The sequence below is a fragment of the Cupressus sempervirens genome, chromosome 11, assembly GCF_028749045.1.
Source record: "Cupressus sempervirens isolate cs-2001-9-10 chromosome 11, ASM2874904v1, whole genome shotgun sequence".
Lineage (NCBI taxonomy): Eukaryota > Viridiplantae > Streptophyta > Pinopsida > Cupressales > Cupressaceae > Cupressus > Cupressus sempervirens.
In genome coordinates, this window is record NC_143128.1 from 455,883,500 (window position 1) to 455,955,588 (window position 72,089).

Here is a 72,089-nt window from a genome sequence, read left to right on the forward strand (position 1 = left end):
GAAAAGTCAAATTTTTTTTTGAAAATGTAAATTTTTTTGAAAAGTACATTGATTTGCGATTATAAATGATTTTTTATGAAAAATAAAGAAAAAATCATAACTCTTGCAAATCATGTCAAAATGCTTCAAAAATTGGACTGAAACATGTCGGACACATACCAACCTACAAAAAAAATTATAGAACCAAACTCCAAGAGGTTTAAAAGATATGATCAAATCTATTAGCCAACTAGATTTATGGCCTTCAAACCAATCTACTTATGGGTTGGCCTTAAAACCAAAGTGATAATTCTACAAAAGCACTTGATTAGATCCAATATGTTGCTGTAAAAAGCTAGAGATGACAAATAAAAGAAAATAGAGCTAGAAACTTGATTCAAGCCCCACGATGGACGAAAAAAATGTAGACTCAAAAGTGTCCCACTCTAAACCCTTCTATCCAAACAATTCCATGAGTTTGGAATGCTTGGATTGCAGCTTAGAGCTACCTATCCATGGAGTGCAAGAGAGTGTATTTCAAGTTCAAGGGCTCTCAGTTGAGCCTTGAAAATACTCTTCTTGCTAGTAAACCATGCAATGGGAGGTTCCAAAGAAAATTTGCAAGAATGCAAATGTCCCAAGGAGTTCCTCAAGGATGCAATGAAAATGAAGATTAAGCTAGAATGAGATGCAAAGTGTAGCTATGCTAAGCATGTATGAGAGTGTTACAATCCAACTATTAGACTATATGATTTAAACTACATGTAAAAATGAAAGCTAAGCTAAGCTAGAATGCCATGGATGAGAGAATATAGACAAGAAAGAGAAGTTCTTGAAAAAGCTCTAAAGAAACCTGCTAGAAAGCCTGCAGCATAACAATACTCAAAAGATAGATGCTTTGAGGGGGAAAGCTTTCTCCCTTTTAAAGTCGTATGGACAATAGAGATCAAGATGAAGATGGTGGATGATCAATGGTGGAATTTGAAAAGAGGAGTGATCCATGTGCATACACAAGTCAACCAATAGAATATAAGTTGACTTGTCATATAAGACAAAAGTCAAAAAATCTTTTTTTTTAATTGCAAAATAGAAAAAGGACTTTATGTGTGCACTTTACGTGGGTTAGAAGAATGGGGTCTTTTATTTAATTAGAAGGGGACATGTTATTTTAATCAAATAATGAACTTAGGATAGCATAGTCAAACTATAGGTTATAATCAAATAAATTGGTTATTAGCAATTTGGTCTAGGTAAATGATTAAATTAATTTAGCCAATTAATTGAAAGTGGGGCTAATAGTCTAGATGACCATTTTTAGGTGATTACATTTGCCCCTCTTTGAATAATGTGTGATCGATCTAGGAATGCATTATGTCAAAGAAAATAGAAAGCCAAGTAGGTGGTGATAGATATAGATATCTGATTTTGAAGAACAAAATATAGAAAAAGATAGCAAGTAGAAAGAATGTGAGGGTGGCCATCCCTAGAGTCCTACCAAAATAGAGTATCTGAGCCTCTGTTACAAATCCAAAAGAGACCTTCCTTAACAAGTTGGGCCCCCTTCTTAAGTGTATCCCAAATATAGGAGCCTTTACCCACCAAAGGAAGACATGGCATCTCAGAGCAATCTACACCAGGAAAGTACTTATGGGAAAGAATCTTGGCCCAATCTTGATCTTGATTGTTACACCATCGCCAGTATAATGTGACAGCTAAGGCCATAACAACAAGAGCCATTGAGTGAAGCCCCAAGCCACCCACATGTTTCAGCCTACTCACATTCTCCCACTTGACTAGGCTCCACTTCAAGGAAAGAAGACTACCAGACCAAAGGAATTGCCGAGATAAAGCATCAAAGTCCCTCACAAATTTAGAAGGGGGAACCTAAATACAACATCTATAAATGGGTAGGGATTACACCATGGTCTTTAACATAACCAATCTCCCAGTAGAAGATAACCATCTATAAGTTCAGTGACTAACCTTACTTCTAAATCTATCCAAAATCCCCTACTATTAATCCCTCCGCTGAGCACCCAAGAATAAAGGGACCCCAAGGTACATCAAAGGGAGGGAGCCAATTTGGAGTCTAAGAATTCTAGCAATGTTAAAGAAATAAATAGAAGACTTATCATCATTAATTCTCTAACCTGAGGCTTTCAAATAGGTATCCAAAGCTTTCCTGATGTTCAGTACCTCGTTGATTCTAGCCATGCCCATCGATCCAGTATCATCCAACTAAAGATGAGAATACAAATAAAGGTCATTATTCTAGCTCCAACCTTGGATAAGACCCTATTGCACCTGAGCTTTTAGAAAATTTCCAAGACCCTCCACCATGATATTGAACAAGTACGGAGATAGAGGGTCTTCTTACCAAAGTCCTCAAGAGGGACCAAAAAAATCTAAAGGTTCTCCATTAATAAGAATTGAGAAGGAGGACGAGGTCACATAGCTAAGAATCCAACTAACTCACTCCTTAGCAAACCCAAAAGTGAAAAGGATTTTCTATAAGAACTCCCAGCTCACACGATCATAGGCTTTGGCCATGTCCAACTTGATGAACATAGCTTTTTCTTTAGAAGTAGCCATAGAGTGTACTGCCTCCATTGCTATCACAACCCCATCCAATATTTATCTTTTGTCAAAAAAGCCACCTTGTTTAGCAAAGATCAAAGAACCAAGAAGTGGCTTGAGCTTCTCAGCAATCAATTTGGTGATGATCTCATAGAAAATGTTACATAAAGCTATAGGCTTGAATTGATCCAGCCGATTAGCCCCTTCCTTCTTAGGAATGAGAGCCAAGAAGGTAGAGTTCAATGATTTCAGTATCTGTTTATTCCTATATGATTCTTGGACCACATCTAGGAGATCATACTTTATTATCTCCTAGAATTCTTGGAAAAACTCAACTGGAAACCTGTCTAGACCAGGGGCCTTTCCTTTCTTCATATTAAACACAACTTTCTCGAATTTTGGAAGCAAGATAGGGTAGAAGAGGGCATCATTCATCTTTACAGAGACTAAGTGAGGGATACAATCTAGGATGTGTCACTCCTCAGGCCCAATAGAAGGATCCTCCCAAGAAAAGAGATCTAAGAAGTACTTGACTACTTCCCTAGAGATATCTTCACAAGAGAAGACCTGAGTTCCTTTAGTTAAGATAAGGGAGGAGAGAGAGTTCCCATGCCTTCATGCTTTAATAGAGTTGTGGAAAAAAGCAATGTTCCTATCCCCCTCCTAAAGCCAATCAATACAAGATTTCTGCTTCCAAAAAATCTCCTCCTGAAGCTCCCATTCTTCTAGATCCTTAAGGGCTAAGGACTTAGCTTCACTCAACTTAGAATTCAACCCATGGTCATGAATTTGGCAGGTAATATTATCTAACTTGGTTTGAGTAGTAGTATTTTGAATCTGTAGATACCTAAAACATTATTTATTCCATCTCTTAAGCTTGTACTTCACATGTTGAAGCCTTTTACTGAAAGTATACATGGCCGTACCATGATTAGGCATCGCCTCATACCACCAATCTGCAATAAGATCATGTAAAGATAAGTCTCTGAGACACATCAACTAGAATTTGAAAGAGGGGTTCTTTGTGACTTTGTAAGAAATGATGGAAAGCTTAACAGGCCAGTGATTTGACCCCCTCTAGTCAAGAATTTTAGAGCTAGTGATCCACTTGTTGTCCATCCAATAGCAAGAAATCAAAAATCTATCAAGCCTTTCCAAGATAGCCTCATCACCACATCTCTAGTTATTCCATGTAATGATACCATTGGTTAGCTTCACATCAATGAGAAATAGTGAGCTAATCATGTCTCTAAGCAAATTTGAAGATGGATCCAGCCTAGCTAGCCCGCCTCTTTTTTCCTCCAGACTAATGACTGTATTAAAATCTCCCATGAAAATCCATGAGAGAAATGGGTCCAAGGGCCAGATGAATCTAATATGAGCCCACAACTGGGATTTACCTAAAAATTCTATAGGAGCTTAAATATTGGATAAGATGCACCTTTCTCCATTCTCAAAGCTAGTGGCAATCAAAGAAATGAAGAACCAACTAGAAATCCACCATAGTGGGGAGACTTTCCTTGGGTCCCAGAAGCAAGCCACCCCCGCTAAACTATTCAAGGCACCCACCCCCTGCCAAGAGCCTTGGGGCTAGATACGCACAACACAATTAGCCAATCCATCTAATGAAAGTTTAGTTTCCTAAATAAAGACCAAATCAAGAGACTGAGACTTAATTAATCTATGAACAACCTTTTGTCTGGGGATGCTGTTCAACCCCCTTACATTCCATGATAGCACAATCATTTATGGGGTTGGGAGAAATGAGAATCAATGGGTTTCACAGACCTAGACTCAACCATATTGTCACCCAATATCTTCACTTTTTCTTGATCAGTCTTCCTACCACTTTTTGGTGGTTTATCTAAAGGCCTTTTTTTGAAGGACTTCTACACTATGCCTAAAAGAAGAGGAGCGTTATTACTCTTTGTAGAATTAGAGGTCCCCTTAGGCAGAAGGGGGTTAGGAGCCACCAAGACTGGGCCCTTCAAACCCTATGATCCACTAAGAACCCTAATATCCTGAACAGGAGGGGGCACATCAATATCCAACTGCCTGACCTATAGGTCCCCTATAGATAGAGTTTGATCCTCTCTTTGCATATCCCCTACTTGAATCTCAAGATGACTTTTGGCCTCAGAAGAGAGCTCAACAGGGATACCTTCCTCTTCGGCCATGTCTCCAAGAGCATCAAACTTGTTAAAGGTGTCGTCAATCCATTGATCCATCCAGGTTCTCTTCTTACCTTTGCCCTTGTTACAAGATTTAACTTGAGTAAATCTCTCACTGTCAACAGGTCCATTAGATATCGTAGCCTTTCCCTTGTCCTCCCTAAGGGGACCTGGAGCATCCAAGGAGGGGTTCCTATACCTAGGACATCTACGAAGTAGATGTCCATACTCATGATAGATTCTACATCTAAATGGTAAGGTCTCGTAATCCAACTGTTGAATCTAGGAAACTGAGCCCATACAAATCTCCATAGAATCTAGCAATAGATTATTTAAATCAACTTCTACACAAATACAAGCAAAAGAGATTATCTTATGATCTTGAGTCTATGTAGCCGATCCAACAAGTTTTCCCAAAAGCATTGAGATTGCGTGAAGAATATCTTCCATCCAGAATTCCAAAGGAAGCCTTGGCAAGTGAACCCACACCAAAACTTGAGAGGGGATTTCCTCAACAGAATTAAAACTCGTATGCCAAGACCTGATGAATAGCCCCACTTGATTAAAGAAATATGATCCACCTTCAAAACCCTTATTCCTATCTGACATGCTTGAGAAGATAACCATAAAATAATTATTAGCTGCTAGCAAAATCTCCATATCTCCTTCTGGGTTCCACACCTAGTAGGCCCAAGAATCCACCATAGGAAATGAAAGGCGAAGTCCAAAAAATTTGCAAATCAGGACATGATTACTCCAGTACTTGACATTCTCTAAAACCTGTTAAGGTTGAATAACCAATTTTTTTTGAACCTCAGCCTTCTGCAAGCATCCATTAACTTTATGTAAATGAAGCTTCCCATTTGAAGAAGATTCTCCTTCCCTCGATTGAAGTTTTCCATTAAGAACCTTACTACTGGTATCACCACTGAAGCAGGGTCACCCATCTCCAAATCTCCACCAGAAGGCAAGGGGATAGTGACACCACAATCTCCCATTTACCCTGGACCCAGATTAAGAAAAATAGGAAAGGGAGAGGTAGGGAAGAAGCCCCTCAACCCCACACCACCGCTGACCCCCACCAAGGAAAATGCCACAGCAAAAGATGGTTAGTATTCGATCACCCCATGGCTAGAAAAGGTTCCAAGCATTCACACACCAATGAATGCCCCACCAATAGCTAGCAACAACCTTTGAATGGCAGTTAGGGACATCACAACAAGCAAGAATAAGCATAGTTCAGGCTAGGGCACACAGGCCCTAGCAGAAGACCCAGAATCAATCGCCATCGACATCCATTCTCCAACGCGTGACCTATCATCAATCCTATCACAATGAGGAGCTCTACACATACAATTTCCTTCCAAAGTGCTATCATCTAAAACCATTCCCCTCTAAACATATTTTGATATTTTTTTTAATACTAAAACCAATCTATGATAAAATTGAAGATATTTGTCTATTTTGGGGTATATTGCTACCAATAATAGATGTCAACATAACTCTTCTTGTGGTGCTCTTTTCTTTATTTCGAGTTGTCTTCCCTATAGATCTCAAATTTTTCTTAACATTTTCAATAATATCACTTTGCTTGTTAGAAAATTTTCTCTTTTTTGATGTTGTCTCTACACACAACAATTTTAATGGCTCCAACAAGTTGTTTTCTATGAGAACTAAAGAAAGTACTTGGGATTCTTCAAGTTTTTCCAAATCATCAAATTTATTTGTCATTTCTTTTACTATCTTATTCAAAGCTCTTTTTTTGGAAAGACTTAATGATTTAATATTGGCAAATGATTTCAATTTATCCACATACATTGCAAGTACATGATCTAAATTTATATGGGTGATATTTTTCTTTACACTTGTAGATAGTCTTATGCATTCACCATACCAATTTGAGCAACTAATCCTAACCCTTCTCCAACTTCTACTGCTTGATGTTATGAATTTTCATGTCCCAAACATTCTCCAACATGTATTTGTTCATATTGTGATTGTTTGTTGTGACCTATATGTGCATATAAATGAATGAAATTAGAAAATTATTTAGAAAATTGAAAATATACATGCATATGAGTTTACATGTACATACCTTCTTTCTTTTGATGATAACTTTATATTATTTTTTCATGATTTATTTTCTATCTAAATTATTGTTAGTGTCACTTTTCCACTAAATAAAATTTATAATTTTTTATGAAATTGAATGAAACCAACTAAACTTTCTATATATCGATGTTACTATTCTATCCTTGAAAGAATTTCATCATTATCATATGTAGAAAAAAGTTATGTTGATCAAACGACTCATCACTCTTTGAAAATGTCAATTTTCATATAAACCACTCCTCAAAGGAGATTAAAAAAATGTACTTCTAAAATAAAATTTATTTATTTATTAGAAACTAGAAATAAAATGCTAAAAATCACTAGTTTATATCATCTTTAAATTCTTTACAATTTTTTAGTAATACACATGAAAATAAACTTTTTTTAAAAATATCTATTTTAGTGTCAAAGTTGGCCAAATAGTGCGAACCATTACTATGGTCCATAGGAATTAGCACTTGATGATGCATAGGGAGCTTATTTTGGTAGAAAATTTTTATCAAGTATTTTCTATATACGTAGGAGTTTTTTGTGACATGCCACATAGTTATGAAACTAATTTCTTCACAAGCTTACAACCATTTTCCTTAATTACAATTTAGGCCTACAAGGATGCAATAATAGAGGTATTCAATAGGCATTAGTAGCTCACTTAAATATGGCATGAAACCATACCAATTTTTTGGCACTACACAATACAATGAAAGAAATTTTAAAGTTACATGTGTGACATCCTCACTCCGTCATGGTACAAAATTGGGTCCCACATAATAAGTCACATTATGTTGGCAAGGGAAATTTAAACATTTTCCCCATAAACTACCATGAATAGGAGATACTACTTATATTACCATGCATCACAGACCTCCTTGTAACCTATCAACCATTACCTCACATTTGGCTTACCTCCATGAGTGTGTGATAAATACTTTAAGAATAATTTGTTAAAAGTTTAGAACTATCATATTCACAAAAAAACATATAACAAAAGCTGCCAAGCCTTGAGGTTTTATAGGTTGATATTGTAAGATATATTGGATAATATGGTATAATGGTTTCACTATATAAAAAATCTATGTGATTAGCCTAATTTTATTTATGTTGTATTGAAATATTGGTAAAAAATTGATAATAATATTGGTTATGTGGGATTATTAGATAGATGTTATGCATATTCAGTAATCTTAATCTTATGTCTCTATGATAAGTTAACATAAATTTGGACATGTCTTATAGTTTTTTCATGAATGTGTTTCCCTATGGGTTAATTAACCACTACTCAAAGTAATGTTATAACACTATTGGAAAGATCATAAATAATCCATAAATCCTAAATCATTTTATTTTGTATTGTTGATTCCATGGTAAACTATTTGCATTCTCAGTATGAAAGTGGAAGCTAGCATGAGAAATCCATTCTCTAAGTTTTCTTGGAACTATTGGAACTTTGTTATTTCACTATTCCTACAACTCTTAGAACTCTACTCTTTGACTATTTGTGAAACCATTGGAACTCTATTCTTTGACTATTCTTGTACATCCATTAAAACTCTATTAAAACTCTTTTACAATTTCCATGACCAAGGAGAAATAGAGTAATTTTTTATTTGTTTGCTAGTAACTATGTATTTGTTATTTACTTTGCACCTATTTAGTTTTTGATTCATCTTTAGTACTGAAGATACTTTTTTTAAATCATTTTCTTAAAGTACCAATTCTTTGAAGAAAACTAGTTTTCACATTACACATTCATAAAATTACCATAAAGAAAAATTTGGCTATTTTGAAGAAATGAAGTTATATAACATAGAGGAAATGGAGCAGTAGAAAATATTCAAATAATATTTTCAATTAATTTCTTTGGAAGTATTCATACATTTCATTTCTTTAGAAGTATTCATACATTTCATTTCTTCAAAAGTATGAGACCTTTGTAAGCATCATGGCCTAGATGCAATGAGTGCTAAGTATTCTATTCATTCTCATGATAAATGGGTTTGTGTGAACCACCACTCATGAAAGTACATGGGTCAATGAGCTAGGTTGAATAAAAATCTATACAATTGAATCTTAATAGCAATATAAAAAATTGACTTACTATGGAAAATTTATCTTGCTCATCATTCCTATTTTGCAAAAAGACCTATTACATAAACTATTCTACTTCTCCCAATACAACGAACTTTATGAACTTGTAAGACAGGCCTTGATATTCCTTTTATAGACATAGGGAATGTAATAAGCTATAGGATAGACTATCACTTTTATATTATGTTATCAATAACCACTAGATGATGATAGAAGATATTATCCAAATGAAGGTTGTTACCCCTATTTGTGTCCTTGACTAAATCAAGAGGAAGCCATTGAGTGCTTAACATCACAAGGCCTGTGATCTAACCAAGCTTCTAAGACATTCCATTATCACCCAATATGGGTGGATTTTGAGGCATAAAATGCTAGGAGTCAAAATTATCATCATCTACTCTCATGTAAATGGATATGAAATGATGGGGACACAACCCAAGCACAGAATGGACACAACAGAAAAGGGGAAATTATATTAACTGAGAAAATAAGCTAGTACAATAGTATAGGGAAAATAAACTTCAAAACATGCCCTAAGGCTTACAATAGCATAAATCTAGAGATAATTTCTCCTTTCAGTACCTCCTCTCAAACTCCACTCTGAACTGCCTTTTACAATACCAGAAATCTCCTTAAATAGACCCTAGAGGGTTAAGGACTAGGAGTACATTCTAGAAAGTGCTAGTAGGCATCTACCGACCAAATAGAAGGTTCCAAAAGCTGCGTAGAAGTTAGTGCAAATCTAGAAGAATCTAGAAACGATAACCAAACTTCCAGGAGGCATAACTTTTGAACCATAGCTCCGATTGACAAACCGTTTACATTTTCGAAAAGCTCTCGAAGTGCTCTATATCCCTATGGACATCTTTGCTCGTCCCCCATTTTTTTGGCCCTTTTTGAGGTCATTTAATGCCCCTAACCTAACTTTGAAGCATTCTTAGGAGGTCTCCAAAACTCAAAAAATTGCAATAACTTTCAAACTGTGGGGCCTTTTGACCTAATTCTTTTTCTGGAATGCTCTAAATTAAAATTACATTCATTTGGTCAATTCACACCTTCTAGTTCACCAAAATGATGGCCCAATTACATGCTCCTATTTTTTCAAGATTTTCTAGGACACTGATAGTGGAATTGTGAGAGTTGGAACCTTTATTGGACCCAAATGGGTGTCCAAAAATGAAAACACATGAAACAAAAACTAAGTCTAAGAACATTTTTTTGGGTGACACAGGATTGCCCTTATACCTCTGGATGCTCCTGCATCATGAAAATACATCATAGGAAGAAACAAATGAATCCAAATCCCCTTATTTAGTGTTTACACATAAAAGTTTCTTTACTTCCATCCTGGTGTAGGGAAAAACAAATGACTCCAAATTCTCATCTTTTGTGTCTACATCTAATTTTTTTATTTTCCATCCCATAAAATCAAACCGAAGTAGTAATATGAGAGATTAGTGGCATTTGTAAGTTGTTGATAGAGTAGTCAATAAATTCCAAATCTTTTAGTATATTTCTAGATTACCAAAGGTAATTTTAATATCTCTATAATTAAAAAATATATAATCAATTAGTTTACGACCACAATCCTTGTATATCTCCTTGAAGATGGCTTGGTTGACTAACCCCTTACTATTATACTAAATTCCCACTATATCCTCAACAAGCCCCATCCTTAGCATTTAAACAAAGAAACACTCCTTCCAATAGCAGAAAACCAAATTTAGACAACACATATATATCATTCTGCATTTTCCCTTCCTATATTTAATCTATTTCTCAAACTTTCAAATGTAGAAAAAAGAAGAAACAAGTATCCCAAGATTTGCACCTATCTTAATAGTTGCAAGAGCTGTCATTGTGGCCTTTTACCTTCATTATAGAAAGTTAAATGTCTCATTCAAAAGGTTGATCCATGAGCCATAAGGGAATTATTTTTAGATTAGAAACTATAAAATTTAGTTAATCATGACATCTCTTCATAGATTCTTGCTACTATCACTTCTTTCTTTAATATATTCTAAGAAAATTTTGAGTAACATACATAAAGGATAAGGAGGTTGCAACTTACCAAACTTGGATTATCAGTTCATCTCATCACAAGATCATAGCTATTTTTTTAAACTATAATTTAGGCATGTGAGGACATGACAACTTAACCCATTTATAAACACAAATGCATAATTCATTGTGGCTACCACATGGTGGCATGATATAGATTTTTTCTTATCTTCCCATATTACCAAGATATGTCATGCAATCTAAATTTTCACATGGTGGCATGTTGTGAGATTATTTTGGTCTAAGAAAATGTAACATGTAGTGGTGTGGTGTAATATTTCTCTTGTCTCCCTACATTACCAAGATGCATTAGTTATGTTTTAATTAATATGGGATATGAAAATTATTTCATCACAATATTGCAACCATTTTCCTTAGTTAAAAATTAGGTCTTCAATAGGTGTCACTACCTTGCTTGATTTTGAAATGAAATCACATATATTTATTGACTTTGCTATGACATCATGAAAATTGTGCCCTATAAATGAATGTTTTAGCATACCACCAAGATTGGTGCTTAAAAATGTATAATTTAATATAGTCTCTAGTACCTATAGATGGATAATTTAATATATCACCAAATTATATGCCTACTTGTCCAACGAGAATTCATTTTGATATTAACAAAAAAAAAAAAAAAAACTAGTATTAATATAGACGTAGAATTACATCCAAACTAGCACCAAATACTTCATCTTGCTGTAAAGAACACCATGAGAAGTGTCATATTGATGAATAAAACCATATTTGAAAAAATAAATTATGATAGTACATTAAGAGTGTGTTTAGAATAAAAACACAAAGATAAAAAGGGAGTACTATAGTGACAGAGAAATTTTATAGCATCTTAAGGAATCAAGGGGTCCTTGGTAGAGGTTGGGTTTTTTTGGAAAGTAGTCAAGGATAGAAGAATTAGATGTTTTCATTGATGGAAACTGAGATAGATGATACAAACTACTAACTTTAGATTTAGCTTTGCTCAAGTTTTGATTATGAAATTTGTCCAATATAGGAAACTATAAACAATTATATTGTTTTTGATAGTGAGGTTAGAAGGGTAATCAATATTGGACACAATTTTGGATAATGATAGTATAATTTTTTTATATGATTAAAAAAATTTAATTATGCTTGGATAATATTTGACACATACTTTGAATGGAAATATATTGACTAGTTGATATTGTAGTTATCACATTAAGCACTAGTAATCAAGAAAATTGGGCTAAGGAATTGAATTATTTTGTTAATTACTTGGAATTGAAGGAATGGAATTATAGATGTTAAAAAATGGTTAGAAGATTCTAATTTAAGGTTTTTTTTTAATGTGCCACACATTTTGTATAAGAGATTTTGTTGGTTTAGTTATAAAATAAGTTGGAAGGGTTTAAAGAAGGCCTAGTTTTTGGATGCGAGGTATGGTAATGTGATGCAAAATTTATGTGTGATATATTGATGATTATATGATAGTTAGATGCAATATTTTATGGTTTATTATATCAGATGTGAGATACATTGTGGACTAATCAAACATTGTGATGTCAATATAGTCATTTTGGTATTCTAACTATTACCTTTTATATATTGGACAATGAGTCTTTATTGCGAAGTGAGATCCCATTGAACCAAAAATCCTAATAGGGTTGAGACCTCTAAAAAGGTCAAGTTCTCTAACTAGAACTGATGTAATAAATTCATATAATGACTCCTGATAAGGTCAAAAATACTAACAAAGTATTTTTAGGCTACTACATAGTTGTGGGTACCATCCCCACCTAGGCTTTCCCTTGGCTAGGGTTTCCTAAAAAATCAATCATGATGTTATGTGACTTAATTTTTAGTATTTTTCTTTTTAGATTCATATGGTTAATTTTTGAGATAATTGATTGGTGTTAAGGTGCTTCAATACTAATTCACCCCCCTCATAGTATTTTCCTATTTCTAACAATTGGTGTCAAAGCCACTTTCCTTAGAAGAAGTTTTATCCCAATGGATACATATAATTTAAAAGGAATTTTTTTTTTTGATTGGTAAATGACCGAAGCCTAGATTAATTATTACTATTTGTTGGAATTAATTATTATAATATGTTAAGTGAAGGTAGATTGGAACCCAAGACCTCCCACATGAGGCTCACAAGTTATCATTGTGTTGTAGGCTTTTGCTTATAATTTAAAAGGAAAACTTGTAATAACACTGAAGGCCTAGAAAAATATAATAAAGAAAAGGAAACATTAAAGTTGAAGCTTAAGGATAGATTATTACTTCAAGAAACTCAAAGATCAAATTGGTATCTTAAGGATAAAATGAAAGGAGTTAGTTGAATGGACCAAGGAACATAAATAAGATAATGAATCATATTTGGTTGCAAAAATTTAGAATGAGAATCAAACACTTAAACATGAACTTGAAGTCACATCACTTTAGTTAGCTATGGAAATTGAACAAGAAAAACCATGAAGAAAATAAATTCAAGCTTTTAAGAATGAGTGATGATGGTACTGCTATGGGGGACTATCCTAGAATTTTTGGAGACATGATTCAAAGGTTGCATGTTGTATTCAAGATAGAGTTTGTCATTGATGTCAATATGTTGCTTATTTTGTGAATATTGATAGTATAGCAGTTAGATTTTGGTTTTGTGAAGTTCAAGGATTGAAGATGACCTTATGTTTAGTTGATATTATGTTCTATAGAGTTTATACATGCTATAGTTAAGCACACATACAAAGATATGAAGACTGGACAAAGTTATGATGATTTTAGTGAAGACAACATTTAGACAAAGTTTCTATATAACAATTTTTGTTGTATGGATTGTATCTTCTAATAGGATGCAATCTAATCATGTGGACTTAGATAGAGGTAGAAGACATGATGAAGATGCCATGTTCAAATGCACACATCCTGATGAGAATCAAGTGAAGAGTTATAAAAACTGTGAGCCAATAATTCGACTGTAATTGTGAAATAATATAATGTTTTAATGTAACTTGGAAATGAAATATATTAAGTTGGTCCTATATCATTATTGAAAATTGGGAAAGCATCAAGTCAAGCTCAATAATTTGTTCTAGGACTTGATATAAAGGAAGGATGATTTCTTTGGTTCTAATCATCTAGTTCAAATATTTTTGTAATGTGAGTATGAAAACTTATATGTGAGATCCAGTGAACCTGATAACAAATATCTTTTGATCAAAGAAGTGTTTAGTGTAGTTGAGGCACAATGAGTAGAAGAAGAATTTTATTTGGAAAAGAAGTTACTATTGGATAGTGTTGATGTACCATTTTATTATTCAGTGGGAATAATACTAAAGTTGTTTGGATAGTGGGTTCATCTTTATTCCTTAAAAACTTCTAACATGGTGGGAACAACTCTTGATAGGGTTGTTAGAAACCTTAACAGGGTTGGGATTTTCTAATAGGAATTTAAAGTCTCCTAACATGGATCAATATGTACCAAATGCATTCATTGACTGCTAATAGGGTCCATCCTCTTACAAGAAACTCTAACATTAGTAGATCATTTTGTGGGTACCATCACCACAAGGGTTTTCCCTTGATTAAGGGTTTTCCAAGTTAATAAATCTAGTTTTATTGTGTATGGTGATCTTTCTATGGTTGTTGCATCTTCTGTTTACATGTTTTGGAATTAATAAGGATATTGAGAGTTATTTTAATTATATAACTAATTCACCCCCATCTCATTTATCTTGGTGGACTTTACTTTCTAACATTTGGTATCAGAGCATTAGGTCCTTGAAGGAAATGATTAACAACTTACAAAAATCTATGACACAATTTAGGAAATAAAGTCTAAAGTTTGATGGAGTTAACTATGATAGCTCGAAAGAAAAGATGAAGATACACTTTCTATGCAAGGTATGGGTTATTGGTTGATTCCTAAGAATAAAAAGGAAGTGATTGACAAAAATAATCTTGAAATTTGTATTGAACCTTAGAGAGATGTATTCATGCTAACTATGCTTGCTAGAGAAGCACTATTATCAGCTCTTCTGGAAACTAAATTCACTTAGATAAAAAATTCAAGATTAACTTATGAAATTTGGATTACTTTTCAAAGTATATTTGAAGGTGATGATCATTCTTGAAAGGTTAGATTAAAAAATTGAATATGCCTATATCAAGATTCTAAGATGATGGACGCTGAATATGTAGGAAGTTATTTTGGTAGAATAGAAGAAATTGTTGAGGGAATTAAGACTTGTGGAGGATCAAAATCTGAAGATGAGGTTATATGGAAGATATTAAAGAATTTGACACCTCCATATAGATAGACAACACAAATTATTGAACAAGTTATTCTCGTATTATTAAAACTTACAAGAGAAACTCTTCTTGGGAGACTCTAGTCAACATAAATGTGGATGACACAAAGTGGAGAATTCCCTAATTTTGAAACTTCTTTTAGTCCATTGAGTGTTAACCTATGTTTTGAAGGACTGCTAGTATAAGTAGAGACTATGCTAGTAGAAACTCAACAAGAGTGGAAGAAGAAATGAAGATTGAAGAAAGACTTGCCCTATTATGAAGAGAGAACCTAAAAGGAACAAAACCTTTAAATGTAGACTTGTAATGAATATGGTCATTATTATTCTAAGTGTCCTAAGAGAGTAAGAAAGACTCAAAATCAATTAAAATAAAGAAAACCTAAGGAATTCCTTTTCACAAATGATGAGGATTAATTAAATGCTAAGGTAGACAAAATCTTGAGTGAAAGTGATGATGAAATAGCTTTTATTGCTATTAAGGAAGAAACCCCTGAAAAAGAAGAAGTTAGTGAAGAAAAGGCATTAGTATCTCAAGTTGAAAAGAATAAATCTAATTGGATTATTAATAGTGGTTTTTTCCATCACATAACTAAAGATATGAATAAATTTGTTGAATTTAATAGCTATGATGGAGGGATTTTTAGAGTTGGAAATATTATAGCTTGCCATATAAAAGGAAAATGATATATTACACTTGATGGAAAGACTAATACTGATGATTTTTACTTTTTTGATGGTTTGAAACATAATCTTTTGAGTGTTGGACAACTAGTGGAATAGGGATATAAGTTGCAATTTATGGAGAAGACCCACATTATCAAAGACAAAGATAACACATTGATTGGTACTGGTACAAGGACACAAGGTAATGTATTTAAGTTGAATTCTATTGAGATGATATGGTTAGCTGCTAAAGTGGGTGATATTTGGTTGTGGGATAAGATATTTTGTCATATCAAATTTGATAACATTGTAAATGTTAGTACTACATTTACACTTAAAGATTTATCTAAAATTGTAAAACTTGATAACATGGTGTGTAAGAAATGTGTGATGAAAAAATAGAAGAATATTTTTTATTTTGAAGCAATAAATTTACTAAATTTGTGAAGTTGGATATTATGCAAACAGATTTGAGTGATCCTACAAAGACAAAAATATTCTATGGTGAAAGATATTTTATGATTCTTGTTGACAATTTCACTAAAATGACGTGGGTAGCATTTCTTAGAAAGAAATTTCAAGACTTTGAGAAATTCAAGATATTTAAGAGTAGAGATGAAAATTAATTTGGCTTGAAGGTTTGAGATCTGATAGAGGTGGAGAGTTTACTTCAAATGAGTTAAATATTTTTTTTGAATCAAATGACATTAAAAGATAACTTTCAGCCCCTAAAACACCTAAGAAAAATGAGATAGAAGAAATGAGGAACAAAATAGTAATATAAGCAGCAAGAGAAATGACTCTTGAGAACCATGTATCTAAAATCTTTTGGAGAGAAGTAACAAATACAACAATGAACACTATGAACAAAGTATACATCAAATAAAACATGAGTAAGACAACTTATGAACTTTGGTTTGACATGCACCCTAAATTAACTATTTCAAAATCTTTGAAAGTAAATGTTACATTAAGAGAGATTATGATATTGGAAAGTTTATTCAAGGAGTGATGAAGGTATGTTTCTTGGATATTCATTAAAAAGTAAAGCATATAGGTATTTTAATCAAAGAACTAAGATGATTGTTAAAAGTGCAAATATGAGAGTTGAAGAGAAGCTTAGAATTTAGGAAAGGACACTTGATTAAAATTGTGATGAAGAAACTAATCCAATGCCTAACAAAGAAAATATTGATTAAGAACTATTTTATGAGACTACCACTAATTTGTAGAATGAAACTTAGAGAGTAGCACAAAGAGACCAACAAAGAGAAGAACCAAGGTCTTAACTTGAGTTGAAGTTAGAGTTTAAGTGGTGAGATCTAAAATAAATTTGATAAATAATTACCTTTCTGGTCATATTTTTGGAAGAAAAGATTGAGGAGTTATGACAAGAACTAATATACAAGAAGAACTATGTTTGATTTCTCAAATTGAGCCTAAAAGTATCGTTGAAGCTAGTAAAGATGACTTATGGATTAAAGCTATGAGAGAAGAACTAGAGCATATTGAAAATAACAATACATGAGAACAAGTTACTAGACCTAAGATAAGAATGTTATTGAAACTAAGTGGGTATTTATAAATAAGATGAATGAGAAATGTGAATTTGTGAGAAACAAAGTAATATTGGTATGTAAAGGTTATTCACAAAAAGAAGGAATTTATTTTGAGGAAACATTTGCACTTATTGCTGGAATAGAGAGGAAGTAAGAATTTTCTTGGCATATGGAGTTAACAAAAACTTCAAAGTGTATCAAATAGATGTCAAATCAACCTCTGTAAATGGTAAACTAGAAGAATAGGTATACATTGAGTAGCTTGATGGTTTTCCTTTGATAGATTAAGGAGATATGATTTGTAAGTTGAGGAAAGCATTGTATGGATTGAAACAAGTACCTAGAGTTTGGTATGCTAGATTGGATAAGTATTTGATAAGTTTGGGATTTGAAAAAGGTAACACTAATAACAATTTATATTTGAAGGAGATTGACAATGGATTACTAATTATTGAAGTATTTGTGGATGATATAATCTTTGGAAGTGATGATCAAGAAAATAAAGAATTTGTGACATAAATGAAGAGGGAATTTGAGATGAGTATGATTGGTGAGATGAAGTATTTATTGGGATTGCATATTTTTCAGAATAAAGATGGTATCTTCATATCACAAGATAAGTATCTCAAAGACTTATTGAAAAAATAAGTTATCTAGAAAAGATGAAACCCCTACCATTGAGCAGAGAAAGTACATACATATGATTGGTGGATTGTAATACTTAACAAACACTAGACTTGATATATCTAATGCAGTTGGAATTATGGTAAGATCTTAAGTTGATCCTAAAGAGTCACATTATGTAGTGGTAAAGAGAATTTTTAGATATTTGAAGGGTATGCCTAATTTTGGATTATGATATTATAGATAAAATGATTTTACCTTATGTGCATACAATGATTTAGATTGGGAAAGAAGTATAGATGATATAATGAGTACTAGTGGTGGAGCATTCTTCTTAGGAGGAAGATTGGTTTCCTGGCTAACCAAGAAATAAGATTGTTTATCAAAAAGTATGATAAAAATAGAGTATGTAGTAGCAGAAAACTATTGTAATTAGATTATATGTATGAAAAAAATGTTGAAAGACATTGGGATTGATTTTACATAACCTTTTATCATATACTGTGATAACAAAAGTACAGTGAGTATGTTACAAAATCTAGTTTTACATTCAAACATAAAACATGTATCTATTAAGTATCACTTTTTGAGAGATAAAGTTGTAGAGAAAGAGATCATACTAGAGTATATTAGCACAAAGGGGAAGATAGAAGACATATTTATAAAAACCTTAGTCTAAGGATACTTTTGAGTACTTAAGAGGTATGCTAGGGGTTATTCCCTAGCCTACTTTTGAGTAGTTGATGTAGAGATTGCATTATTCCAATGGTAATAGAACACTATTTCTTTTATCTAGACTGGATGCTTGATACTTCCTCTATGAGGTCTATCTGTGTTTGAAATGAGTCATTCATGACTCTTGATAATGGGACTTAATAATGTCTTTGGAAAGTTGAGATTATTGCATATACTATGTAGTGAATTGACATAATGATACCCTTGGCATTGATGTCAATGGGGGAGAGGAAAATAACATGTAAAACATCTTTTGGAGGAGAGAGTAGTACATGAATGTGTGGGAGAGATTTAATTGATGAAGATAATTTGAAAATATGGTTATGTATAGAGGAGATTAACATATTCCCTATGCATAATGGTTATAGTAAAATGGATATTCATGGACAACATGAATGGGGGAGCAGTTGCAGCAAAGACATTTGCTATTCACAGAACTTAGATGTTTTTCATCTATGTTTCCATAAATTCCCAAGGGGGAGATTCTCAAGCATGAATGTTGATGGAATTTATACAAAATAGTATCCTAGCATTTTTGGAGACATGATTCAGAGTTAGTGTGTTGCACTCATGATAGAGTTTGTCATTGATGTCAACATACTAGTTATTTTGTGAAGACTAATAGTGCAATAGGTTTGAGGATTGAATATGAGCTTATGTGTAGTTGGTATCATGTTCTACAAAGTGTCTACATGCTATAGTTAAGAGTGCATGCAGAGATATGAAAACTAGACAATGTTATGATGATTTAAGTAAAGGAAGTGTTCAAAAAAAGTTTCTTTGTAGTAGTTATTGTTGTTTGGATTGTATCTCCTAACAAAATGGAATTTGGTCATGCAAATTTGGATAGAGGTAGAATAAATAATGAGGATTCTATGGTCAAACATACACATCTTGGTGAGCATTGAGTGAAGATTGTGAGTTGACCATTTGAGTGTAATTGTGAAATGATGTACTTTTGTAATGTAACATGTACTAAATCTATTTCATTGACTCTTGTACACTCAAAAAGTGCCACACTCTAAACCCTTCTATTCAAGTGATCCCATGGATTTTAATTATTGAATGTTGGCTTAGAGCTCCTTATCCATGGAGTACAAAGGTGCATTTTGAGCAATGTCGATAGCTCTCAGCTAGGCCTTTGAGACACAAACCTTGCTAGTAAACCATACAACAATAGGTTCTTAAGAAAAGAGCAAGAATGCAAGTATCCTCAAGAAATCCAAAGCTATGCAATACAAATATGGACTAAACTAGTATGCAATGCATAATGCAAATATATTAAGCAAATGAGAGTATTACAAGATCCAAGCTACTTAAACTATGTGAGCTAGATTATTGCAAAATAGAAGCTATATTATATGAATCTAACTAAAATTGAATGGTATGAGAGAATTAGACAAGGAAATATAAGTTATCCACAAGCTCTCAAGAAGATCAATTGATAAACTTGTAGCATAAAAATGCTCAAGAAGATGGATCCTTTGAGAAGAGGAGAGAACTTTCTTTTAAAGGTGTATGGACAGTGGAGATCAAAATCAAGGGATGGATGATCAAGGTTGAGAGTTGACCTTGGCATGATCCATGTGCAAGAGCAAGTCAACAAATGGAAAGAAGTTGCTTTTTCATGTGAGACAAAAAGCCAAAAAGCCTTTTCTTTTTATTTGAAAATAGAAAAGGACTTTATGTGTTCATATCGAGTGTGTTAGAAGAATGGGGTCTTTTATTTAATTAAAAGAGGATATGTTCTTTTAATCAAATAATGAACTTAGGATAATACAGTCAAACTATAGGTTAGAATCAAATTAATTGATTTTTAGCAATTTGGCCTAGGAAGATGATAAATTAATTTAGCCAAAATGTTGAGAAGGGGGATAATAGTCAAGATGACCATTTTTGGGTGATTACAAGATTATATTACACCTATATCAAGGCATAAGTGTTAGGATAACCTATGAGTGTAGTTTTATGAGAATAGACAAGCATGATATGTTGCAGGTACAAAGTGTTAGGTAGGACAAGCATGAATGCTCTAAACACCTTAGACTAACAAAGTATACCCACAAGTAGAAAGTAAGCAAAACATGCTCCATGCCCCTAATCTTCTAGTCCAGGACATCCTCGAAATACTATTAGGGATGGAATACTCAAAAAATAAACTATCATAAAAAACACATAAAGAAGATACAATTCATCATAGCTCAACAAGTTTAATAATTAAGAACATGTGTGTATGTCACCAAACCATTTTTCAAGACTTGAATATGATAGTGAGAAATACCATAGCACCCTAGACTGTAGGTAGACTATCTAAATTTTTTTGAGAAATAGTTGATGTCAAGTTGGGGTAGTGTTGAGAAACATTGTTTTGTGAGTTGCCAAACAAACTCTAATGCACAAGGAGAACTCAAAAGGCTAAGCAGTTGTGCCCTTGAGATGAAGACAAGGGACAATTCCAAGCTAGGGAATGTGTTGCAGAGTGAATAAGTGAGAATGATAGACATAGGTGCAAGGGTCTCCAGTAGCGCTTGTGTCCAATTTTTCACCACTTGGAATTTTTCTTCAGGACTTCTTTCAAATTTTTCAATTTTTTTTTGATTTTTTTTTGATACATCAAAGTGCCTGTTGCTAGTTTTTCACCAAGATGATCATTTTTTAAGGAGATTTCTTGATTTTTAGACTTTTTCAGGATCAATAGATATATACAAATAACTGAGCTATGAGCCTTAGGAATATAATTTCTTCAAATGTAGCATATTGATAGGCTCAACTAGTCATTCCCCTTTAGGAGTAGATAGATGACAACCACCAGATCTAAATGCTACTGTGACAATGTAAGGACCCAACCAGTTAGACTCAAAATTCCCTTTTTGCTCTCTATTCTGCTAATTTTTGGGGTTTTCTCTAAGCACAAGCTCACCTCCTTGGAATTCATTGGGATGAACCTTCTTGTTGTAGGTAGTTGAAATTCACTTTTCATAAGCCCTAATGTGGTCTAAATTAGCCTTATGGTGTTCATTGAGGGTTTCTAGCTCTTGTGATCTTTGGTTTGATACTCATTGTTGACTTGGTTTATGACAAGTTGAGAATCTCCATAAATATAGAAATCTATGATTCTCCATTCTAAAGCCATTTTGATCCCATTTTTTAAAGCCTCATATTCCACAATATTGTTAGTGCAAGAAAACATGAGTTTGTAAGACTTTGGGATTGTGTAACCATGAGGTGTGATAAACATAATGCCTACCCCAACCCCATTCTAGGTGCGAGAACCATCAAAGAACATTTTCCAAGTTCTTTTAGTGATATACATAATGGAAGCATCTAGACACTCAATCTGCATAGGCATTGTTCTAATAGAAAATCAACCACTTGGTCTTGATAGCTTTGCGTTTAATGTATTGAATGTCAAATTCAGAGAGAATCAAAATTGATTTAGCCAAGTGGATGGTAAGCATAGCTTTAATCAATAAGCATTTTTGAGGATCAATTTTAGCAATGAGATGGACTATGTAAGCCAATATATAGTGTCTAAGCTTTTGGGAGGAAAATATCACTTCAAGGCAAGTGTTCTCAATATTGATGTAGTTCATCTCATAAGCCACCAAAGTGTGATTGATGTAGTATATAGCATGACCTTTTCCAATTTCATCACTTTGTGCTAAGAGTGCTCCTAGGGAAGAGTCTATAGCTGAGATGTACATAATCAAAGGTTTTCTTAGGATGGGTAGCATTATAACTAGATGTTTAGCAAAATACCCTTTGATTTGATCAAAGCTTTGTTGACACTCTCCGTTCTAGATAGATGTGGAGCCTTTATGCAAGTTCTAATTGAAAGATTTCTCTTTAGCAACCAACTGAGATATGAACCTCCTAATTGATTATAGACATCCTTGGAGAATTCTTAATTGACTGATATTTCTAGGAGGAGACATTTCCATGATGGCTTGTACCTTTTCAAGATCAAGTTCAATGACTTTTGTTGATATGATGTAGCCTAACAATTTTTTTGATGTGACACCAAAGTAACATTTTTTGGGATTTAGCGAAAGAAAAAATTGTTCCATATAGTCCAATATCAAACTAAGATCAATTAATATGTGTATTTCTTTATTTATATTTAACCAATGTGTCATCAATATAGTCTTCCATGTTTTTGTGCATCATGTCGTGGAAGATGGTGTTAGATTGTGGTGATTGAATAGGGAAGTATTGTACATACTCCATCATTCCTTGATGGGGTTTTGAATTTCATGCCTAAAATTGTGTAACTAATTTTAACCCTAAATTGATAAAAATACTTATATAGAAGAGCTTAGGGTTAGGGATTGTTTCATAAGGTGTTATGCGAAAATTGCTTCTTGTGACGGTATTGAGCTATAAGGGATTGTATATTATAATCAAGATGTAGTCACTGGATCATAATGATATTGGAATTGCTATATGGTGGATGTAGCCTAGGAATTGAGAAAATCACATTAAATCTTGGTGTCTTGTGTTCTCTTCTGTGCAATCTATTATTTTCTATTATTGTTTATGTTTGCATGTAATTGTTATTTCTGTCTGTGGTTTTATCCTAACAAGTGGTATTAGATCCAAGTTGTTTTTTTTCAGTTTTCATCTATAGAAAAGTCTCATGGTTGAGTGGGAGTCATGGCAGATGAGGGTAAGTTGAGGGTTGATAAGTCTAATGGGCAGAACTTTTAGTTATGGAAAATGCAAATGGAGGACTATCTCTATCAAAAGGATTTATGGAAGCTGTTGGAAGGAAAAACTAAGAACTAGGGAACTATGACAAATGAGGACTAGGAGATTTTAGATAGAAAGGAACTTGGGAGCATTAGATTATTCTTGACACCATTAGTGACATTTCACATTACAAAAGAGAAGATGACAGAAGAGTTGATGGAAACCCTAGCGAAATTGTATGAAAAGTCCCCCACTTCAAATAAGGTATTTCTCATGAAGCATTTATTTAATATAAAAATGGTAGAAGATGGATTTGTTATAGATCATTTAAATGAGTTTAATACTGTTACTAGTTAGTTATCTTCTGTGGATATTAATTTTGATGAAGAAATTAGGGCTCTCTTGATTTTGTGTTCTTTGCTTGAAAGCTAGAATGTCTTGGTAATGATTGTGAGTAATTCTATTTCTAGATCTAATACACTAAAATATGATGATGTGATCAGTGTTATTTTGAGTAAGAAAACTTGTAGGAAAGCCTTAGGTGGATCTATATGAGGAAGTGCTTTGAATGCACAAAGTAGAAGCAGAATGACTGAAAGAGGAAATAATTTCAAAAATTGTGGAAAATCAAGAGGAAAGTCAAATGGGAAAATGTCTCAATTGAGAGGACCAAACGACTACTAATATTGTGAGAAACTAAGACATAAGAAGAAATATTACTAGAATTGAACTAAAAATGAAGGAGATAAACTAGAAGGGAACAAGGAGGCAAATGTGGTAAATACCAAATCTGAAGAGGATCATTTGCTTCTGTCTTTAGAAAGTGTTGATGATTCATGAATTTGAGATTCTGGTGCTTCATTTCATGCTACACATCATAGAGGTTATTTCATTGATTATGTCCAAGGGGATTTTGGGATTGTTTATTTGGTGAATAATGAACCCTGTCTAATTTTTAGAAAAGGAAAAGTTAAGATTAAGTTGTAGAATGAGAATCATTGGCTACTACATGAGGTAAGACATGTTCCAAGGATGAGTAGGAATTTAATTTTAGTTGGGTAACTCGGTAATGAGGGTTGTGTAGTTACTTTTAATGATAAAAATTGGAAGGTTTTAAAAGGTTCACTTGTAGTAGTGAAAGGTGTGAAAGTAGCCACCTTATATCTTTGTATAGGTCACATTATTTCTTCTACTTCAATTGTTTCAGAGAAAAATGAATGTTTAGGAACAGTTGCTACAATTGAGTAGGGAGAACAAATAGCTACTGTAGATTCTGAAACAACACTATGGCACATCAGACTTGGGCACATGAGTGAGAAAGCTATGAAAGTAATTCATTCAAAGCAAGTTTTTCTAGGTTTGAAATGTGTTAATATGGATTTTTGTGAAAGTTTTGTGTATGAAAACAAAAGAGAGAAAGTTTTGTGAAGACTAGGAAGGAAAATAAAAGTGACCAATTAGAGCTTGTTAGATGTATGGGGACTAGCTTAGGTATCTTCCCTTGGTGGCTCTCATTATTATGTTACATTTATTTATGATGCAACTAGAAAAGTATGGGTTTCTTTCCTTAGATAGAAATCTAATGTATTTCAAACTTATGAGAAATGGAAATGATTGGTTGAAAATGAGACTAGTAGAAAATTAAAATGTCTTACATCTGATAATGGTGGTGAGTATTGCAATAAAAAAATTGAATATTATTGCTCCATTAATGGTATTCATATACATAAAACTATTCCAAGGACTCCACAGGAAAATGGAGTGGTTGAAAGCATGAACATGACTATAAGGGAGCATGTAAGGATCATGAGGTTGCATGCAAGGTTTCCCTTACACATGTGGGTGGAGGCTATTAATACTACTATATATTTGATTAATAGAGGTCCCTCTACTTCTTTGGGCTATGGTATTCTAGAGGAAGCATGGAATAGTAAGAATGTGAGTTATTCTTTTCTCAAAACTTTTGGTTGTAAAGAGTTAGCTCATATAGATTCTCAAAATAGAACCAAGCTGGAAATTAAGTCAAATAAATGTGTATTTTTTGGGTATGTCATTGATAAATTTGGTTATAGGATTTGGGATTTTAAAATTCAAAAATTGTAAGAAGCAGGGATGTCATATTCAATGAGCAAGTGTTGTACAAAGATATATTGCAGCAACATCAGAATAATGAAGATAATTATGTAGTGCTAGATGATACTCCAAAAGATGATGTTCCAACAATTCCTCATGACATGCAACAACTGCAACAATAGATACCATACACACTATATAATGTTAGACAGTCAAGAAGGCTAAGTAGACCTCCAAAAAGATTTTCTCTTTCTTTGTACTCTATTGGTGAACCTGATTGTTATGATGAAGCTATGCAAGTGGATACTAAGATTCAGTGGGAGACTACAATGAAAAAAAAATGGGCTCTTTCCTGAAAAATAAGACTTGGGATTTACGCAAGTTTCTTGCAGGTAAAAGGGCTTTGTAGAATAAATGAGTTTATAGGTTGAAAGAAGAGGATGTAGGTAAGAAAATATTTGAAGCTAGGTTAGGGGTAAAAGGATTTGAACAAAAAAGGGCATTAATTTTGATGAGATATTCTCTCCTATTGTTAAAATGACTTCTATTTGCACTATTTTAAGTATTGTGGCTACTAAAGATTTTCATTTGGAGTAGCTTGATCTTAAAACAACCTTTCTTCATGGTGATTTGGATGAAGAGATATATATGACACAACTACAAGGATTTGAGGTCAAAGGTAAGGAGAACTTAGTGTGCAGATTGAAGAAAAGTTTACATGGCTTGAAGCAAGTGCCTCAGAAATAGTATTTGAAATTTGATAGTTTTATGCATGAGCATGGATATGGTAGGTGTTATTCAGATCATTTTGTTTACTTTAAGAGGTTGGATGATGAAAACTACATTATTTAATGTTTATATGTTGATGATATGCTTGTAGCTTAGTCTAACATGGATCATATTAAGGGGTTGAAATGCCAGTTAGCACATGCATTTTCTATGAAGGATTTGGGGGCAACAAAAAAATCCTTGGTATGAAGATCTAAAGAGATAGAAAGAATAGAAAACTAACATTATCTTAGGCTAATTATATTGCAAAGGTGTTGCAATGTTTCTCTATGGAGAATGCTAAAGTTGTTAGCACACCTTTACTTGGTCATTTGAAGTTGACTAAGGAGATGTGTCCCAAGACACAAGAAGAGGAGGATAAGATGTCCAAGATACCTTATGCTTCAGCTCTAGGAAGTTTGATGTATGCTATGGTATGTACTAGGCCAGATATTGTACATGCAATGGGAGTCATTAGCAAGTATATGAGTCATCCAAGAATTGAGCATTGGAATGCAGTAAAATAAATTCACAGATATCTAAGAGGAACATCTAGTAAGTGTTTACACTTTGGGCACTCTACTACTAATTTACAAGGTTATGTTGACTCCAATTTGGCAGGGAATATTAATACTCGATGAAGTAGTACAGGTTATGTATTTACTATTGGTGGGGTAGCTGTGAGCTAGGTTTCTCAATTGCAAAAGGTTAATGCTTTATCCACTATAGAGCTACTACAAAGGAAACCAATGAGATGATATGGCTTTAGTTCTTCCTGAAAAAATTGGGCCACCCTCAAAGGGATAATTATTTGTTCATAGATAGTTAGAGTGCTATTTATCTTGCAAAGAATTCTACTCTACATTCAAATAAAAAATACATACAAATGTGATACCATTTTATTGGTTTAGTTTTGGATGATGGATAGTTAAAGCTAGACAAGATACATACAGATGAAAATCCAACAGATATGTTTACAAGGGTAGTAACAAGGGAGAAGTTGAACTGCTCTTCAACTTCAGTTGGTCTTCTAGATTGAATAGGAATAAAAGAATAATAGAGTCCAAGGTGGTTTGATATAGTGGGAGCCTCATGGAGCAGTGTTATAACTACAAGATTATTGTCCAAGTGGGAGATTATTGTTTAGTGTAGATTCTGATCAGTCCCCAAGTGGAAGATTGTTAGATTGTGGTGACTGATCAGAGAAGTACTATACATACTCCATAATTCCTCGATCGAATTCAACATTTTATGGTTGACATGTTCTAACTAATTTTAACCCTAAAGCCAAAAAAATACTTCTATAAAATGCCTTAGGGTTAGGGATTGTTTCATAAGGTGTGATGTAAAAATTGCTTCTTGTGACAATAAATAGCTGTAAGGGATTAGGGATTATAATCAAGTTGTAATCACTAGATCATAATAATATTGGACTTGTTTTTCGGTGGACATAGCATAAGGATTGGGTGAACCACATTAAATCTTGGTGTCTTGTGTTCTCTTCTATGTGATCTATTATTTTTTTTTATTGTTTATATTTGCATGAAATTGTTATTTCTATTTGTGGTTTTATCCTAATAGATGGTGGTCATGGCTCATTGATAGATAGCTCCTACATTATGTAGCCCAAAGTGCATGACATTCCAACAAAAGGTACCCCATACACATGTAAAATCTATTTTTTCTTGATCTCTAGGGGTGATCTTGATTTGGTTGTACTTAGAGAAGCTATCTATTAAACAGTACATCTCCTAACTCACAGTCATATCCACTATCATGTCTATGTAATTTAGTGGAAAATCATCCTTAGGGAATTCTTTATTTAAGTCTCTAAAATTGGTGCACACTCAAATGGATTTATCATCTTTAGACATAGGTACAATATTGGAAATCTATTTTGCATAATCAATGGCTCTGATAAAGTTTGCACTTAGGAGTTTTTTGAGTTCTACGTTGACCAAAAGAACCACATGTAAGTTCATCTTCCTCAAATTATATTTAATAGGTTTTTTCACCAAGGAGATAGATAGATAGTGCATAGCTAGATCAGTGTCACACTAATACATTTGGCATCAATTTGCGATGGCTATGTGTTCCAATTATGACACCTATGTGTCGCCACTGCGACAGTAATAGATGTCGCTATTTTTAAGTCACAAAATATGATGTCTACCCTATTCCGTCGCAATTAAAATGAATAGTCGTCACAATCCAACCACTTTCTTGTGACACCAACCTCATTGCAATTCATAGTTATCCATCGCAATAGCGACGTGTCCAAGGTTTTTACAACGGTAGTTGGGGCATCCACCTGCAGTGACTTTGACAACAACCCTATCCCAATAATTCCTTTTTGTGTTGCAATTGCGACGACGATAGTTGAATTGCAACAGAAGGGGGCATCGCCTTTACAGCAACCTCATCGCAATTCATCATTTTTTGTATCGCAATTGCAATGATATGCAACAAAACATGGTGTTGCCAGTACCACTCTCCCATCGCAATTGCAATGATGGCAGAGTAAAACATAAAAACAAATTTGTTGGCTTCTAGCTATGTCAAACAAAATTAGACCTCTTAAACCCTACGTAACTTCATTTGGTCACATTTTATATTTGAGCAAGATGGTGTCTTATTGGTGTTCCCTCAATTATTTCATGATATATTATTATCAGGCCATCCAATTGGCTATAGGATAAAGATGATTCCTAAACAATCGAATCAGCAATATGGTCAATCTACATTGCATTTGGACACTTGGCTTGAGGTTCATCTCATCGATTCCCATTCATCACAAGATCTTTATTTGATTAGACCTCGATAGAAAAAATTGAGATTTCCTAAGCCCCAAGCCCAAATCGTGCAGGCTTCAATCTCCACATATCATAAAGCTTGTATATAAGGTTGAGCATCTTGTAGCTAGAAGCTTCACTTGCATAAGCTCTCAGATGGTGTGAGAATGCTTAGCTCTATATACAGGCTTTATGATATGTGGAGATTGAAGCCTGCATGATTTGGACTTGGGGCTCAAGAAATATCAATGTTTTCTATCGAGGTCTAATCAGATAAAGATCCTATGATGAATGGGAATCAATGAGATGAACCTCAAACCAAGTGTCCAAATGCAATGCAGATCAACCGTATTGCTAATTCAATTGTTCAAGAATCATCTTTGTCCTATAGCCAATTGGATGGCCTGATAATAATATATCATGAAATAATGGAAGGAGCATCAATAAGACACCATCCTACTCAAATATAAGATGTGACCAAATGAAGTTACGCAGGGTTTAAGAGGTTTGATTTTGTTTGATGTTGGAGGTAGTTGAGAATGACGTAGCTAGAAGCTTCACTTCCCTTGTCTCCTCCCTTTGCCTCACTCCTTCTCAGGGCTTAATATGTCATACTTATGTTGCTTAAATCATTGAGTACTAACAATTTTGCTAAAATTGATTCCTTACATTTCTCTTTTCAAAAGCTTTCTTATAAGGATAAACTATGATAGAAACAATCTCTTGAACATGCACACACTTTTTCGGCTATGGTGGACTAGGAATGTGCAATATATATTTTGTGCACTACAATATCATGTAGTGAAACTGATTATACAAATAAAAATATAGAAGTATTGAAACCATGGAAGCAAAAGCCAGTAAAATTGTGAAGGTTCAATGAAAACAAATATTATGAAGAAAGATTGCAATGATGTGGCATTAGATTGAATACATCGATATATGTAATTGGATCAAAAATATCTCTGGATATTAATGCCAGTAAAGCAACATCATAATTTTTTGAGATGTGCGTATTGATCTCATCATTTTTTATTTAATTAATGTTACTTGAATGATTTGAACAAAAATTTACATAGAATAATAAAGCTACTTTGATTTTTAATCCATGTCACTCAGGTAGAAGAAAAATAGAACAAATTTCTTTTTTAATATGTATAGCATACCTGAAATGCACCCGTGAAGCCCCATCTCAGTTGATTTGTTGTCAATCTTGGGATGACAACAGAAATTACTGGCATAGTAGGCCTACACTTAGCAATCAACTTGGGGCAAATAAAACATAAATATCGTGCTAAGAATCAGAATTCGTAGATGTGTTATCTGTATATCAAAAAATCAAATTCACATTGGTATGGCAATAGATAAATCTAGAATATAAAAAATCGCCTACATTATGAGCTAATGATTATGATAACCAAACCCCAATAGTGGCAAAAATGAAACCAAAGAGTAACTTATCACCAATTTCCCAAATTTGATAGTTTCAAATGTCCAAGGAATATATAATGTAGAATAAGAAAATAATTACTTTGCAATTCGTCCGGATGTTGTAAATACTGCTATGACAGAAGCTTTCACTTTGATTGCTGCACTTACCTAAAATTATCATACAAATACTTCTATTAAATTTATATCACTTTCCACATATGAAATGAATAGTAAATTACAACCAACATTAAAATTAATCTGTAAACAAAACTTGATTCATGGAAAAAGGAATTAAAATAATTTTATGTACTTATTGCAGAGGTTGCAATGCATTCCAACTGAGACATCGGTTCACTTTGACATTTGAGAGTCTTCTTAAAATAAATAGCCTAATTGTACACTTTCTCTACCTACATGAAATAATTAGAGTATGTTATCTATTGAGCAGTTGTTTAGATCATAATATGATATCACAATACATATATTTAGAGAAGGGGGAGAGAAGGTTATTGGTTGACCTCAATTCTGATGATCAGTGGCTGAAATAATCGAATATAACTAATCTCTATATCCTCCCACTCAATGCTGAAGCAAAGTTCGTTGCAAAGATTTTTTTTCCCTTAGATAGTAAATTAGGTGAGATCGAGAAACTACACTTGAAAGAAATCAAACTATATAAAAGAAAGAATGATGAACACAGAAAAACCAAATTTGTGATGGGTTTTTAACAAGATACAACTATTAGGCGGATAGTCAAATAACATCCTTCTGCTTGATCCTTCATTTAGAAACTAAAAACAACTTAATAAGCCATTAGAATGATCAAATACCACATTCTCTCTTGTTTACAACATTTCTCAGTTATCACTAGTCTAGATCATTCTTAGTTCATATTCACCTGCCGTTGTAATGTACCTCACCCATGGCAATGCTTGATATCCACTCTTTTCAATGATTTTCAGATACCTGACCTGCATTAAAGAATTGCAACAAAAGAAAGTTGTTATAAAGTAGCAGCCTAAATCTAAATGAACAAAATGTAAATTCTCAACCATTTATTCAATGCATCAATTTACTTGTTCTCATCAATGATTTTCACCGAGGCCAATATAAATATAAGCAATGAGCTTGTTCTCATCAAAAATATAGAAGTGAACACACAAAAGGGTCCAACATTATGATAACTTTTATGGAGTCAGTCCAAAACGACTTGAAATGACTCAAATTTTAGATAAGTTATAAATCATGGTAATGAGCTAATGATACTCGCAAAAGCAATAATCTGCATTTGTAAGCTAAAGTTAAGAAATGACCTGAATTCCTGATACAGTAAAATATGGTATCTCATATTTGACACAAATAGGCACTCACTTTTATGGGGTTGCTTCTTTAGTAGTTATGCTAGAAAGGCTAAATTCAGCCCTCAATATGTATTCATGAATCAAAACCCACATAATAAGTCAATCAAGAAACTAAAACATCAGGGTCCAGAACCATGGTACTATTAACCATCTTTGAACAAGAAAACCAATGAAAGCTGCAAGATACCTTTCCACCAAGAAATGATATTATTTTCCAAAGCAAAGCATCCCTCTCGAGGGAGTATGCAGAAGTACCCATTGATGTGCATACATGAGGTGTAGATGCATCAGCTGGTACTGGCAATTCAATTTCAACATTTGTTGCCGTACTACAAAGTTAAAGAAAACCATGAGACAAATTAGCAAATACATAGAAATATTAGTAGAACTTAAACCATTCCCTAAAGCTAACATTTTAGAAAGATCTATCTAAACAGCAAATAAATCAGATCTAAAATAGTCATACATAAGCCAGAGAGATAATTTGAAACCTACGATCTTTGTATTGGCTGCGTGCTCTCACCAAATATTCGACCCATCTTCTTGAATGCTTTTCTACTTGAGCTTCAACCCATATCAATTGCTTTACCTGCAAAGTAATAAAAACATATGATATGAAACCTACTTTAGAAGGATATCCTTCATAACAAAACTTCAAAGATTTGATAACAACTGCATTCTCTTTAATATATGAACAAACCTATGTGCTAAGTCTATAGTTCATAAGATCAAAAGTCCCATCATGAGGTATGAAGGATATAGTTCTATCAGTTTCAAAATGAGCAAGACAAATGCACCTGACAGAAGAAATAGAAATTAACATATGCCTTTTCAAGGGAAAAAAAAGATCGAGTACAACATCAAAGGAATTTGCAAGCACTTTAATATAAGATAAAATTGATAGTTTAAGGAATTGAATAGGAAAATGAGCTTGATTGCATACTGATGAAACTTGATGTCATCCAAATCAATTGCTTTACCCTTTGACGCTTTGCCTTGAGCTTCTAATAGCACCTTGTCATTGAGTCCAAGTTTTCATTTTGGCATTCCGCTGAAAAAAAGTGAATCAAAATACACTTGTCATTAACAACTAGCTATGTAACATTTCAACAGTCATGCTAAAAGTACATTATAAATAAATAAAAATTAGAAACAACCACATTTTGCACAAAACAAGCTATATTAACCATGAAACATAATCAATAATTCAATGCCAAATATTAAATCAAAAGTTATAAAGGTTTAATACTTATGGCATATGTATAAAACAAAGAAATCATTAGTGGTCAAACTACTTCCAACACTCAATAATTATATAAAATGTCAAAAGATATATACATATCAATATTTTATTCTTCTTTTGTGATTTTTCATACTATTTTATTTCCAAGATCAGCTATGGGGATCTAGCTTCAGCCTTGATATGGCAAGGGCACGGGTGTCCTGACCAAATTATTACAGATACTTCTATTACAGAGCCGGGGAAGGCCTACAAACTATACCAATTGGACCTAGTCTGTGTATGGGACCCAGTGCAACATAATCTAAACTTCAACATTTGGTCATTATAATTTGAATTTTAATCTGTCTCTCTAAAATCTCCAAGAAATTGGACTCTGTTCAATCATCCACCACAGTTCATTATTCTTCTATATTTGTTTTATTCTCACTGAAGCATGTGATCTATTGAAATGCAAGTATCCAACAACAAAGTTGGTTGTCTTGTGACCAAAAAATTGTTATTTATTAAATCATAACAATGAATATGAACATAATATTTGTACTTCTAAAAGTTGAAAAATTTGTAGATTCTTTGTCTAATGGTAATTCATAATTCTACCATGTAAAAATAAACACAAGATGTTTATTATCTGAACTCTCATGCGCCAATCCTGTTCTCATAATATATGTCTATTCGTTTAGCTATGTATAAGCATACATGGGCCTTTTAGCTTAGAAAATGGGGTTTTTCCTATTTCAAGGCGGTCCACAAGTAGGGTACATATTTAAGAAAATAGGTGTGTAGTAACATTATAATGTTCTCCATGAACCTAGCTGGAGTTTATAGTGTTTCAACTTAGTAGAGATTATGGGAAACAGTTCCATGTTTCCTCTCTGTAGTCTATTAGTTTTATTTCTAAAAGAATTCAATAATAAGATTATGCATAGGGTAGGAAAAAACTACCTCAAGTACGCTCTCATCTTCAGTGCTCCAACCACATCAGATTGTACTATTTGCCCATTGCTACTCACAAGAATATTTACACTTTCTACTACATCCAAAAAGACCTTTAATAACAAATTAAAAGCACAAAATTAGTTAAATATCAATTGGCATATTCAAGCAAAGCACAAAGTTAATTCTGGATTATCCTTCAACCTCATTTTTTTTTGTATTGTATTCCTTCACTTCGCTAGGAAACCGCATTTGTAACAGCCATTGGAGGTCGCTGAGTGACTTCCATCATGTAATCATCCATTTTGATGAATTCACTAAGAATCTTTGCCTCTGTATATTGAGGGTACCCAAAATCCATTATTTCATCTAGCAGTTCATACTACACAATGGGAAATAAAAGTGGTGAAATGATATACACATATTTTAAATTTTAAGTTCGTGATAAAATTTTTTCTCAAATAGTTCATTACAAGGAATTCTGAACCCTTGAACCTCTATGGCTCAGATTAAAAATAGATGTGTACACTCACAACAATGACAAAATTGTCTCTCAAAGACTTTTCTTCTAGCTCGTCAAAATAGTGCATGAATACCTACAAAAATAACACACATGACAATCCAAAACTAAACCTAAAGTTGACATGTGAATTAGTTATTGCAACACATTAATCATAGCAAAAAATAAAGAGGAACATTAACAACTCTTGATTACTGTAATAACACCTAAATATGCATGCAATAGCTACAAATAAAAGAATTATATGCATACACTAGAATCCCTGGCTCTATAGGTTTAGTAAGTTCCCTAAATGTACTGTTCCATTTAATAATTGAAAATAGAGCCTCGGACAAGAAATAAATTGTGAATGATAAGTGTAGATTGTTGAACTTACATCCACAACTCGAGGTAAAAATAATAGTAAGCTAGCTACATTAGAGTTCTTTCTTGATACTACCATAAGGTAGATATTGTTATGCTAAATGAACATTTAAGATACCCCATTGCCATAGAGTACTGGATTTTGTAACGTGGGATCACCCTATCCATGTAATTCCATCAAAAAACTTGTCAAAACACATATGTTAAAACCATCCTCACACATGGCCAATTCAACCTTATAAGAGACAGGATATAAGAGAGGGCGGTACATTTTAATGAATATATTCATACGAGACAATGTAATTTATGTGGGATTGGCCACCTAAACATCTTTAACTTTTAAGTAATTTGCATACCTCTATGTAAATATTCCATATATGAGAAGCTTCTTTGTACAACATTGCAATTTTTAACTTCATGATCCAGATAGCACAGATGAGTCAACAAAAACTATAGTTTCTTGTGTTCTTTCCATAGTTTTAAAAGAGTTCTTATCGATAGATCCATGTAAGAATTTTATTCCTCTAAAAATGGTTTTATTACCAGTTTTAAACAAAGTGGACACAAACTAACTAAAGAATCTTCAAATCAAGGACTAGAAGTTACATTGATGCAGAGCCTTCTAATATCCCCTTAAGGAACCCTATTCAACTCGAGAATTCAACAACGTCTTGGAATCCACTCAAGGAACTAGAGTTCAACTCAAGGATCAATAAGAAGTCCTTGACTTAGTAGATCTCTTCCACACACCATACCCATGAATTCACTTCCTACCTCATTACCACAATCTCTTATTGTATCAATTTCCTTCTAGGTCACCTAGTGTACCTAGCACCTCCATCATACCAAAATCCAACTCCGACATCTCTCGCTGACCCTAACACCTTAGACCATCTTATCATGGCCTATCTACCATGCTTCAACTCTTCACTAGCTTCCAACAACCCATCTTTCACCATTTCCTACTTTAGCCCTTCTAGGCCTGTCTAGTAGCTCTGTCTTGTAGTAAATTGCACTTTTCTCTCTAACTCCCCAAACAACCTAGTGACTTAGTCACCTTTTCAAATACCCTTTATGGTTTTCTTCAAACCTTTCAAATATCAATTTCTAAACCTGTGACTATTGCACCTTTCTATGGCTATCACTACAATAATTAGGCCTAATTAACCCTTGCCTAACAAAGCAACTATGCTTTGCACACACACCCAACTCTCCAAACCTTGAAACAGTCTTAAGGCATCTAATAAATGATAGGATTCCACAATTTTTTTGACCCTCCATGCATTTCTAGACACCTTTTCATCAAACCCTCCCTTTAAGGGTTTCTAGCCCAGGGCTTCCTAGAAAAGACCCTAAATCAACTCATAAAACCTTTCTATTGGCTCAAACACCTTTAAACATACTCCCTAAAATGTTTTCAGCACACATTTATCCATTCCAACCTCCATTTGCTCATATTCACCATGTGGTAACTTGTAAATGCACCTTCACTGTTTGGTACAACAGTCACCCTGTTGTTCATTTCTTTGATCACTATCACCTGCATCCTCCTACATTAAAATCATAAAAACAACATATTCATACACTTAAGTGCTTCTCCCACAAGTTATAGTCCATTCAAAGAAAGTGGGAGAGGCTCAATACATTCACGCATCAATATGTATTTTAAATAGTTTTATTTAATTAATTTAGATTAGCAGTATTCTATTTCTAGTTGAAACTTGTAGCTTTTAAATAGATAATGAATAAACTATGTAACCATATAAGAAAAATATATTTCTATCAAGAAATGAATATTAAATAGATTAAGGATTGATGGCATACCTCTAAATTTCATCATCATCATCATCATCCTCATCATCGTCATCATCATCATCATCATCCTCCTCCTCCTCCTCATCATCATCATCATTATCATCCTTGCCATCATCGTCATCGGCGTCATCATCGTCATCATCATCAACATCAACATCATCTTCATCATCATCATCAGTAGCAGCACCTACATCATCTTCTACTTCTTTGGTATCTTCTTCTTCCATGGCATTATACTTTATTGGCCTTCCTCTCGGTTCATGTCTAACAACAAATGACCAACCCGGTTTATGTGGAACCTTTGAGTAAAATACCTGCTCACATTGGCTTGGAAGAACATAGGGCTCATCCCCAACTAGCTCAAATGACCTTGTATTAACCATTGTAAATCCATTATCATGTTCAATAACAGTTCTATCAGGATCATTTGGATTAAGTCGTAGTCTATACCATTTGAAAATGAAGAGTACTAATTTGAAGGAACTAAAGTCACACTCAATTATATCATCCAAAATGCCATAGTATCAATTTTTAGACTCTTGAGGATGTAAGTCGTTTCTAGATGAAATATTAGTCACTTGAAAGACTGTAGTTATTCCTGAATCACAAGTTTTCTTCGTGTCATCCAACACTTTGACACGAAATTTATGACCATTATAGAACATAGCCTTGTGGTGTTTAACCTACAATAATATGTGAAATATGTCAAAATTATTATATCATGAGTTGATAAACATACGGGTGATTAATAAATTTGTACATACCTGGAAATCTCTTAAACCATGTGCTAAATCTATTTCCCTTTGTGTAACATTGGAATCTCCATTCTGATGAGCTTCTTTAACCAATGAAGATACACCTTCCCATGTTAATGTCCGACCAAAATGTTGACATCATTCAATCCATACCATCATCCAATCAAGATTGTTTGCAATATACAAATGTAGTGCATCCCACTCTCGAGCACCTGTACAAAAAAAAAAAAATAGACAACTTACAACCGATTTATTTTGAAGATTAAGAAATAATTTATTACAATAACATCTTATAATTTATTACCTCTCACTTTCCTCAATGTACCTTTCCCCATCAAGTACTCCCCTTCTAATTTTTTAAAAGGCTTGAGATCCCAAATGTGATCTACACAGATATTTGATGCAAACATAGGAAGATATTCAGTAATGTACACCATAGTCTGGTATACCATATATCCCTCTACCATAGAACCCTCAGGATGTACTCTTTGTCGAACCAAAGTCTTCAAATATTTCAAGTGCCTCTCAACCATCCACATTGACCTAGTGTGTATAGGTCCACACAATTCAATCTCCTCAACTAGGTGTATGAGGTAGTGTTCCTATGCATTGAAAAAAAGTTGGAGGTAGACATTTTTGCATTTCACATAGTAAATGAGGAATTCTTCTCTTCCAATAGTTTATATCTTCTTTATGGATTTCTTTAGATGACAACCACCTACATTAAGAGATTCAAGTCACAAAAAATATATAGATATGAGACTTTACAAAATAATATACAATAGATTACATAGCAAGAAAAACAAATCATGAATATAATAAATATATACAACAAATTGAATAGATATTACTGCTTACCTCATGTATTTTCCAAGATCGTATATCACTTGTTTGAAGTTATTTTTGAAGGGCTTTGGGAGAGATAGATGAAGCACGTACTGTAGTAATTATAAACCAATCATTTCATTATTTTCTAACATAGCATAATGAACAGTACACGTAGTTTATGAATATATTGTAAATATAGAAGAACATAACTTACCTTGATGAAAGTATGCCAATCATGCATTTTGAGCCTTGGCCCAAATTCACTTTTTTTAATATGAGATTGTTTATGTTCACAGCAAATCTTGTGGGAAATCAATTTTTTCGTATGACTTCTTTTATGGCATCACTTTGCTGCTCTGTTAATAACCAAGGACGGGCACTTATATTAATTTGATCTCTGTTGCTATTTGAGTGAATGAAATTCTTCAATGCATGATTGGATTCATGAATGTCATTACAAATTTTGACAATTTTTTCTTTGTCACACCTTCCATCCAATATTTTCCACAATGTCTCTGTTATATTCTTTCCAATATGCATAGAATCAAACAAATACACAATTTGTAAGTGCTTGTAGTAGGGAAACCTACTAAATTTTCTGGGATAGCTTTTTAGTCCCTTTGGAAGGTTGTCAGTATTGCCTTGACGACCTTCATGATCATCAATTACACAATTAGTAAACAAAAATCACAATAGAAATATATAAATTACAAACATAAACCATTAGGTGGAACGACATTACCTCAATGATTAATTCTATTATATTCCAACTTCCATAGGCGAGGTTTCATTCTTCGTGGCTTTGATGTAGTCTCTTCTTTCCCATTGAAAAGATGTTTTTTCGTACTTTGATACTTATGATTCATGTGGAGGAGTGTCTACACTCATCAAACACCTACTTTCCTAAACTTTTTGAATGACGAGATTTCATCTTTGGACCACAAACTGGACATGCAAATTTTCTCTTTGTTTGAAGAACTACAAGATAATGATATAATTGGATTATTAAATATGTTGATTTTTATAATTAGAATTATCGTGTGCAACTTGAATTCACTATTACATACCACAAAAATGTGTTAGCCCTAGGGCATCATGTATTGTCCATGCAAGTATTGCATGGAATTGAAATTTTATTTGTCTTATTGGTCTAGACACATCATACATAGTGACATTGTTCCATAACTCCACCAACTCGTCGATAAGAGGCTCAATATATATATTCATATCTTTAACTTGATATTTACCTACTTGAATGAACAGTAACATTACATAATTATTGTGACCATTTTACAGCAAGATTTGTAAGTACATGTAAATTAATAATTATCAAATGATAAGATACCTGGAACAATCATTGCCAACATAATGTGCTCCCTCTTTATTGACATCCACAGAGGAATGTTATTGTTAATAAAAAAAACAAGCCACACAAAGTAAATAGATCTCATCTCTCCAAATGGATTGACACTGTCTGCTGCTAATGAAAGCCTGAGATTACGAGGTTCTTCTTTGAAGTGTTGCCACTTTTCCTCTATGTGCATAAATTCTGAACCATCCATAGGGATTTGATTAATGTCATGTTGACTTCTATTGCATAAATGATAATCCATAAATTGAGCCAAGCTACTACACCTGAATAATTGTCACATCCATGGAATAATGGGGATGTAATGAAGAACCTTTTGAGGCACCTTTTTTGTTAGTCGATTTGTTCGATATCTACTCGTAGGACATACGGGGCATTGTGTTGCAAATTCATTTTCTTTATAATATATAATATGATCATTGGGACAAGCATGTATTGCTTGATACTCCATTCCAATATCTTTCATAATAGCAGATAATTCTTGATATGAGCGAGGTAGAATATTTGATGATGGTAACAGAAACTCGCCTATCAATATACAAAAATAAATATAAGTTGTTAATATAAACAATATTAGTGCTACATTATTCACCCTTTTTTAACTATAAAGAAATATATGACATACCTTAACATACGTAACATTGTTATGCTGGATAAACCATTCATAACCTTCAAGTTCAACAATAACAATATAGCTGAGAGAAGAGTTATTTGGGAGTCTTTGTATAGGGGCTCATATGCCTTCTCAAGTAGAGGTACATCGAGGCTATCATCATCATCATGATTAGATATGCTTGGACTAAATGTGTCATGGATCAATGTATTTATACCATCATCTTAATTGTGTTTTCTGGCACATGATCGTCATCTTCCATGGGATCATTATCTTCACCTTAGATATTTTCACCTCCATGTTCCTCCACTTTGAAAACCATATTCTTCGGATTGTTGTGGTTCATATCATGTACTTCCCTAGGGAGATCAACCTATATAAAATTGATTAACATAAATAAACCATGATCATCAACTCATCATCAAGTGATTTCATATGTATATAAATTGTTAAAATGATATAATGAATGACTTACCAGTGGATGATAGTCATGCCCCCCTTCAATGTGACCATTCTCCCTACAATGTCTCTTAACTATTTTGATTAGTAGTCTTCTACGGTTTAAGCCCTTACAAATTTTGCAAGGACAATAACATTTTCCATCACCTTTTCTTTTCAAGTTAGACCAAAATCTAGTGATTGTCTCCCTATTTTGTTGTTCACTTATATTATCTGACATGATCATTCTTTGGAGGAAGAAAAAATTGGGCTATAAAAACTTTGGTCTACAACTTTCACAAACTAAGAAAAACTGTTGAAAGTACAAAAATCTTCTTATACCTAGCTAAATACTTTTATATGTTAAAAATAATTTCTTTGAATTTATTCCTAAGACATTTAACCCAATCACCTTTTATAACATTCAATCAAATGCTCTAGGCAAATTTGTGGATAAGATTATTTGTAAAACTTTGACCAACAGCCTAAAGGTCTTATTTCAAGAGACCTTACAACATTAAGCCACTAAAAGTAATTTCAAACCATATAAGCTAAAATTCTAGTAAAAATATACATTAGATTAAAAAATATACAATTTTCATACCTGAGCGCGCGGCTATAACTCGTGCAACGGCCTTCTTGCTTAGCTGTAGAAGCTCTCCAACAATCAAATTATACAAACTACAAGGCCTAACAACAATTTCAAAACATATAAGCTACAAGTCTAGTTAAAATATACAATAGATTAAAAAAATACAATTTTCATACTGGAGTGCACGGCTATAACTCGTGCAACGACCTTCTTGCTTAGCTGTAGAAGCTCTCCAACAATCAAATTATACAAGCTACAAGGCCTAACAACAATTTCAAAACATATAAGCTACAAGTCAAGACATATTACATGACATGGAAAAAGGAACAAAATTTACAAGCTTTAGCGAGACATATTAAATAACATCATAGTGCTAAAGAGATCACAATTATATGAGTCAAACATAGTCATGAAAAGGCACATAAATTAGTTATTATATGCAATTAAAAGATATAAAGTTAGATAGGGACATCCATAGGGCATATTGAATAAATGAAATGGTCATATAGATTTCATATGGGATTTTGAAGATGATAGTATTTTAAGGCAAAGAATCCATTCATATAACCATAATGACATTAAATGTTTAAGCATGGACAATCATCAAATACCAAAATAGAGCAGCAATAAATCATTAGAAATCATATTTTCTTGAAAGTTTCTAAAGCCTTTTCAAAAAATCCATTTTGTTCTTTTAACTCTTAAATCATTTGCTTTCGGTTATGTGATGATACAATAGAAAGCAATGTTATTCAGAATTAGATTCAACAAACCTTAGCAATGTAAATAACCATCTCCTCTAAACTGGACTCCAGACGCGAGGGGGCATTCACATACTCTTCCCCTAAAGGTATCCTGAAGAACAAAAGCCACTATTCTTGATTTTGTGAATTGCACCTCGAGATGAATGAAGCTTAAAAGGAATGTAAATTATTTTCATACATTTAAATCAGGATGTAATATTTATTCATAAGTATATACCTTGCAAGCACTTATAATTGCCATTATATGTGTTGCAGGAAAAGAAGAAGTTTCAAGATAAGTTTACATTGCTGTTATATGTGTTGCAGGAAAAGAAGAACTTTACATTGCTTTAACTTGCCATTGATGAGTATCATCTAAGACTATTAGCAAAATTTTCCCAAAATTTTTTATTAATTTTTCCTCTCCATAATTATACTTATTAAATAAAATAAACCACACAATTATCGTTTAGTACAGGAGAGTTATGTTCATATGTTAAGAGACAATTCATTTTCTATTATGAAAATCTGGGGATGCCAAATGCTCTCAAATCTATTATATTCACTTTTGTTCTAATTTTATTATAGTTAATTTCAATGTAAATTAAGGTTATGCTTTTTTTGAAGAATGATATTGAATGGTTTGTCACAAGTATGTGCTTCATCACTTGGTGAGATTTCTGCCAAGGCTCAATTAGATGAGAGAGCCATGATTGAAGAGGCCTCAAATTCTGTATCCGTTGATATGCCAACCATTCATCCAAGTGCTACTAAGGAACATGGTGAAGTAGAGAAACCAGAGTCTTTAGAAAAACCAAAGGAAATGAATGAACCACTTGAGGAAGATGGACGCTAGTTAGGTAAGTTTGATTCTTGTGAAAAAAGACTTGAAAATTTTGAAACTCCCATGCAACAAGATATAACTGAAGAGGTTGAGATGCACCTAGTGGAAAACCAGGAATCTCCAACCATAGTTCAATCATCAATTGAGATCCTGTCTCGGAGTGATGATATTGTGAAGCAACAAGAAGAAGGGTTGCTAATTGTGGAGCTAGTTGCTGGAGCTGAGTCTAATGCTTCTGCTTCTAAAGAACCCGAGTCTCAAGGGGTACATTTTGGTGTTGATGTTCGAAATGAAAAAAATGTGACAGATAACAGTGATATTCAATGTAACAATGATATCAATAGTGCTTTAAGATAGTACGCATCTCTTAGACAGTGAGATATCAATAAAAGATAGTGATGCTCAATAGATGTCACTACTATGACAAGCAAGGTCTTTTATAATACAGAGATCTTGAAGATGATAAGAGCATTTAGGAGCAGCATTATGAAGAGTCATGACAAAAGGAAAGAAACTAAGAAATGAAGACAATATCAAGGGCATTGATGAAAACATCGAAAGAATGCGATAGCTGTTAGAGAAGATACGAAGTAGATGAAATACATTTTTACACAAATGTTTCTAGTATAGGAGTTCTTATAATAGTTTTCCATTTTTATTAACTTTCATTATATAAATGAAGATCTATCTAGGCTGCATTGCTTACAAAGAAAATCTTTATGATTATGGTAAACTTACTATTGGTAGTTGGGTAAGAATGGCACCTTACATCAAATGTAAGATGATTAGGTTGATCTAGACATCCATGGAAAATATTGTGACTCTGAGGGATTTTACATGAATATTAGGTCCTAAATGATATTTAGCACTATAGAATTTTGAAAAAAAAGTGATGGTCATGACAACTCAATCAAAAGGATGTTCAACAGAGCATAAGGTCTCGTGAATATTATAGCAGTAAGCAAGAGATAACGGAGGGTACGTGTCTTAGAGACAAAGATACAAGTTTGTCTAAGAGAAAAGCATTACATAAAATAAGACAAGAACATTTTTGTTGATAAGATGAATACTAAAATCTAAAAGGAAAGCCCAAAGAACAAGAGTTCTAGTGCAAAATAGTGATCAACAAATTAAAGGACAACAATAGTCAAGAATCATGCAATTAAGATAGTAAAAAGAAAATTAATGGACAAGAGCCAAGTCATTAAATGGTGCTCATTCAAAGACAAACACAAGTGCTGCAAAAGACTAAAAACAATGAGAAGGAATTGGAGATATCTTGAGCAGAGATCAATCAGAAGTCATCAAAACCAGTCACTGTTATCTAGGAATAATGTCAAAGGACAGCGATAAAGAAATATGACATTAAAGGACAGTGATGAAGAAATATTAACACACTTTTATATGTATGTTTAGTGAGCACAAATCAAGAACAATGGTAAATGTTGAAAATAACAAAATAGATATGTCATCAAATGGAATCCATAACAGTGACGACGAGATAGTGAGATGGATTGTTATAGAAACTCAGAGATGATAGGACATGACAAGATGTACATTTACCATTGTCTAGAGGAGCATCATCATCAGAGGTTAAAAAAGAGCTATCAACAATGATATGAGTAGATTTAATGACATTAAAATAGCATGATCACAATTAATTTTAGTGAAGAAGAAGATCAAAACTATGATAAATATTAGAGAGCATGACTCATATGATGAGGCGCAGAAAGAGAGATAATTTCACCTTTTTGTTAAAGGTATTTAGAGTGTTTGCAAGATGATTCACTATCCTTGGATACATTCATAGATTTTATTTGAAGCATATTCACCATATAATGATCATCAATTTACTGTCTTGTCTAATGGGTCCAAGCACTAATGTCAAAGACCATTTTCTATTAATAATGGTACAACACTTTTGGTGAAGATACAATATCTGCAATTGTATGAAATGATGCTCTTGGTTACACAAAGTAGACCTAGAAACGCAATAATAATATTATGATGGCCATCAGACAACAAAGAGTAGTGAGGTGGCCATGGGTAGAAACAATGTGTGTGCCATATAAAAGCAGCAATAATATATGTATAAGAGAAAAAACAATGATCAAACAATGTAAGGAAATAGTGAGTAGATATGCATCCAAATAGTGCTACTGCATTGCAAAAAATAGTGACATTAGATAGAAAGATAGTGGTGAATATACATGCAAAACAATGATTGATGTTATGAATAAATTATAAAAAATGAATGTGAATAACAGTGACATGGAAATAGTGAGTAAATAGGAATATCGATATCAGAGGATAGGAAGATTGAAAACAGTAGTCAGAGACTAGTAATATAGCAAAATTGGGTACATTATCCAATTTTTGAAGTTCTTGATTGGAGGGGTTTAGATAATTGGCCTATTAAGTTTTATGCTACTCGAGTTGTACTTTCTAAGAATCCTCCTTTTAAGTTCCAACCAATGTGGCTTCATTTCATGGCTTCGTGGTTCTGAGATGGAGGCCTGCCATATGAGCATATGATAGAAGTAAGAAATTGCAATATGTTTAAATGGCATATCAAGAAATGGTCATGTATTGGTAATATTTATGCTAGGAAGAGGTAGGCACAAGATTGTGTGTTGTCACTTACAAAAATTCAAGATCTTATCTTTTCATAGGATTTGAGTAGAGAGGAGTCTCAAGTTGTTTGAGAAATTAAGTAAGTAATGAGAACTATTTTTAGGAAGTAGAAGGTAAGGGTTGATTGGCTTTAGGAAGGAGATACGAATATAGTCTTTTTCTATAATTATGGGCAAACTTATAGTTAAAATAGGATTTATATATCTACTTTGGCTAATTTAGATGGAATTTATCTGATCTTTTCATATGTTTTCTCTCAAAAAAATCTACATGGTACTATTTAGAAGATTCATCCCTTCTAAGGATGAGGGGAATGATGCAAAGATGGTAAGGGCTCTTTATCAACTATTAGGTAGTCTTGCCTAAAGATCAAATTACAATCCAAACTGACAATGTTCCTTAGGGCTACTAATGGCTCACATATACAAATACAAGGACTCAACTTCACGAGGGTTCTACTATGGTTTCCAAGGTCTTGAAACACCTAACCCAACCCAAAAAGTTCACTCACCAAGTTAATGGTTATAAAGATTAATTTGAGCTTGTAAACATTGTTTTAGGTTTACAATTTTTTGTTCTCTAAATAAATAAACCCTCTATGATCAGGCAGTTGGAGCAGGAAAACATCAAATGCTTGGAGTGTATTTGTAGTGTTCATGTTTAATACTACTAGCTAAATCAGTGCTCTTGAGTTCTATTTACATCTTTGCAACTCTAATCCTGAAGCTACTATGACAAGAGGAGAATGTAGCAAATCTATTAGGAGAATATGCACTTTGGATGCTACCAAAATCGTCTGCCTATGCATTAGGTTTCCCAATGCAAAAGTTTCTTCAATCACAGAGAAAAGTCATGGTAATGGCTTGGATTACCTTGGCAGTGTTGATGTTTCATGCATTTCTGAGCTGGTTATTAATCTTCCAAGTGGGTTTAGGGTTAGCTAGAGTAGCTATTACATCAAACATATCCTGGTATATTATTGATATTAGTCAGCTTTCGTATATAGTTTACTTTTTCCAAGAGGCTTGGAAAGGGTTCTCCTAGCTTGCTTTTCATGATCTATGGGCTTTTCTTTGAATTTCAGGGGCTTTGAGTGTCATGCTATGGTTAGTAGCACAATCACTCTTTCTATTTTGTGTTCTAAAATCAATTTTTGGTATAAACCCTAATTACGATATGCAATGATGGGTAATTTTAAAAATGCAACAATTCAAGTTTGATGCGCTATCTATTTAGCAATAAAACTAATTTATCTTTTAGCAATAAAACTTTCACCCACACAAATTGCTAAGTTGTGGACATTTCTCACCTGCAGAGCCTGATAATATATCCTTCTCCAAATGAATATAACATAAGCCAGTGCACGTACCCTTGTCCAAATGCATATAACGTATGTGATGGCCCCTAGTTTTGTAGGTAAGTTTGAGGGTTTTTGAACGCGAAAGAAGTTGGAATGAAATGTCTCGCAATGCACCTCAAAGTTCAGGTTTTGATCAATTTTTGAAATGGCATATAATGTGACTTGATATACTGTAGAAGTAAACCCGCCAAATGACCAATGCAGGCTTTTTTTTTCAATTATAGCCTAACGATGTCACAATTGCGACACCTACATTGCTGGATGTCACAATTGCAACATCGTCAGGCTATAATTGAAAAAAAAAAGCCAAAAAAAAAAAACATTTGCTCTCCGTCGCAAATTGGCATCACAAATTAACCCCTAATGCATTAGTGTCAAGACCAGACATATCTGAGTAGGTCTAGGAAAAATTGATTTTATTTACTTGAAATAATTTGTTGAAGCTCTTCTTTGTCTTTAGCTAATAGAGACTGAGTCAAATGAATGATTTTATGAGATTCTTCTACCCAAATCGATAGGCTACATGGGTTTGATCAAAACCGAAGATCTATCCTAGAAATAGCTTGGCAGACTACCAAGTTCCTCATCCACAGGTGCCTCAAGGAGGTTTTCACCATTGGATAGGTCTTTATTTTTACTCTTTTTGTGTTCAAATACCACCACAAAGTATTTTTTGTCATCTAACCACTTATTTTTTCTTTTGATTTTATGACTTTGGTATTTGATATCTATTTCTATCATGTTAACTATAGGTTCACTAGTGGAAGATATCATGGGTTCAATAGCACTGAGGTAGTAGGAAATCTCATAGTCATTTTGGAAAGCTAGTAGTTTAGGTCTTTGAGTGGACCAATTTATGAGATCAAGATGGGTTAATAAGAGCGATGTAGAGGCTTCAATATTTTTTATGCAAAAGGAGTCATCTCTAGTCACATGAGAGGTCAATCTTATAGTGAAATTTCCAAAGGCATCTAGGTTAGGATTAGACCTAAAGGGATCAATGTGATCCACTAAAGAAGTTTGTGAACCAAACTCATCAGACCCTAGACTAGACTCTTAAACTACATTTGGTTGGTTAGCATAGCCATGAATAAAATCCACTCCTAATTCACAAGATGCATCTGAGAGATTTTCCCATTCATACTCAAAAGTATCTGTACTTTGGTTCCTAGTAATCAAGAAAGCAATATTCTCACTTATCCTTCCTTTGTTTGAGTCTTCATGGTCAAATTCATCATGTTCATGCTATCTAGAAGTAGAAATTTAGTATCATTGGAGGTAATAATTGATTCTTCTCTTTAAAGGAGAAAAGTGGGATGCATTGAATCCTCTTCTTGTAGGACAGTTGTAGGAAAATATGGTTCATCATCCTCTGATTCACTAAACATAGGAGCTCTTCTATCAAATGTTGGTATTTCATCTTATAGCCCAAAACCTAGGCTAGCATTATCTCTAGTTTTGTGACCCCCAGTATGACTTAAGGGTTCTATGAGAGAATTTTTTTACTAGTTAAGGACCCATAGCCACAATAGCCCATGTTAGTTAGAAATTTGTATCCTTTGCCATAATTATTAGGAGAGATAGGAGTAGTGATCGTGATTTCCTCCAAATATTCCTCTTCCCTATATATCCAATATTTGATAGCTTGGTCCTCTTTTTTTGCTTCTAAGGGAATTTAGGATTGAACAAAAGTACAAAAAATGGTCATAGCGAAAGTCATGGGCTTCGATTTGGCAGAAGGTCTCCCATAATATAAAGGAGAGATAGGTAGTGTAACAATAGAATCTAAAGTGTACTCACCCATACCTAGGCTCACCATTTTCAATTTCTATTCACACTCTGTTAGGGATGGTTTAAGCTCATAAGAAGAGTGATTGTGAGGAACCAGTCTTTTAGTAATAGATAGTGTGTTGATGGACAATGAGTTGTCTCCAGGGATAATGATCTTAGTACCATTGAAATGAAACTTTATAAACTGGTGGTATGTAGATGGCACTAATTGCATATCATGAATCCAAAGTCTTCCTAGCAAAAAATTATATGCAAGTGGGATGTCTAGAACTTGGAAGACCACATCTTTTTCAATCAGACCAACATAGATTTGTAGTAGAATGAGACCTTTGGAAGGTCTTTCAATTGCATCATAGACTTTGATGGTGATCTTTCACCTAGGTTTGATGGAAAAATTCAAACATTCCTAGTTGTTGGATAATGTTGAAAGAGATAATGTTTAACTTGCATCATTGTCTATCAGGACTCGATGAATGAGAGTGCAAAAGATTTGAACTTCTAAGTAGAGGGTGAGATTGTGGATATGACTAAGAGATCTATCATCTTCTTCAAAAAATTTGAGATAATGGGGTGAAGAAATTTGATTCACCATAGCTTGGAACTGCTTGTCATCAATATATGTGGGGACATTGGTGGAGCATACAACTTTTTCAAGAATATCCTTGTGCAAAAGAGATAGCTCTAACAATTCAAAGATGGATATTTGGGCTGGGGTTTGTCGTAGCTAACTAACAAGGTCATAACTAGAAATTGCTAAGGTAGTTTCTTTTTTGTATGATGAAGCATTTTTAGGATCATTAGAAACTTTAAGGATGACTTTTGATTTCACCCTAGTGACATCATTAAGCAGCTCACCTGCGAGGAGGAAGATTCTACCACTCTAAGAACTACCTTAGGTTGAGTGTCCCTATGTTGTTGTTGAGAATTTCACATTCTTAGGAAAACCTTGGGTATTTCAACATCTATATCATAATTGGCTTCCTTATCACTATTAGGACCAATCATGTAAAGATATTCAATGGGTTCAATCAAGTTTATAACACTGTCAGTGTTAATGTATGTATAGTTGATCTTTGGATTGTGGTTTTTCTTGTGAACCTTAGAGGATTCACCTGTTTCATACTCTAGTAATGGATGTTTGAAAGCTTTTTGATTAGAATTTTTGACTAGGCCATCCATGACAACATTACCAACATCCATGAGATCTTGATTGACATCTTTGTGTTAGAAATACGAATTACTTTGGGGGGGGGGGGGGGGGGCGAGGTGGGTGAATAAGTAATCTACAAACTTTACTCGCCAAATTGGATATTATTACTTACTTTAAACCATGCAAAAAAAATCAATAAAGTAATGTTGAACAGTAATGCACAAAGATAACTCACGACACCATATCTTTTTAACTAGCGAAACCCTAGCCAAGGGAAAACTTCAGTGGGGATGATACCCAATAAATATTATACTGATCTATAATTTCCTTGTTAGAGGATGTACCTTATTAGGAATCAATGAGAAAATTTAGTATATGGAGTCCCTGTTAGGAGACTTTGAATTGTTGTAAGGAGATTCCAACCCTGTTAGGAGTTGTGGTACAATATATGCAAGAAGAGCCCATTGCTCAAACATGCAATTTCAACTACAAGAAGAGCTCACTAATCAAAAAAGTAATTTACTATTATGTCTCTTCCTTGAATGATCTCTAATCTTTAGGTAAATCTTAGATCACTTGATAGCTCTTATAAAACTTTGCATATATTGCTTTCACAAGAGTTTGCTCTTTACAATTCACAATTCACATTTTCATAATAGCTCTGCATTTTATCACAAAATGTCCTTTATATAAATACCATGCCTATAAAAAAATTGCTACTGGGTCAGCTAAGACCAAAAACCAATTTTCCAAGTTAGAGTAAACATCTAGGATGTTGGCCTTAATTGGACAAGTAATTGTTTTGTAGACAAAACAATTCTTTCTTTCAATTCTACTGTCTTGTTTCATCAAAACATGATTATCTCTATTTTGTATAGTCTATACTAACTTCTGAGGTTATACATGTCATCACTAATGTGTATACTATCTATGTGGAACTTTTCTAGTCATAATATGATGTCAGCAACATGTATCAACAACATGTTATAAACAAAACAATACATTGCTGTAAACCAAATTCTATACTTAGACAATTTTTTGATTACTAAACACAAAGTATTTTTATTTGCAAGGTTTTTTGTTAGCATGTACATCATGTGTTGCCATAAATGACAATAATTACATATCACTTTGAGCCAATTTTCAACACTTTGAGCTTAAAGAAATTTTCAGTGCTGTGTACTTTGCTTCTATGATAACTGCAGACATGGTCCTCTTTCTACCAAGGGGGTTTGATAGGTGAGTCATTAGCCTAGGAATTGTATACAAGCATGACCAATTTATTTACAAGTAAGGTCTTCAAGAACACTTCATAAGGTTTGACCATATGTGTGTAAACATGTCTTTTCTTAACAAATTTGTTGTTTTTGTCATATGTTTGAGACTTCAAAGCCTCTTGTTGTTTCATAACATAAATAGCATTAGAAAGGTTAAAAGAAAACTCCTTGGTCTTAGGAGTATCCACTACTCCATCATTAACAACACACTTGTTTTTATTCCAAGGCTTGTTCTTGTTTTTATCATTTCCATTGCTATTTTTGTCTTTATTCAAGATAATGTCACCTTTTTTGATAGCCACATCCTCAATATGATATGCACTTTCAACCATGGCATTAAAGCATGTGAAAAATTGTTTTCTAAGGTTTAAGTTAAGTTTTGGTACAAGTGTATTGATAAAGATGTCAATCTTCTTGGTCTTAGGAACTTGCCAAGGGTATCTAGAATGTAGAGATCACCATAGCTGAAAATATGTTGCAATGGGTTCACCTTATTTTTTCTTGATGATATGCAAATCAAACATAGTAACATGATGTTGAATGTTATAGTGATAATTTTTAATGAAACATTGTGCAAGTTCATCAAATTTTTTGAGAGGAGGTGTTAATTTTGTAAACCATTTCATGGCTTGTCCTCTTAAACTCCTAGAAAATAACCTCATGAGATAAGTGTCTTCATTCATAAATACCATGAGAATAGTGTAGAAGTGCCTCACATGATCGTGAGGGTTACCATTTCCATCATATTTTTCATATTTGGGAACCTCTATATCCATAAGAAATGGAAGCATGTAAAGAATCCTATCAAAATGAAGAGCACATATCGGTTCAAAAAGGGAGGTTTTAGGTTGTTCTTTGGAGACATGTAGTTATGCGAGTTTTTTTCTAAGTTCTTGCATCTCCTCTCTCAAAATTTCAGCCTCGGTGGGTTCTCATTTTTTGATTATCCTTTGCATGTCAAAGTATTGATGGAGTTTCCATCCATTTGCTATTATATATTGAAAGTATTGGTCTCATCCTATTCCAAGGCTTTGAGCATTAACTTTTGAGTTGAAATCTCATTACATCTTCACTAGTGATTTCATCATCACCTTCATGATGTGATTGTGAATGTCTAGGTGGTGATGGACATGTTCTTGTGTTGACTCTAAGAGTTTTAGGAGGTGTGTTGTTGCCATGATTTCCACCAAGGGGGATGTTATCAAATGGGTTTTCTGTAGCAATGCCTCTTATTTTTTTGATTGTGTGCATGAGCATTAGGCTCATCTTGTTGATAGGCTTTTTCTCTAGGGTGACGACCTTTTGGAGTCCATATTCTTCTAAGTGGAATTTGATCTCCTCAAAATGCATGGTAATCATGATTTTGTCTTCACCCATAGGTGTATCAAAGGGTGTACTGAATGGGTTTTGAAAGTTATACAATGGATTATGCTAGATGTTGGCTTCTTATGTTTGATTAGAGTTAGTCTCTTCCACACAAGGTTGTCCATGAGGGTGCCAACGTGGAGTTTCCAATTATGCAAAGGGGAAATAGGGATGACTACCTTTATTGACATAGAACCTAGGTGTGACTAACATGTAAGGATATGTCTTCATTTAGTAGGACGAGAAAAGTGTTTTTGATTCCAAACTCATACAATCAAGAATAATTACTTGTCAAAGTAAAATAGATGGCTTGTCAAGAGTGATCAAGAATTTATAAAACTAATGACTTGAGCCAAGAGAGTGAGAAAGAAGCTTGATAGAAAATAACTAGTATCAAATGGTAACTGGATTTTGACAAGTGACCATTAGTGATGTTTTGAGACTTACATCTGGCGAACTAAACCCATCTTTTTGACTCAGAATAGTACCTAACACAGAGATTTGTAACCAGATTTAGGAAGGATGGAGCAACAATACCCTTAGATTAGCTAAGATGCATTTCAAAATCTATTTTGAAGGAAATAGAACCTAGGTGATACTTTTAAAAGAGCCAGACAATATTAGGACAATAAATAATATCATGTGACAAAATTTATAGTAGCCAAGAGACAATTTTGTTTTAGGTGATACTTTCTCTCAAGAAGGATGGCATAGTTCAATATGGCTAGATGATAGAACTTGAAGTAGTCAGGCAATACAATTTTAGAAAAATAATATTGGACAATATTTCTTCACAAGCCATACAATATCATGCCAATAAATTGTGAAAAAGATTAATTTTGACCAAAAAACTTGTGTTTTGGTTTGATAGTCAATTTGTTTTCAGATTAGAATGTTGTCTAGACAGTATATGACTCCAATTTATGTCGAAGTGTAGTATGGTTTGCAAAATTAGAGGTATTTTTCATGTCTCAAACAATTGAATAAGGGACAAAGAAACCTTGCTAATACACATTTGTGATATTAGAATAATTTTTTACCAATGCTAACAAGATGTTTGATTTGTGAGAACATTTATATGGGTCAACACTTTTGAAAAAACTTTAGAAGAATATCTACGTAAAAGTCAAGGTTCATTACTCTACAACATGGCCCATACTAAGTGCTCCTTCACCTCACACCAAGTGGTTTCCCATAAGAGATATTGAATTTGTCATGGAAATTCCATAAGCATAACCAAGGGAACACTGATGGTGAGTGTAAAATCTTGGGGTGATCTAGGTAATCCACTAGGATCGATCCTTGCACAAATAAGTTGAGTGGAAAATAAGGTAGTTACTAACCTAGAGTTTTTAGAAAGGGCTTTTGTTCATAATGTTCTTCTTGCACCCAATTACGGGGCACCACACCTTGTGATAGGTAATGGACCTCGTGGCCATAAGAGCACCTTAAGCATTCTTGCCTAGCATTTTCCTCATGGTCCCAATCCTATAGGTACTCACGCTAAGTGAAGACAAACACTATTTTTACCAAGGTTTTGTGTCCTTGGTAGCCTTGAGATTATAGTGGGTTGAAATAGCTAGGTTTGTTTGTCCCAACTAGAGTTATTCGTCTTGATTTCTCAAGAGCAAGCCCTCTAAAAGATTCTAACTAAAATAGATTGGATCCACTCTTGAGAGTTAAGATTTCTAATTCACTGTGAGGATGAAGAGCATACTCTCTTATCCCAATTGTTTCCCCCAAACATGCCAAGAAGTTCAATAATCCTCTTTCTTATGAAACCTAAAGGTGGGTCAAGATTTCTAATTCACCACAAGGGTGAAGAGCATACTTTCCTATCACCAAGGGATCTAGTTACAAGTTTATATGCCTAAAAAATGGAAATAACTAGTGAGATGCCACACATGAAATAAAATAAATACAAACATGTGTTTGGTTTTTATCCTTTTAGGCAACTCTGCAAACAACCATTAGTAGTCTTTTTGCATTTGAAGCTTTGACACACATTCCTTTAAGGTAAGTATGCACATTCTTTTAAGGTCAGTATGCAAGTGTTTAGGAAAAACCTACAAGTACAACCATTAGTTGAACATGAGTTAGTCCCAAAATAACATAAAAGTTTGCAAGTAGAACTGTATTGGAGTGTAAATGAACCTAAAAATTAGATAAATTGATAGTAGAAAACTAGGAAACTGGTCACAAAAACTTAAAAATAAGTAGCTTTCAAGTTGGGTGATGTTTTATGCTAGAAGAATATCATATGATACTTTTTAGTATACCCGTATGACGCTTTGTTCCTCTGTGATATTATTTCCAAAGCCATGCAACACAAATTACTATTCTTGCACAATATATTTTAGTATGGTCATGTAACACTTTTACTGGAAAAGTCCCACCTCACAGTACTAAAAAATGTTGTATGATATAGATAAAGTATAGCCCAATATTTACAACTATAAAAAAATAAAAAATAAAATAGTGAATAGAAAATGCATGCACATTTGGAGAAAAACCAAAGTGTTCTATCCCATGGTGGGTGCCAAAAATGTACACTCAAAAAGTTTCACTTTAAACCCTTCTATTCAAGTGAGCCCATGGATTGGAATTCTTGAATGCCATCTTAGAGCTCCCTATCCATGGAGTGCAAAGGTGTGTTTTGAGCAAAGTAGATAGCTCTTAGCCGAGCCTTTGAGATACAACCCTTGCTAGTAAACCATGCAATGAGAGGTTCTTAAGAAAGGAGAAAGAATCCAAGTGTCCATAAGAACTCTCAAGCTGTGTACTGAAAATATGGACTAAAATAGCATGCAATGCACAATTCAACTATATTAAGAAAATGATAGTATTACAAGATCAAAGCTAGTTAAAATATGTGAGCTAGATTATTACAAAATGTAAGCTATAATATATGAATCTAAGATAAAATGCTATGGTATGAGAGAACTAGACAAGGAAATAGAAGTTCTCCACAAGCTCTCAAGAAGATCAATTGATAAACCTTTAGCATAAAAATACTCAATAAGATGAATCCTTTGAGAAGGGGACAGCTCTTTCTTTTAAAGGTGTATGGACAATGGAGATCAAAATCAAAGGATGGATGATCAAGGGTGAGAGTTTACCTTGGCATGATCTATGTGCAAGAGCGAGTCAACCAATGGAAAGATGTTGACTTTTCATGTGTGACAAAAAGCCCTTTCTTTTAATTTGAAAATAGAAAAGGACTTTATGTGTGCACATTGAGTGGGTTAGAAGAATGGGGTATTTTATTTTATTAGAAGGGGACATGTTCTTTTAGTCGAATAATGAACTTAGGATAATATAGTCAAAGTATAGGTTATAATAGAATTACATGATTTTTAATGATTTTGCCTAGGAAGATGATTAATTAATTTATCCAAAATGCTAAGAAGGGGATTACTATTCTTGATGACCATTTTTGGGTTATTACAACTCCTAACATGGTCCATCCTCTTACAAGGATGTTTTACATTAGTAAATCATTTTTTGGACACCATCCCCGCTTGAGTTTTTCTTGTGTTCAAGGGTTTCTCAAGTCAATAGTTATGATGTTATTGTGTATGATAATCTTTCTTTGGTTGTTGCATCTACTTTTTACATGTTTTATAATTAAAAATGATATTGAGAGTTGTTTTAATTTCATAACCAATTCATCCCCCCTCTCAGTTATCTTGGTGGACTTTACTTTCTATAGAAGTAGATCTAAAAAGAAAAGATGATGATTGCAATGGTTTGTGTACTCATTTTTTTAAGTTAAAATTTTAACTTGAATATTCAAAGACTAAGTACCAATAAATTGATAAATACACTAATATTGTCAAGGGTGAACTTGTGGAAACAATATTACACCTTGTGAAGTTATATTCAAGAAATGACAAATTTTGATGAACAATTAATACAATAAGAGCCTGAAAGAGACATGACAAGTATTGGTTATTATGAAGGTCAATGTTCTAAGGAATAAAAAAATTAAGCTATGAAATATCCTAATTAGACAAAAACTTGGAATGGGGGACCTGATGAGAAGAAAAATAAATTTAAGGGAAGACATTTTGCATGCAAAAAAGTTGGTCATACGAAGAAATATTGTAAAGGTAACACTAATGCTAAACCGTTTATTGGATATTCTTTCAACTATTGGCTTTTTGAACATAAAGTACCTAAATGCAAAGATATATCTAATTAGATAACTAGTTGAAGAGAAAATGAAACATCAAATGTGAGTGCAAAAAGACCTTCAGTTAATAACAATGTTATTACTAGTAGTGTTATATGCTATAAGTGCAACAACTTTGAACATATCGCTAGAGATTCCAAATTGTAAGTAAACTAGAATGGACCAAGGTATATACATTTTGTTATTGCATGTGACAAATGAAATAACTTGGGATATGCAACTAGATATTGAAGATTCAATGAATTTGTAAAGAACATGAGAATACCTAATGTTAGGAGAAAAAACTATAATGGAAAGAGAAATAACACTATCAATCAAACTAGCTATGAGAAAATAAATAAAACATTTGCAAAGGAAATAAACCATGAAAATGAGAAAGCTTGGAAAGAAAAAGAGAATAATATTATAGAAAATAAGGAAGAATCAGTTGTAAGTATTGAACCTTCCACATCAACCTAATTGGATATCTTATCCTTAGGTGGATCATTTCATGAGAAAATTATAAAACCCTAGGTTTGAGGTAATAAGATATGTGGGATTAACACAAGGTTCACTAATCCTTGTCGATTCAATAGATATGCTCACAAATTATTATATGTAAACTTAGATGAACACTGTGTATTTGAGCATGTTCTATCATAGTTATGAAATTCTTATGCTGTGCAACCCAATGCAATTATGACAGACAAGTTATGGAAGGATTTAATGAGAAAAATAAATCCATTCCTCATCATTCAAGTTTATAGAGCCTAAAGAAAGTGTGAAGAAGGAGATTAAGAAGATTGAGAAAAGATCTCGAGTTGATTACAAAAAATCCTACATTTTTGTCAAAAGGTACTTACAAAAAATATGAGATTTTAATGGAAGTATTTTCAACTATTTTGAGCTTAGTAGCCATGCAAATACCACATATATATGATGTCAATAAGAGGCCTAGGTATCAATTTAAGAAACATGCATTCAAGTCTATGGAAGATGATCTTGAGTGTGCATTATTGTAAACCCCTAATGGTTTATTTTATGTTGAAGATATTAGGGCATACATACACAAAAAATTTTAAACCATTGGGAATTTTAACATTTTTAATGATTTGCATAAGACTTACAATGATGATAAGACTTTTAAGGGTGAATTAATTTTTTTGCAAAGCTTGAACATCGTGTGTTATATGGATTATGAGTAATTTTATGATCTTAAATGGATTAAATTAATTCTCAGTAAAATCCATGATCAATTATTCTATATCGGTAGGCAACTTGTAACGATTATCAAATAATTTATTTATCTAGTGAAAGGGTTTGACAATGCTAACATTATATTGGTTGCAACTAAAATGGTCAAGAAGCAAGTTGAAGTGAGCACTAGAACCAAGTGGTACAAACATGCCATCACCCTTATAGATATAAGACTATAAGATTGAAGGGTGATGCAAAGATTTTGGGTTTATAAGATACACTACAGAAGTGGGTATAATTTTTTATTAGCAAGGGTAATTCAAAATGCATACAAATGGTATATAGAACATCAACACTTTGATGTGTGTGAGATCCTTCAACAATAATTTTTGGAGAAATTGAGAAGGATTAAACATTATAAGTCATAACCTTTCATTTTTGGATCATTGATACATCATATCTTCTTTCACATAATTCACAAATTTCCTAATATGCATCTTCATGATAAAAAAGAACCATAGATTGCAGTATAGAGTTACTATTATAAATGATCTATCTAGTCTATGTAAGGGATTCGAAAGGGAGCTGAAATAAAGAGTTAGGATTCCTAAAGAAATTATTGATAAGCATGCAAAATCTATTTCTGTTATGGTTGAGATAGATGTCACTACCATGGAGGTAGGGTTGTGATCCCACAACACATGCCCCATTTTTGAGTCACAAAATGGGGACCCCCTAGTTTCAAAATTTCTTCAAGGAACCCAGTTAGGCACCTTGGTCATCTAGGAACCCTTCTTGGGTCTAGGTCAAACCTTGATATCTCATTGGAGACTGTCAAATAGGTTAGAGGGATAGAAAATTAGTTTTGAGATTTTTTACTTCAAGAAGGCTTAAAAAATGAACTTGTGCCCCCTCAAAGGTGTACACTTGTGCACCCTTAGAGGTGCACACTTGTGCACCCACTTTAGGTGCACACTTGTGCAGGAGTCTATAAATAGACCCCATCCCTCTTTGCCACTCTTCACTTGTCTCCTCTCCCCCTCTAGAGGTGTACCCTCACACCTCCTCCAATTGCACATCTCCATTGCTCTACCATATTTGAGCTCTCCAACCAATAAGGTGGACACCACTTTTGAGGAGTGTACATGTGCACCCTCAAAAAGTACACATCTCTGCACTAAAGTAAACAAAGTCAAAACCCCCCTTTCTAAAGTATAAAAATCACACATGCACATGTGTGTAATATGCATAAATGTGTACATTTTCCTATAGTGCAAAAATGTAAGTGAAATAGTGCACCTATGTAGGTGTGCTAATATGCATTTTGGGCACTTAAATAGGGGTTTTGTCAAATTTATTTAGTTTTTTACTCTTTTTTGGTTAGTCCTAGTCTTGACTAAGCATCACAATGGTCTTCTAACATCATGATACTAATATTTCCGTCTTTTGTGAGGATATAATGGCACCATCATCATCCTCTATGGTAGAAAAGATTGCACCAATTCTAGTAGCATTCAAATAAAAAGGAGCTCTGAAGAAGTCTCAACTCTAGGACAAACACACAAAGATCTAGGATATATAACTAGGACAGATTGATGGGAATTCTTTCTTGATCCCCTCTACAACAAACTAAAAGAAAGATCAACAATGGTGTTATCCCTGATCTGGAGTGGATTAGTTAAGGCTACTTCATGCACTACAATAGTTCAATCCTTTGAGCTAATTATGACACTATCTCAACACTACATACCAGATGAGAAAGTTTTAAAGAGTGTGACTGGAGAGATAGTCCTTGACCTTAAGGCACATATTATTGAGAGAGTTTACCACCTCCTAGGGTAGATTAATACTTTAAGATATCTTATATACAACATTGAAAACATAAATTCTTTTCTTCCTTCACACACTTCACAATCTCTTCTATGATATCTTTCATCACTTGTATAAAATAAGGTTTGGATCTACCTATTTAAAGACTTATGTAGCATCTTCCACATGCCTCCCATTTTTCCTTTCATATGATTGGTTTTCCATTCCTTATAGGGATCAGTGATCCATATCAAAATGTGTAAAAACCTCTATAAAAAACTCTACAATAATTAAATCTCATGTCTATGTCATCTTAAAACAACTTACCTCAAATTTTGTATCATCCCAAACATTTATGTTATCTCCATGTTGCTTTGCACTCACTGATACTGATGCTCGATCGTAACTTCCCTTTGATCATTTGGTCAGCCTTAACTACACTTGGCTCATTTTAAATAACTTGACATCAATGTGCTCTATCTATTTGACATTTTCTCAGCTTAGCTTATATAGAAAATACTTGCTGCCCAACAACTTACTCAACTCCTATAAAGCTCATCATATATATGATTATTTACAAGTCTTTACATGACTTGACCTATATAGAGGAACTCCATGTAGTGATGATCATTTGACTCTTCCTTATATATGACTAAGTGCTTGACACTAATAGACAAAAAAAATTAGAGATATCAACACTTATCTACTATCTCTACCTATTAATTATGCATGTCCCCCTTGCATTAACCCTAATTTGGAAAAATGTATAGAACTTGAACTTGCATCCATGCTCAATGCATTTGCATTGCATTTTAAATATTCCTCAAGGTTATCTATGTGGGCTTAAACTTCCTTTGTTAAAAATGAGACATTTCACAATTTCTTGAACACTATATGTATAGTTCCCAAATTGTTTACAAGATGGAAAAGTTATGCTCATTCGATAGCAATCTCAGCTACCAATTTTTCCATGAATTTCTTCTCAAAATTCCTTTCTAACCATTGAAATAAATTTTCATTTACATCAATATCTGGGTTATTCAGTTTCTCAAATATTTGAAATAATTGTTCCATTATAGGATCTTGATCATTCAAGTTCTCAACATCAATTCTCCAAAAATATGTCTCTAATTTCATGCAAAACTTGCTTCTGCTAATGTTCCCTTCTCATCTATTTTTTTTCTTCCTTGCTAAAAATTCTTGAAGTGTAAACATTTGATCATATGTTTAATTTTTTGTGTCCCATTTTGAAATCATAATCACTTTCATCAAGCATAACAAGTTTACCTTGTATTCCTCTAGGAGATTTGGTCTTTCTTTTCTTCATTTTTTTTTCTTTTTGATTAGGGATACTGGAACTTAGCATATATAGTTGTAGAATTTGTGTATGAATATCTACACTTGGTCTCTATTGCTCCTTATCTCCTTTAGGATCTTCATCTTGTTTCCTTTCTTCTTCATTTGTTTTTTTTTTTGGAATAACAATTACATATTGTGCATCTTGTAGAACCAGAATCAGTATGCAAAGAACATTAACAGATGAAGTAAACATTCACAAACCAAAAACTAAATTCACATATATGTTTAGACTAAAAGAGAAAATAAGAAGTGCAAACCTCACAAGAGAAAACACTCCATGCTTTCTTGATTCTGTAGATGTGTCCTTTTGCTGTGGATGTATGCTCAAGATGCTCAAAAGCTGCTTCAATGGAGATGGGTAATGGCAAATTGGTAGCTTTGTGAGCTCTCAATTTGGCATTATAAGGGTATGGTTGATGGCTTTGGTTCTCAAAATAGCATGGTAAATTTAGCTCAAAGATTGTTGATGAAATGGCTTGGGATGGGATTCAATTTATAGGCTAAGGGGTAGAGGGATGGAGGGCTTAGATGCAAGGATGGATGAAGGCTTAAGGAGGGCTAGGATGCACTCAAAGGAGAGCACATGGATTGTGCTTGTTTAGCACCAATGGGAAGGTGACACTTGTCACAAGGAGGATGAGTGTGAGAGGGTAGGGTTAAGGGTTGGTTAAAGTCATGATGAGTGGGGTTGAGTATGTAAGAGGGATGTAATAGGAATGAGTGTGGAAGAGGGAAGAGTGTGGAAGATGGGTGTAAGAGTCATGAGTGGGCTTGTAAGAGTCTTTATGTTTTGTAAGAGCACTCATGACTTAGTGGTTGGGTTTTTTTGAGGGGAGACTTTGATTTGGATTAGGAAAGTCTTAAACTTGTTTAAGAAATGTGACAACATTAGGGGGTGGATTAGGCTTGGGTTTAGGATTAGATTAGGGATGTTAGAGATGTGCAAGTGGATGGCATTAATGAGGGTGGGTGAGTTAGTGGCTAAGCTTGGTTAGTATGGGTGGATGGGGTGGATTAGGCTAAATGGAGGATTAGAGATAGGTTAGGGGTTTTTGAATTTGAGGATTTCATTTATCAAATAGATTTATTTAATAAATGGGGATTTTTGGAATTAGATAGAAGAATAGGATTTAATTGATAAATAATAGATTATTTGATTTATCAATTAGGACTATAGATGATTAATTAAATTAATCAACTAGGGGATGACAAAGGATTAATTAAATAGAAATTTAATTAATAATGCCCTTTTTAGATAACTAAATAGGATTACTAAAGCGATGTAATCAAATTTAGGTGTCTACACATCTGTGTTCCCTTTGTCTTGTGCATTAGTAGGAGTGAGTTCACTGATTGAACTTGGTCATCCAAACTCCTTTTCTCCCTTTATGTGAGGTCCTAAGGTACTTAGTCTTTCTTCACTAGTGGTAGGTTTCTCTACCTATACATTTTGGGTCTCTTCTTTCTTAACTTATTCAAATGTATCATTGTCATTCCCTTGACCATCAATGGGTTGACACAACTCTTTTATAGATTTACTTTCACTAGCTAGTACAACATATTGCTTAGGAAACTTGTCATCCTTCTTCATTTCTTCTTGTATTTTCACATGTGAAACTATAGGAATGGTAGATGTATCTAGTGTGGTATTACTTACCTAATTTGTAGCATCTTCTCCTCCATTTTTTTGATATTCTTTAACATGTACAATTACAAGATTAGGTTCTTATAGCTTGGTCTGAATAGGCATCTAAATAGGAGTTTCCTCCTTCAATTGTTTCTTAACCAATACACTCTCATCCTTAGGATTATCTATAGGCTCATTTTCAAAATTGATAGTTTATTTTTTCTCACTCTCTTGAACCTTCCTTGATATTGCTTCCACCATATTCCCAAAGTCATTATGATAGTCTTCTTGGTTATCTATCTCAACCTATTAAGTTTCCTTCTATTCATCATCCTTCTTTTCATCTTTAGGCATTAATCCATATATATTCTTCTAGATCATTCTAATTTTTTGTGCAATATCTTCTGTCTTACTTTTCAATAGAAAAAAAGCTCTTACCTTAGGCATAAATATGTTTCTATACTTCTCCATTCCCTTAGTTATTTTCTTCTTTGTCAATTCAAGCATTATTTGAGCTAATATGGCCTTTCTAATTTGTCTTTCAGTCATTATAACATATTTCCACTTTTCATCTATATTATTCTACAATTAATTAGGAAAATTATTTCCTTATCTATAAAGGCACAGTCTTAAAAATTTCCATCATATCAACCAACCCCTCTTTGATCTCGACCTTATTAGATTTTCTTAACTTTTCATACTTGATAAATTTAAAACCTTATAAGTCTTCACTACCTCTAATATTATCAAATACCTAATCAATGTTCTTAGGTGGCTTATGTTTAGCAACCTTAAAATTACTAATGTCATTAGCTTCAATCCTATCTACATCCTCTTCTTTTTCATCTTTGTCCATCATTACCCTTTTTCTTGCATTCATTGGGGGACTATTTAGCTCAACCTCTTCTTCAGTAGTATTTTCCCTCTTTTTGATCCTTTTTTCTTGAGTAGGCTATTTAATCTTAGCCACTCCTTTCTTGGGCTTGCAATTAGCTATAGTGATATCTTCCCTAGTCCTTTTCCTAGTTATCCTCGATGGTGTTGGGGTAGGCTTGGTTACTACCTTTCTTAGTCTCTCTTTGATAGAGGGCTTGACTATTATAATTCTCTTCCTTTTTTTTGCCTATGGCTTGACAATCACTACTTATTTTCCCTTTCCATTAGTATTCTCTTCTTCCTATCCTTTATTGTCCTCTTCATCATCACCATCACTCTCATTGTTGGTTATATGTTCACCTTTGCCTCCTGTAATTTGTAGAGGCATATCCTTCTTTACACCTTCACCTAATGTCTTCTCCAAGTCCTTATTATTTTTCTTTTCATCTTAGTTTAAGAACTCTTCAAGTCAATTGTGATCTTGAACTTGGCATCCTCATATTTCCAAATGGTTCTTCATTTTTATCAACCTCCTCTACCAACAATGTAGTAATTGTTGTAGTTACCTCATCAATATTAATTTCATGGGGAAAGGGTTTTAACAATGAAACCTTAGGAATCACTACTTTTACATAAGTATAGTCTATGTCAACAAGAAAAGTACTTCATTGTAATCCTTATCTACCAATGATTTTGGTATCCTCATCCTCCTTTTCATTTTTTATTTGAACTCCTAAAAATATCCATCCACAACATTGTCAAAAGTATCACCTAATTGATGAATGAACTCATTAATTTATTGTGTGACTATTCTTTCTTGACCCCAAACAATATTTCAAAATGTAGGAAAATAATTTTGAACATAGAAAAATATGTAGACAACCAATGATCTAAACTTACACATAGTGTTCTTGTCTTTGTAGACGGTAGTCAAATTCTTAGATAATTGAGTCAATTAGAGCTCAGCAAGATCATGAGCATGATCATTCTTCACAATTTTCCATGCTTGTTCTACAACTACAAAATGAATGCTATCAAGTCAGCTTGACTGAAATAAATTATGTGTTATAACCCTTACACCAAACTCAACATCGACATCTATGATGGTAGAGATTAGTAACCTTGATTTATTCCAAATTGCTAGGGTGTTTACTTTAATGATGTCTATTCTTTGGTGTTGCATAGGTTTCTTTAGGTCCATGATAGGGTAGCTAATCACATGATGAATTATTTTATTAGTGATCTTTATTGGTATATTATCAAGCCATAGTTTCATATCATGGATCCTTCTTAACACTATTTTGATCCATTCCACCTTAAAGTTTCTAGGGAAATTTAGGGCATGAGTCAGCCCTTTCTTGACCAGTTATTTATGTTATTCTTTCAACATTCCTTCACATAATTTCTCATATGTAATTCTTTATTCTTAATGTCCCACCTCTCCTAATTTATACATGCAACATGACCTAACATCATGAATCATTATGATTGTAGGTAGTATTGATGATAGGGAACCTAAGGGATGACCCTTCATCTTTTTCTCAAGATATACCTTGTACTTAGGCAAAAGACAAACATCATTTTTACCTAACTGATTATTACTAAGCTTTAACTCTAGATCTTCTTCTCATTTTCATACGAGCTAGTTGTCATTCTTCAAATTTGGGGTTTAAATATGATTTCAACACAACTCGACAATTAGATAATTTCTACACAATTGGCAATAACTACAAATAGGATGCCTTGAATATTTTGAAATCCCTACTTAAAATACTCCAAATACTTGAACTCACTTTTTTCTCTACAGATTTGATTGATTTTTGCTCAAAATGACTTAGGAAAATTAATATATACCTCAAGAATTCTAGTAGGGCCTCATCAATTCTCTATAAAAATAGTAGGAGAGATATAAATGTCTCGACTAACAAGGTAACTTAGTTATCAGATGTCCTCATTCCATTAACTTGATCAAAACTTTAACTTGGTCATAATTACTGTTAAAACTTAGCCACTAAACACATTCAAAACTTCATTACTAATAGTTAGCCAACACTAATAGCTCAACTTAGCATTGACATACATTACTCAAATTCAAACTTCAAGCTTGTCCTAGTGCATCCATTATGATGTAGATTTAGACTTCAATATATTTAATCAAGGAATTAATGTTAGATTTAAGAATTTGACACATAGTGACCATACATATCTCTTTATTTAGTGTGAGGTGGGGGAACCACCTAATCCATTTGGTTGAGTGATCAAGCTTTTACTATTTAAATTATTTCCTTCATCAATTTTCTTTCTCCAAGTTTTCATCTGGTTGATCACTTCTTAAGTATAAACCTTATCTTTTCCATTTTTCTCTTCAACATTAGGTGTTGATGCTTAGTTTATACTATCCTTTCTTAGGTGTCCAACCTTCTAGTGATTGAAATAAATTGGTCCAATTTTTTTCCAGTTTCTAGATCTTTCTTTGAGATGTATCCTAGCATAGTTTTCTGCAATATATCTGTAATTTCCATAGAATTGACAATTCACCCAAGAATTTTAATCCCAATTTATGTTGTTACCTTTCTTAGTCAATTATTTGACTTGACCTTTAGGTGTCTAGTTCTTCTTTTCTTTAGATCTATAATCTTGTGCCTTATGACCATACTTCTGACATTTGTAACAATAACCTTCAAATCTAGAAGTAATAGGCATCTTGCTAACATTTGATCTATATTCATGTGCTCGATGACCCTTTTTGTTGGAATTAAAAAAATATCAATAGAATTTAGGTTTAGGATTTATCTTACCAAAATTTCTCCTATAGATGTTTAATATATGGCATGTCCTTGTTCGATAGTGATAGCATGTGAGCTTCTTGTTCTTTTCTTTTGTAGTCACATTCCTTTGTTCTCGTTGCTTTTATGACTATCCTTGCTTGAAACCTAATAGGAAATCAACATAACCTAGTATAGAGGTGTTATGAGGTCTTCTTGGTGCATTCATCTATTTATTAAGTAATCTAATAGCCTCTTTAGGTTTATTCAACCTTTCAGTGAATTCCTTTTCAACTTTCAACTCATTCTTCAATCTATCATTTTTAGATATGAGATTAGCATTCTCTTCCACTTTTCTAGTAATCTCATTATTTTTATTTAATATTTTATTGATCCTTTCATCAATTCTTGTATCCATCTATCTTTTATCTCCATCTGTCATTTCTTTTCTTTATCATTTTCTCTATCTTCTTCAACCTAGTTTCTTTGTTCAGTAACTTTACATAGTCTTACTTCTTGTATCTCATGTTCTCTTTTCAATGCCCTAACTTCTTCATTCACCTAGTAGAGAGGTGTCATAAGGTCTTCTTGATGAATTCATCTATTTATTAAGTAATCTCATAGCCTCTTTAGGTTTATTCAACCTTTCAATGAATTCCTTTTGAACTTTCAACTCATTCTTGAATCTATCATTTTCAGATATGAAATTAGCATTCTCTTCCACCTTTCTAGTAATCTCATTATTTTCATTTAATATCTAATCAATCCTTTCATCAATTCTTGTATCCATCTATCTTTTATCTCCATCTATCATTTCTTTGTCTTCTTTAGCCTTTTCTCAATCTTCTTCAACCTATTTTCTTTGTTCAATAACTTTACACAGTCTTATTTCTTATATCTCATTTTCTCTTTTCAATGCCCTAATTTCTTCATTCAAAATGATATTCTTCTCCAATAGATCTTCTATTGTTGCATCAGATTCACTAGTTCTACCTTCATCAACTAATTCTTCAATAGTTTCTTCTTTTTATTTGGTGTCATTTTGTTGAATCTCTATCTCTTTCCTTCTCTTCAAATATTTTCTCAATGTATCTGTTGCAGTCTTAATTTGTTCAAATGCAAGAGGAACATCAAAGTTCAAGTTTTTGATGATCTTTCCTAATTTGTAGGCTTTTATCTTTAAGATCTTGAACTCCTAAGTGGTGATAATGAGAGGGAGGTGGAGGGGGGTGGGTAAATCAAGATCTATGAAACTTTTAAAAATTAAAACAATGTAATGCTAAATCTAACTTCTAATTGTATGAATAAAACTTAGAAACACATAACACACTTAACATAAAGATTTGGTAACATAGAAATCCTCCAAGGTGAATGTAAAATTGTGATGGGGATGACACCCACAAAATCTTCACTACTACAATGGTAATGTGTGCTTATTAAGGCTATAATGTTTGATCACTACTGATGATCTACCTGTAGACACTCAAAAATGGTTTACATCAACTATTTAATCATATTTTCATACAACACATCTCATTTTCTCATTTCACTAATTCATATGTTTTCACCAACTTGGTTAATCATTCAAGCATATTTTGATAATATTCTTCAATATTTGCACCCCCTTTAAAATCAACTATAGATAATTTCAGAATTGGTTCTTGTTTTATCTAAACTTTTTAGATTCAACTCTAAATTATTTCAACATCATTAGAGTCTTATTTGATCAACTCTAAACCATTTTAGTATAATTGGGTTCCTTTCTAATCGACTCAAAACTATCCCTAATCGACCCAAAACCATACAAAATCAAACCTAATCAATATGAAACATGTCAAGCATCCCTAATCAATCACAATTTATCCAACCCTAGGCATTTTCCTATCTCTTAATGCCTTACCAATCTATTAAACCTCTCAAATCCAACCTTAGCACTGCCATGTTCCTCAGGGGTACATTGATCTATCATCTTTATCATCTGATCATCAATAAAATCAAGTCCTTTAGTGTTAGATCATGACTTGACCCAATCAATTTAATAACTTTAACAATTTATTTTAATGTTATTATGAATCAATTTCAATCCTAGATATTTACAATGTTGATTAAATATCACATGTCCTTAATCCATGTTATATGGTCTTGACATGTTGTCAATCCTAATCACTTGGTCAATTTAATCATGGCTTTGATCTACTCACCATCATCCTAATCAATCTGCATAACCATCACATTTCATCAAAAGGCTAATCTTGCATTTATCACATCAAATTGGCCAATCATTTACTAATTTTTCCTATAGGATTAGATAAACCATAATCTACTCTATGACATTTCAATCATTTTCATCCTGCTTTACTAATTATTCATATTAACCATTGTTCTCAATCAATTAATATTTATTAATTATTTGGTTCATCTTTGGGAACTATGGGAATTCTTGATTTCTTAAGTCCTATTTTCCAATTTCCAATTTCTAATTTGCTAATTCCTATTTGTGTAGAGGTATGAATTTTTAATTGAAATATTCCACCTTGTATTGACACCTTGCCATAATGGGTCATAGATCCTCTTTCTACACTTGGATAATATGTGTCATATTTGGAAACTACTATTCCTTACTCATGACTATAATAATCCACATTCATCATAGATTATTGGCTATAAGTGGATTTAATATGTCATAAGCTTGTCATAGATTCTCTTCCAATTTTAGTCATGTTGACTTCTATGTGTCGTAGAATCCTATATGTGGTGTATTGTATCATAGATATTCTAAGGAATATTGTGCCAACTTGCACACTCAAATTGACCAACATACATCTCCTCATTCATGTATAATATCTTGCATTTTGGCTATAAATTGAGCCATCTTGTACTCATTTTTACCTTAATGACCATATCCTTAACAACCTGTTGGTTAACAACTTATCTCCCTTAATTATTTGGTTTATACCTTGAGTTTTAAATGCCTAATGGCTAGTGGAGAATAAATAAGTTAATAACATAATGGATCATTGTAGTAATCTATCAAAGACCCCTAATTTCAAAGGTACAACTCTTTTTAGGTGCAAGATTTGCAATGAATTTTGTTTTAAAGTTTTCAAGGGTATGCTTTTAACCAGAGAGCATAAGAGGTCAATAACCAAATTTTTCAACACTTCAATCAACCTAGTAAGTTTCAAAAATAGGGACTAAATCATGAAATTTAGTCTATTCTTACTAAAATGTAAGGAAACATGCAAGACTAGCTCTGACAACAAGAGAGTAGAAGGAATGACATAATGGCCAATTCCCATATTGCAAAGTTAGCTAATATTTTACAATACCCTAATTGTCCCCTTTTCAATTGCTTCATTAGTCATATTTTTGTCTTCACATATAATGAATTAAATTATACATATGAAGTATAGTACATAACACAAGGAGATGAAATGACACTTATGCTGAAAAAAGTAAAGTTTACGATCTACTAAAATGATGGAAATAAAACCAAGTTTCAATATTAGCACATTCATTCCAAATATCGTACATTAACTAAATGAACAACATAATAAAAAATAGACTTAGAGTCACACACAATAGTCCTAGCTATAGGGGTTTGCCCACAAATAATTTTGCTGATCTTATTAAATTCTCAAAAGGGTACATATATAGGCCTCTTCAAAATGGCTAGTTACATTTGATGATTATAGTGTAGAGCATCTTTAAAGAAAATAAACTAAATATAAGACACGATTGAATCATTATCCATTACAAAGAACAAGCTTATTGAGAGAATTCCATAAATTGTTACAAAAAGAGAGAAAATAGAGGGATGTCAGATGTCTAGAAGAATGTCAGAGCATCATGCCTTCTTAGGAGTAACTACTTTAGCTCTATAAGCCTTCATTACATTTGTTACATTCTCTAGGTCCTTGACATCTGGGATGATGATATTGTTAGCTTAAATCATCTAGTATTTATGCATATCTATCAACTCATCTAATTTGGAGACTTTTGATTGGAACTTCTTTGATGCATGCCTTGAGATTGAATCAACAGATGAAAGCTCCAAGATTCTTGACATCTGGAAATTGAGTGGATCAATGACTTCATCAACAAATTTTGGGAACTTGGTCTTCATCCTCTCAATATCTACTAATTTTCCATTGGTAGACAACACTTTCAATTATTCAAAGAGCTTCTACACTATGTCATGTGCATCCTTAAGATCATTTGCAGATCTTGTAGATCTTTCCACTATAAATTCCAAAGATTGTTTCTAGTGAAACAATGGCTCTTTACCTACTTTATGAATCCCATGGGAGATGGTTACATTGGTCTTCATATCATGTACTTCTTGCAATAGTGCTAATTTTTTTACTAGTCCATCTTCTATATTTTGCATGGTAATTTGATAAGTAGAAGCTACCTCCCTTAACTTATGAGCATCTAATAGTAGATTTCCCAAATTATCAATGAGTGGGGGACCTTGTTCCTTCATTTGATCAACCCATGCTTGACTAATTTTCCCAAATTTTCTTTCTTGTTGTAGCTTCATAAGTGAGTTCTTATTCTCATTTTTATTTTGGTCAAATAGACTAGTTGAAGTAATCCTAAGTGTAGACTTGATTTAGTCCATGAACTCTTTGTTTGAGGCCTTGAGAACCTCTTTCTTTGCCGTCAAATCTTATAGCCTATCCTCAACATTTTCATTAGAATAATTCCTTATATTTACCATAGAATCATGAATAGGGTTACCAAGATCCACCATTCTATTCTGGAAGTCATTTGTAGTGAGCTCATGGAACTTTCCCTCCTTTTGATGCTCTACTATCTCCATCAACATGTGGTAATTAGAAGGATTAGTAGCCAATGCTACTAGGACTTTTTCTTATTTATCCTCTTTGATGGTGGTTGAGAAGAATTTTCTTGTGTGATAAGGTCCTTTGATGGGGTGGCTTCTTCATACCTCTGCTTCTTTTGATCAATGGCTTCCTCCAACCATGAGTCAGTTGAAAGGACATTGAGTGCTAATTGTATGGTAGTAGGATAAAATAGTTTCCTTGGGACTAGGGGAGTTTTCTTGCTATGAAAAATAATAGGGAAGGAAACAACTTTAGTTATTGAGAGGGCTAAGGTATCCCCTTGCTATGATGTATCATTCCCTTGGTCATCCATGGGATTGGTGTCTCTATCCAAATTGATGACTTGGACAAGGGAGGCTAGCTTAGCTGCTACTTCTCTTGTTCTTTCAATTTTTCCTTCCCCTTGTCCCCTGCCTTCTCCCAAAATATTCCTGTATCTGGAAGAGATCCACCTCTACAAGTGAGGGAGATTGGTACATTTTTCTCTTTGGGTTGGTCTCCTCCTTGGCCTATAGATTGAGTTGGGCCTACAGATGTTGAACTGGTAGTAGTGGTGGAGTTCGCTACAACCGATTAAGAAACTCCAAAAGACATTCCACCAATGGATCCAATATTTCTCATTCTCTTATCTCCTTGCCCTCTCTCTCTTGTCCACTCTACCTACTTGTTAGTTGTCTTGATGATTCTGTGCATCATAACCTTCATGGTATCCATGAGAAGAACTCCAGGTAGGGTAGAAAAAATGGGAGTGCCTTTGATCTTCTCATAGGATGAGGGATGAGTAAGGAGCCACCATCTACAAGATTAGAAACATCAATAGA

The 72,089-nt window shown here is 33.3% G+C and overlaps 1 pseudogene; it reads right to left on the minus strand.

Annotated features, from left to right (window-relative positions):
* Positions 1–31,489: 31,489 nt before the first annotated feature.
* LOC149530364 (AP-1 complex subunit mu-2-like) lies at positions 31,490–34,515 on the minus strand (annotated as a pseudogene).
* Positions 34,516–72,089: the final 37,574 nt, after the last annotated feature.